Source organism: Cervus elaphus, chromosome 22 (genome assembly GCF_910594005.1).
Source record: "Cervus elaphus chromosome 22, mCerEla1.1, whole genome shotgun sequence".
NCBI lineage: Eukaryota > Metazoa > Chordata > Mammalia > Artiodactyla > Cervidae > Cervus > Cervus elaphus.
In genome coordinates, this window is record NC_057836.1 from 31830725 (window position 1) to 31902813 (window position 72089).

General features: G+C 39.7%; 1 long non-coding RNA gene and 1 pseudogene across 1 annotated transcript; both read right to left on the reverse strand.

Moving 5' to 3' along the window:
• Positions 1-377: 377 nt before the first annotated feature.
• Positions 378-33240, reverse strand: LOC122679960 (annotated as a pseudogene).
• Positions 33241-33762: 522 nt separating this feature from the next.
• On the reverse strand, positions 33763-40174 carry LOC122680476. Its single transcript, XR_006336703.1, has 3 exons — positions 40057-40174; positions 39619-39621; positions 33763-33795 (listed from the first exon to the last, which is right to left on the reverse strand). It is a non-coding gene; the product is annotated as an uncharacterized LOC122680476 (long non-coding RNA).
• Positions 40175-72089: the final 31915 nt, after the last annotated feature.

Below are 72089 nucleotides of genomic sequence, written 5' to 3' on the forward strand. Positions count from 1 at the left end.
ACCCCCCCCCCCCCCCGATAGAGTGGGACTTTGAGGTTTGGGAGTAAAATCTTGCCCTGTGCAGTAGAGAATGAATTGCCTTTTGATAATAACTGTTAGTGAGCTACTGGTCCTCAGTAGAGATGGAATAGTTGAACATGGGACCCCAAGGAACTATGCCTCTCAAAACAGCCATCATGATCTGGATCCTGTTGGTCATACTAGGTTATAAAGTCAGGTGGACCCAGTGGTACTCCATTGTAGGTTGGAAATAATATGTCTGAACCAAACTTGAGTAGTACCAAAAAGATTTAAACAGAATGAATGAGCTGCTAACCTACCTCCTACATTACCCATCATGTTTGCACCATTGCCCCTCCTCCAGGGCACACGCATGGTCATGTGGGAGGACCTGCAGACCAGCTGGAGGAAAGGGGAAAAGCCTCAGCTTGGTTGATAGACTGGTTGGCTTGGTTTGGAGAGGTGAACTGGATGTGGGCAGCAGCTGAGTTACTGCTCCACTCAAGGTGGCCTTGAAAAACTATGGTGAGGGAAACCCAGTGGGGGGTACATTAGGCTATCCACTTTGTGTGGAAGGAAGTTACACTATCAGGACTAATGGCAGTGACGAGCTGGGCAGAGATGGACAGAAAAAAGGTTGGGATGCTGGTGACAAGATCTAAGAGTCGTATGGATGGATAAATGGGAGTGGACATGACATGTAAAGATCGTTCTTACATTAGCCATGCCCCAGATAGAATTCACCATGTGAGAAACACTAACAGCGAAGCAGTCAAAGTGGCTTGGCCATTTAATGTTAGCCATTCTTCATCAGTGGCCTTCTTAAGGGTGGCACAGTTGGCACATAGATGATGTGGCCACATTAGCAGTGATGAAGGCTGTGATCTGTGGGCCTACTAGCATGAATTACTACCTACCAAGTTGCATCTGCTTCCTCTTAATGTGCAACAGTACAGAATACCCTGAGCCACTGGTATGAATCCCTTCCTCTTCAACTGGTGTCTTTCCGATGATCCTTTGTACTCCCAACTCTGTCCCAGTGTCTGCTTTCCAGAGAACACCACCTTTGATGTTATATCTTTTCCTAGAAGACATTATCCAAAAATAAACCATGCTTCTAAAACCGCTGTTCCACCTCTGTACACTCCTTTCCCTCTGGCAGTTGATCCTTGCCTCTAATTTTACAGAGTCAAATTAAAAAGTCCCGCCACATTCTATCTTCAAAACTACAAATATTACCCATTCTCTGAAGTTACTTTTCTGCAACCTCACAAGTAGACATGCTCTGATGCTCTCTGTCTCATTTGATACCAGTGCCTCCCACTGTGTCCTCTCCCTTGTGTTCAATATTTCCTCTCTAATAGCCTTCCTCATAAGACATGTGAATATGAGTCTCTTTTTGCCTTAAAACAAACAATAACAATGCCTATTCCCCTTTACTTCCATCCTTCTCTTTCGACTTCACAGCCAAAGTTCATTAAAATTAGTGTATTCTTGCATGTTTTAATGATAATTATCCAGTGTTAGCAAGGATTCTAACTTCAGCTAGGAAGTAAAGATTTGTTCAAGTATTATAGAAGCTGTTTAGTGGCTAAGTCATGTCCAACTCTGTGTGACCCCCATGGGCTATAGACCACCAGGCTCCTCTGTCCATGGGATTTCCCAGGCAAGAAAACTGGAGTGGGTTGCCATTTCCTTCTCCAGAGGATCTTCCTGACCCAGGGATTGAACCCATCTCTCTTGAGTTTCCTGTATTGGTAGGTGGATTCTTTACCGCTTTAGCCACCTGGGTAGTTCATTATAGAAGTAAGTACAAAAAACTATGTTTAACATAGACATATCATTAAACCCAGAATTCCACATGTAGGAATGGAAATTGACAATATGCACAAAAATCTCAACAGAAGAATGTTTGTGACAGCAGTATTGATATAGTCTTAAGGTATCTGGGAACCCAAAATGGCCAGAATAGGAAGTTAACAAAGCAAATTTTGGAATAACCATATGATGGAACTCTAGGCAGTCATTAAAAAATATTTAACATGAAATTTAAAATTATTCTCTTGAAAAGCAAAATACTTGTTATAAAATGACTGTGGCTCCAGAGAAACAGAACCAATGGCTGAGAAGTCCTATGGTCTGCTGTCCACAAGCTGGAGACCCAGGAAAGTCGATAGTTCAAAGGTCTGAGAGGGAGAGTCAGTGATGAAGTTTCCATCTAAGGTCTGGAGGTCTGAGAACCAGGACAGCTGACAGCAGAAAGAGATCAGTGCTTTAGCTGAATGGTCAAGCTAAGAACACAACTTCCCTTCCTTTGCCTCCCTCAACAAATCGGGTGGGGCCCATCCACACAGGGAAGGGCCATTTGCTTTACTCAGCCCACCCAGTCAAATGCTAATCTCTTCTGGAAACACTCTCATAGACACACCTGGAAATAATGTTTAACCAGCTATCTGGGAATTCCTTGGCATAATCAGGTTCACACACAGAGTTAACTATCACAAACTTCAACTTCCTGTTTCATCTAGTCTGATTTTAATTTTTTTTTTTTTAAAGAAGCTAAAGAGTTTTCAAAATGAATGTGTGTGCATGCTAACTTGCTTCAGTTGTGTCCAACTCTTTGCAACTCCTTATGGACCATAGCCCACCAGATTCCTCTCTCTGTGGGCATTCTCCAGGTAAGAATCCTGGAGTGGGTTGCCGGGCCTTTCTCCAGGGGGCCTTCCCAAGCCAGGGACAGAACCCAGGTCTCTTTTGTCTTCTCCATTGTCACGTGGGTTCTTTACCACTAGCGCCACCTGGGAAGCCATTCAAAATGAATACTTGGTATCCAGTCTAACAAGGCAGGAGATTTTCTCTATTGGTTTTCTTTGTAAATCAAGCAGTGTGAACTTTATGATGAAACCTAAGTTTAAATAAATTTCCAAGCACTGAACTGTGTCCACTGAGCTCTGGGTTAGGGGTGAGAGGCCCAAGTCTAGTGAAGCAACTCTGGATAGACCGGGCAGGCATATGGCCTAGATATTCTTGGTTCGCTGCTTCCACAGATATCCTGCCTGTTCTCCAGGAGTAAAGGAAGTTTCTAGTATTCTCCAAGTCTCTGTGTTAAGGACAGAGGCGGAGTGGAGAGGTGGGCCAGGACAACCAAGGAAAGAAGGGTTATGTGAATAATCTGACCCAGAATATTGACAGATATCACCTCCTCTTTCCAGTTCCCTCCTCTTCCAATTATTTCCATTCATTGACACTGACCTCAAGTACATATTGATCTAAGTACTTGACACTAAGGCACAAATGACCAAATAGCTTAACCTTCTGTAAAATTCCATAGGTCTATTTGTTATTAAGATTCAGATGCTCTTTTACATTCAGGTCAGCTTCCTCAGTTCTCCTCTTGATGGCCTCAGGGACTCAGTTGCCTTTCCTTTCTTCTTCCTCCTCTCTTAAAAAGAAAACCAACTTTATATTTCCCCCATATTATTATAACAGCAATACCTGTTCAGTGGAGAAAAATCAGAAAGTACAGAGAAGCCAACTACATTATTTATAAACTGATTTTCATTTTGGTTATATATATTTTCCAAACTTTCACTCTGTATGGCTATCTTACGCTTGTGTATAAATGTATGTATGCACAATGTCTATTGCATTAGGTGACTCAGCGGTAAAGAATCTGCCTGCCAATGCAGGAGACAAAGGAGTTGTGGGTTCGATCCCTGGGTTGGGAAGATCCCCTGGAGGAAGGCATGGCAACCCATTCCAGTGTTCTTGCCTGGAGAATCCCATGAAAAGAGACTGGTGGGCTACAGTCCATGGTATTGCAAAGAGTCAGACACGACTGAGCGATGACTGATGATGAATAATGATAGAAACAAACATATGTATACACACACAAATGTACACACACACATACACACATGCATGCACTATAAAATTGACCACAGTTGTCTTATAACCAGTATTTGTTTTTTTTTTTGCTTTTCAAGAGTAAATTTCATATTATATAATTTTTAAGTGCTGCCTAGAGTTCCATCATATGGTTATACCACAGTTCGCTCTGTTAAGCTTCTATTTTCGACATTTTGGATTCCCAGATTTTTTTAGACTATATCAATACTGTTGTGACAAACATTCTTGTATGGAGTTTTGTGTGCATATTGTCAATTTCAGTTCCTACATGTGGCATTCTGAGTTTAATGATATTCATATGTTTGATACATTTTGTTGTATTTACTTCTACAAGGCTTGAACAAATTTTTTACTTCCTAGCTGAGCTTTAAGAGAATCTTTACTAACACTGGCTACTTATCATTAAAAAATACCCAATCTGATAAGTCCCCAGTGGTATTTCTTTCCTTCATTAAAGCTCTGGCCACCCACTCTATATTCAGAGATCAGATTCCCACAGAGAGCTGCAGAGAAGGCAGCCAAACTTTATTGCATACCCACGCCTTGCGGGGCACTGTGCCAAGTTCTAGGAAAGCTTATATTAATGCAGCACAGTTCCAGTTACCTTCCACTTGAGTCTAAGGAGACTGGAGGCAGGGCTGTAGAGAGATCAACAAACACAGCCTCATCAGCACACAATGAGTTAAGTATAATAGTGTGAAGATGCTACAGGAGCACTGGGTTGGGAAGTGAGGTCGGCCGCGTTAGGTCTGAGTCTCAGTCCAGTGTCTGTGTGTCTGTGTGCGTGTGTGCGGTCGCATCCGACTCTTTGTGACCCCATGGTTTGCAGCCCACCAGGCTCCTTTATCCATGAGATTCTCCAGGCAAGAATACAGGAGTGGGCTGCCATTTCTTCCTCCAGGGGATCTTCCCGACCCAGGGATCGAACCCACATCTCCTGCACTGGCAGGCGGATTCTTTATCGCTGAGCTGCCTGGGAAGCCCAATTCAGTGTCTTAAGTGAAGACAAATCAAGATTAGGAATTAACCAGGCATTAAAATGGGTTATCAGACAAGGATAACAATCAGTGCCAAGACAGGGAGTGTCACATACACAGTGGCCTTGTTGGGGACAGCCCGCAATCTGGCAGGGATAGGGCAGTGTGTGTACCTTGAGGGCACTGCAGTGGATGAGGTTAGAAAGAATATGGCTGTCTGAGCTTAGGATTCTTTTCTCGTGGACATTAGGAAGTACTGGAAGGTATTAAGCAGAGAGTCCAGGATTAACCTGTATTTTGGAGAAGTCACTGGAGGCAGTGTGGAAGGTCAGGAGGGGCTACTGGAAGTAAGGAGCCTGGCTTGGACGCTAGAGTCCATGCCAGGGAGAGCAGCAGGAGCTCATACAAGAGGAATGTGGATGGAGAGGAGGAAAAAATCTAAAAGATAATACCAGGTGATAGTAATAGCATTGGAGCTATTTGGGTGTTGTGTATGAGATGGACCGTTCTTCCTTGGGTCAAATAGCTGTATAATGGGGCCATTTTAGCTATAGAATCCCTTTGCTTCCACATTTTCCAATCCCTTCCTTTGTCTGTGGGGCTGCTCCCACACAATGACTACATTATGCTGTTCTGTCACGTACTGCCAGAAAACCAACTTCTGTGGAGTTGGAAAAGGGAAGAGAAAGGTGAGTATGATGCTCAAGGAGACGGAGGCATTAGAAAGTATTAAGGGACTTCTCTGGTGGTTCAGTGGTTAAGAATTCGCCTTCCAATGCAAGGGACATGGGTTTGATCCCTGGTTGGGGAAATAGGATCACTCACGCTCTGGAGCAACTAACCTATGCTCCACCGTTAAGGAGCCCGTCTCCCTCTGGAGCCCTCAGAGCAGCCAAATAAATAAATACTAAAAAACAAAAACAAAAAGATGGTGTTACTATATATTAAAAAAACAAGTAAGATTAGGCTGGAGTTAGAGTAGCAAATAGATGATGTAATAAACAGAGGTGATGACTATGTTCATCACCTTGATTGTCATGATGGTTTATGCATCTCTCCAAATTCATCAAATTATATATGTTCATTATATCCAATTTTTTGGATATCAATTATAATCTCGATAAAGCTGTTTTTAACAAAAACAAACCATGGAGGGTTTGGATAAGGTGAATAAAGATTTGTTTACAAAGTCCTGAAATACCAAATCAGGAGCTGACCCTGAATAAAAAAAGTGGGAAACTTAGGACAATAAAACGTAACAAATGTGGGAACCTTGTGATAAAAGCCAGGTATGGTCTGAAAATATTAGGAGAGTCAACAAAATTTTGGTCACAAATAAGAAACCTCCAAACCGAAACTTGGGCATGGCTGTGACCTCCGTTACACCTGGTACAAGTGTGGGTGTGACATCCCCACAAATGCCTACCAGTGTGAAAAAACATCATGGCTGGAGTAGTTAGGAGCAATATCCTAAAAGACCACAAGGTGGTAATGTCATTTCACAAGTCTGTCTTTTGCTTGGTTGCTTCTCTTTTTCTGTTTGTATTTATGCCTTCCTGTCTCTGTGTTCCAGTCCTTTTCATCTTTTGGTCTTTTTCTGACTTGTGTATCCTCCCCTTAAAATTGTTTTCTCCCTTTCATGATCTCCCTAATTGATCATCATCAGAAGCAATGCAATTTTTCCATTATTCATTGAATAGAATCTCGTTTTGTCCTTAAACAAATTTGTTATAAAAAACCTGAAACTCATATGAAAGTGCATATCATAGTATAATGAATCCCTATGTACCTATCATCTAGCTGCAAAGTTATCAGTTCATAGCCAATCTTTCTTTACCCATATCCCCACCCACACTCCCACTTCCCAAGTTACTTTGAAGCAAGCTCTAGTGTCATACCAGATTCTTCCGTAAGTATGTCTGTATCCATCTCTCAAACCTGAGGACTCTTAAACAGAACCACAGCGCCAATACCACTCCCCAAATGTTAGTAATTCCTTAATATTACAAAATCCAGTTAATGCTCAAATTTCCAATGCTCCCATGCCAATTTAAAAATATTATTTTATAATTTGTCTGTTGGAATCAGTATCCAAATAAATCGCCACGTTGTCATGGCTGCTTTTTCTCTTCATACTTTTTCACTGTATAGACTCCTGCTTTCTTTCTCTCTTTCTTTTTCAACTCATGATTTATTTGTTGGGGGGGGGAACTAAAGTTATTTTTTCTATACCTTCCTACAGTCTAGACTTTTGTGATCACTTTCAATTTTTGAAATATTTAGTAGAGCATGATGTAATTTTCTACTAAAATTTAAGATGAAGCTAACCACTTGCTTTCTTTGTTCCTGTTACTGAGCATCTGTACACTGTTGGAAAAATTTACACACAAGAATTACAAATGTGTAATTGGTGGAGCTAGTATACAACTTCGGGTGAATTATCAATACAGATCAGATCTTTTTTTTTTTTTTGCCTCTAACAAGTTTTCTTTGCGTTTTAAGCCTTCACCATCATCCTTAAACTCTAAGGTAGATTCTTTCCATCTTCTGCCTTGTTCTTCACTATTTTTCTGTTATCATAAATTGATTCTCTTGGTCTTTGCGTTCCAATCTCACTATCCTGAAATAGTTTCTTGCCTAATTCCTAGCCAGGACCACCTCATGGTGCTCAGCATGTGTTGTCCTACACAAAGATCCTCCACTCAAGCAGAAAGGTGGTTATGCCTGCCAGTCCATGTGCTCTAGTGCAAGTTTTAAACATTTTTTTGTCTATTTATTTTTGGCTGAGCGGGGTCTTTGTTGCTGGGCTTGTGGTGATCGGGGGCTACTCTTTTCACTGCGGTGGCTTCTCCTGTTGTGGAGCATGGGCTGTAGGAATGTAAGCTTCAGCGGTGGTGGTGCACCTCTTAGTTACTCTGTAGCATATGGAATCTTCCCGGACCAGGGACCTGGACCATGGATATCCTTCATCGTGTTTATGGCTTGAATGCCGCTCCTCTTGGGAAGCTTCCTTCAATCTTCTAGCCTAAGTTGGCTCTTCCATTTTCCATGCTGGATCACCAATCTGTTCTTAGCTCTGTAATAGATTTTGACATGTTTTTCTTGGGCTTTAAGTCCCAGGTGGAGTTGGGGCAGAAATACTGTCTTCGGCATCCATGTGACTCATCCATCCAATATGACTCTAGGACCTACTTCAGAGCTCCACTCTGGATGAAAGGGAAGGCAGACAGTAAGTACAGCCCGGGCTCTGGGACTAAGTCTGACTCCTGATCTAACCACTCTCTATTTGAGTGACTTTGGATACATTACAGACACTCCCTGTGCCTCAGTCTCCGACAAAATCATTGTCCAGATTGGTAGAAATAATGCATATAAATTGCTTCACACAGTGCATGATAACCGTACATGCTCAGTACTGCTAGGTATACCATATGTTTGTAAAATGAATGACTTTAGAATAACCTGTATGATCCCCAGTAAAATGATTACAGCGTAAGTTTGTAGCCCCCCAGGGAAAAAGAAAAGATCACTTGCCACTGGTTTAGGGGATTCAAAGGGAACAACTCCATAAAGTGTAATTAAGGGAATCTGGGACTACTTTGATAGGACACATACTGTTTTATACCTCCATCTGGGTCTAACCTGTACCCTTTAGTGGGAAGCGAAGTCTCTGTGGTACTTATTTAGGGTGTTCTCAGACTTGTTATGAACTGAGCCATAGTTTGTTTTGAGGAATAAAGGAGGTAGAGGATCTGAGGGAACCATTAATAAGCCCAGCTGCCATTTCACATGCAAGTAGGAGCAGGTTCACAGCACACGCCTCTCAGGGAGGGGAGGGAAAATGTCACGGATTGTACTGGGAAGGTGTCGGAACATTTTGTGCAAATGTGGATATTTGGATGAAATGCCTTTAAGGCCCCAAGATAGCACCATGGGCTATAAATACACGGGGAAGAAAGAAGATGGAAGTGGAGTGTGCTTCTCCATGGCGAATATACAGGCTGTATGCAACTTGGATGGTCCAGGGGTCAGTGAGATAAAAATGTTAGCTAATGACCTTGAAGACAAACAACAGCATCACAGAGAAGCTATGACTTCTGGAAGCTAATTCACTCTGGATTTGACTTTCATTCTGCTGCTGCTACTGTTGCTTCTGGAATGATTGAACGAGACTGAGTTAATGAATTCTGTTTTATAGCCTTGAGGAGGTCTGATACACTTGTAAAAACCTCTGGTACTAATGCAAAACAGAACTCCTATGGATATTCTAAATATTAATTGGATGTGTTCCATTAGTATGGAGAGTTTCAGGGTGCGTGTTTTCATAGGTTGATTAGGAGATGACTTATGCTGTCATGTGAGGGAAATGGCTGTCAGCATCTCCCCCGGATCTTAGAAACCTCCTATTAATCACTTGCGTTGATGTTACCCACTGGTGTTCAGTCTGGAAGGATCTGCGAAAGGTTAATCTTTTATAGTTTCTTGGGATTTGGAGGGCAGCATTCCGAAAACCTAGTTTTAATTTTGATAAATGAACTTAGCAAGTAATTAATCCCCGAAAAGGACCGAGATTTACAAGTCAGTCAAGAGATGATGCTGGCAATTTATCATACACGTGGGATGCTCCAATCACAAAATAAGCCCTTTGACACATTGACCGAGAAGTGATCGAATGCTACAGATGGAGATAAATTTATGACCAGGATGTGCCCCTTCTCTCTGAAGAGCCATATTCTCTCCTCTCTTCATCAAGAGATATTTTTCGGCAAGCTCACCTGTGCATTGGTCACGCCTCTGTTTTGACCTCTCCCAATGCTTGGTGTATTACTTAGAATAACAAGGGATGGGGGGAGGGGAAGTTTCACTCAATCTTGCCATCTGTCATATTCCTTCTTCTCCTGAACAATTTATCCTGTGAACACAATGACTTTTGTAACTGGCCAAGTTTTCTGCATCCCTTTGACTTCAAGGACGAAGGATGTAAGGATGTAAGGATGAAATTTTACCCTTCCTGGAAACAGTAGATGGAGATAGAGTATGGATTGCAGTGTGCTTCCCCCAAAGGTTGTTCTTTTTACATTTTGACTTTCCTGTCTCTCAGCTATTTTATAAAAAAACATATTGTGTATATTTGTGGTAGGTTAGAGGAGGAAGGGCATGTGACTTTTTTTCTAGTTGTAATAAATTTTTTTTTTTTCAAATTAAAGCATTTCTGAGAGCATGCATTTCATTTTAGTTCCTAGAGTTATTTTTGTCACAGATTTCCCTTTCATTCCACAAATACTTGCCCAAATGAATTGTTCTCTTTATCATTCTTACTGGGCTTCCCCAGAAGCTCAGCAGGTAAAGAATCCGCCTGCAATGTAGGACACCCCAGTTCAATTCCTGGGTCGGAAAGATCCCCTGGAGAAGGGATAGGCCACCCACTCCAGTATTCTTGCGTTTCCCTGGTGGCTCAGATGGTAAAGAATCCACCTGCAGTGCGGGAGATCTGGGTTCAATCCCTGGGTTGGAAAGATCCCCTGGAGAAGGGCTTGACAACCCTCTCCAGTATTCTTGCCTGGAGAATCCTCATGGACAAAGGAGTCTGGCGGGCTACAGTCCACGGGGTCACAAAGAGTCGGACACGACAGAACAACTAAGCACATCATTATTACTGCCCCCCGAAAGCCATTCTTCTAAACTGCAGATCTGATCAGTCTAACGTTTTTGCTCCTAAAAACCCTCACTATTTCATGGCTTCTAACTGTTGCTAAGATAAGGACCACATTCCATAACTGGTTTAAAATGTCTTAAGTGATTTAACTTTTTTTCTTTCATTTTATCCCACTCAATGCCACCTGTCATTCTATGTTTCAGACGTCTTAAACAACTTGCGGTTTCCAGCTGTAACTGACGTCCCCAGTCAGTTGAATTTGTCTTAAACAAAAGAGAGATTATCCCAGGAGGGCCTGGCTCAATCAGGTGTGCCCTTAAAAGAAGTTAGATTTGAAGCTTGAGAGAGATATCTCCTGCTGACTTTGAAAAGTAAGCTGCAAGTTGTAGGAATGCCATGTAGTTAGGACCAGAGGGCAGCCTCTAGAAGCTGAGAATGACTGCGAGCCAGCACTTAGCAAGAATACTGAGACCTCAGTGCTAAAACCACAGGAACTGAATTCTGCCAACAGTCTGAATGTGCATGGAGGAGGACTCAGTCACAGATGAAAACACAGCTCTTGTCACACTTCACGTTTTGACCTGGCAAGACTCTGAGCAGAGGACCCCGTTGGCCTGTGACCAAGTTCTTGACCTGAAATTGTGAAATAATAAACTTGTTTTAAGCTTCTGTGGGGTTTTTCTTTTTCTTTTTGTAATTTATTATATAGTATTAGGAAACCAAAACTAATACAGAAGTAGAGAGAAAGGATGGAAGGAAGGAGGGAGGGATGGATCATAATTTCCACTCCCTTGCTCTTCTAAGGCAGGAAAGACATACTTAGCTACAATTCGTAAACTTTGAGAAGGCTAATAAAAAAGAACTTCATGAAGTCATGTGTGGTTTTTAAACCTCTATATTATATTTCATGGATGCTTTACCAAATTTACTAAAGTATAAGCCAGCATCACCTTTATTTTGGCTTATTTCCTTTAAAGTTGAGAGACATGAAAATCTCAGGATTTTAAGAGTTTACTGACCTCTTTCTATTTTGATAAGCTTTTTTAGATTTTTACTTTCCTATTAGGCCTTTTGGGCTTTCCTGGTAGCTCAGATGGTAAAAGAATCCACCTGCAATGCGGGAGACCTGGGTTCAATCCCTGGGTTGGGAAGATCCCCTGGAGGAGGGAGGGCATGGCCACCCACTCCAATATTCTTGCCTGGAGAATCCCCATGGACACTGGAGCCTGGCGGGCTGCAGTCCATAGGGTTGCAAAGAGTCGGACAGGACTGAGTGACTAAGCACACATTAGGCTTTTTAGCATTCTGCATTTGACCTAAAATCTTTAATTTGCATATTGTATCATATATAAAACAGCATGTGTCCAGTTTTATAAATATAAAGAAATATTCATATATCAGTTCAGTTGCTCAGTCGTGTCCGACTCTTTATGACCCCATGAACTGCAGCATGCCAGGCTTCCCTGTCCATCACCAACTCCCGGAGCCTGCTCAAACTCATGTCCACTGAGTTGGTGATGCCATCCAACCATCTCATCCTCTGTCGTCCCTTTCTCCTCCTGCCTTCAAGCTTTCCCAGCATCAGGGTCTTTTCCAATGAGTCAGTTCTTTGCATCAGGAGGGCAAAGTATTGGAATACATATATTCATATATATCACCCAATTAAAAAAAATAGATCATTACCATGACAACTGTGGCTCTTGATATGCTCATTCCAAATTTCATCTTCATCTCTCCACTCCATATACTTTTTTAAAGCATAAATTTCCCCACAAGGAGAACTTTGTTAATGACACTATTTTCCTCCCCAAAGATCAAAGCCATCAAATGAAGTGAACATAACCTCAAAAGTTTTTGTCTCTATAATAAAACAAAAGATAGAGCTTAGATCTGGATCACTTGGGCCATTCCTCTTATCTCCACTTCAAAAATCTTGCATCTGTGAATACCCAGCATTCTTTTATTTTTTTTAAGATTTTTTTTTTGATGTGGACCATTTTTAAAGTCTTTATTGAATTTGTTACAATATTGTTTATGTTTTGGTTTTTTGGCTCTGAGGCATGTGGGATCTTAGCTCCCAGATCAGGGATGGACTCTGTCGCCCCTGTACTGGAAGGTGAAGTCTTAACCACTGCACAGTCGGAGAAGTCCCCTAGCATTCTTTTAGATCTGCATTGGGCTCAACAGATTTAAGCCTTAGTACAATCTTCTTTGTAGTTTTAGCCTATTTCCAGAAAAACAGCTTAGTTTGCTTACCATACCCACTCTGATTCCTGTTACAAGGCTGCTTTCCCCAGGCATACAGAGGATCTTTGTCCTTCTTGTACTGTGTCATCTTGTGAGGTTGGTGTTGCCACACTTCTTACAGAAAGTCCAGTGGATTTCAGAAATGTTCACCATGTTCACAAGAGAGCTATTGGCAAAGAAAGAAAACATTTCGTAAATTTTATACATTTAATATTGGAAGGACTGAAGCTGAAGCTGAAACTCCAATACTCTGGCCACCTGATGTAAAGAGCTGACTCATTGGAAAAGATCTTGATCCTGGGAAAGATTGAAGGCAGGAGGAGAAAGGAGCAATGGAAGATGAGATGGCTGGATGGCATCACCAACTCAATGGACATGAGTTTGAGCAAACTCCAGGAGATGGTGAAGGACAGGGAAGCCTGGTGTGCTGCAGTCCATGGGGTTGCAAAGAGTCTTACATGACTTGGCAACTGAACAATAACAGTAATGTTTTGCTTATCCTTTTAGTATCCTTTATATATATATATATAATAGATATTATATAATAGATATATAATATACATTAATATATTATATAATTATAATTATTAATATATAATAATTATTCTAACACATTAATTATTATTATAAATATAACATAAATATTATATTAAATAATATATTAATTAATCATATATATTATATATATAGACCATATATATACACATATATACAGACCAAAATTAAATATATTAATTAATATAATATATAATATAATAATATAATAATATTATATAATAGATATTAACCTTGTCTGTTTTAAATCTTTTGTTTAAATATTAAATATAATAATATATATATATTTTAACCTTGTCTGTTTTAAATCTTTTCTGCAAATGATTTTATTATATATCTTTTTTGCCTTTACTAATTTAAAGATATTTAAAGATATTCTCTTTATTTTTTTCCTAAAAGTTTTAAAGTTTTGTGGTTAACATTTAAATTATTTTCTATATGCTTACCAATTTTCCTTGTACCATTTAATGAATGACCCACCCTTTCCCCAGTGATCTATAAGGTCAGATCTGAAATAAATTAGGTTTTCATAAATGCCTGATTTCTATTCTATTCTATTGACTTCTTTTTCTATTTCCACACCAATGCCATACTCTGTTAATTATTATAATTTCTATTCAAACTTTTCCTATGTGTTAAAGCACCTGGCTCTTCCTTTTCAGGGCTATTCTTAGCTGTAGACATTTACATATGATTCTCTTGCCTGGAAAATTCCATGGACTGAGAAGCCTGGTAGGCTACAGTCCATGGGGTCGCAAAGAGTCGGACACGACTGAGTGACTCACTTCACTTCCCCCCAACATTTTGTTATGAAAAGTTCCAAAAATGAAAAGAAGTTGAAAGAGCTTTATAGCAAGCAAACACCCACAAACACACTGCTTCAGTTCAGTTCAGTTCAATCACTCAGTCGTGTCCAGTGCTTTGCGACCACAGGGACTACAGCACGCCAGGCTTCCCTTTCTGTCACCAACTCCCGGAGCCTACTCAAACTCATGTCCATTGAGTTGGTGATGCCATCCAACCATCTCATCCTCTGTCATCCCCTTCTCCTCCCACCTTCAATCTTTCCCAGAATCAATGTCTTTTCCAATGAGTCAGTTCTTCGCATCAGGTGGCCAAAGTATTGGAGTTTCAGCTTCAGCATCAGTCCTTCCAGTGAATATTCAGGGCTGATTTCCTTTAGGATGGACTGGTTGGATCTCCTTGCAGTTCAAGGGACTGTATACTGCTTACATTCTATAATAACCTTTTGCTAGATTGCTTTGTTAAATAACTGTTCATCTCTTTATCTACCCATCAATCTATATATGATTAAAAATTAGCTTTTAATGTTCCATAAAGTCTATTGAACTATGATTAGAATGAAATTGAATATACAGAATAAGTTAAGGATAACTGATATGGTTACAGTACATTTATGTTCATGTATGCCATGAATATGGTATAGCTCTCATTTATTTAAGTCATCTTTCATGTAAAGTATTATATTTTTCTTCTTGGAGATTGTGCAAAGATTTTGTTAAATTTATGCATACAACTTTTTTTAACTGTTGATTTTTAAGTGATATCTTTTAAAGTTATATATTGTAAATGTCTATTCCTGGTGTGTAAAAGTACAATTGACTTTTTAATATGGATTTAAAAACTAATAATCCTATATCCAGCTACCTTGTTAAAATCTCTTAAGAGTTTTAGCAGTTTAGCTGTATAATTTTTTTGAGTTTTCTACATATACAAGTTGGGCTTCCCAAGTGGCTCAGGGTAAAAGATCTCCTGACTGCACCTGGGTTCAGAAGATCCCCTGGAGAAGGAAATGGCAACCCACTCAGTATACTTGCCTGGAGAAGTCCATGGACAGAGGAGCCTGGCAGGTTATAGTCCATGGGGTTGCAGAAGAGTCAGACGGCTTAACAACAAAAGAACAACAGCAACAACAAATGTATATAAGCAAATACTGGCTGTTGATTTTCCCTGCTCAGTTTTCATGTTTTTTGCATCTTTTCTCTTTATTCTTTTACGGGTTCAGATATCCTGTGTAATGTGAATAGAAATGGTGATATAAGGAATCTTGTCGTTTGTCTAATTTTAAAGTTAATGCTTTACAATTTTCATCATTGTGTTGATGTTTGCTGTGGGTTTTATTTGGGGGTGGGATAACTGCTTTTGTTTGTTAGCAAATTTGAAATTTATTTATTCAAAAAAACTTTATGGAGGATGTGAATCTTTAATTAATTTATTTTTGCATGTTCTGGGTCTTTGTTGTTGCACGTGAGCTTTGCTCTAGTTGGGCGAGCAAGGGCTACTTTTTGCTGTGGTGTGAGAGTTTCTTGTGGTGGCTTCTCTTTTGTTGTGGAGCAGTTGGAACACACGGGCTCAGTAGTTGTGGCACATGGCCTTAGTTGCCCCGTGGCATGAGGCATTTTCCCACATCAGGAATTGAACCCATGTCCCTTGCATTGTCAGGCAGGTTCTTAACCACTAGACCATGAGGGAAGTCTTGAAATTTATTTTTGAAGCAAATTTTGGCTTTACCTGCAGTTCGGAATGTTTTGGGATTTGAAGCAATGATTTGAACCTGTTAGAATTACTTTTTAATGAGGATAAAATTTCTCAAGGGAAACTCTCGCTCATACTTTTATTTTTAACCACTCCATAAGCACCCACTCCCCACTGCCATCTTTGCCCTAAGCTTGATATTGCATAAACTGTCAATAAACGCCCATTGAATGATGCCAAGGGTTTATATGCTTCTAGTCCTGGGATTTGACGGTTCATTTTGCATGAAAAACTTTTGCCAATTTGCGTTATCTTTGTTCATTTTAAACCGATGTGCTTGTTGCTTGAGTCAAAACTGTAGTTGTCCTTTTGTTTGTCTTTATCTCACACAGACCAAAAATAAAAACAAAAAAGGGAGGCGGAAAATTTTTAGTTCCCTTAGTAATTCAGAATTGCTGTTTCTTTTTTTAAAATAATTTTTTATGTTTAATATTTATTTTTATTTATTTATTTTGGCTGTGCCAAGTCTTAGTTGCAGCACATGGGATCTAGCTCCCCAATTCAGGATCAAACCCGGGCCCCCTGCATTGGAAGGCGAAGTCTTAACCAGGGAAGTCCCTATTGTTATTATTTATGTAAAATAAGGCAATCAAACTGTCGATCTTCAGAATAGTTGACACATCTAAATTTTTGCTTTCCATTTACCACTTACGTTTCCTTCTTTCCCCCTCACTTTGTCCCTCTGTTCTTTTCCTATTATAATAGAAATAATCAATTTATATTTTTAGATTTTGTCTTTAGTCAATAAATCGCTGGTATTCTTAGGATGACAGTCTTGTATTGTTTAATGCTCTCAGAATCTCTATGTGCTATGAAGTTCAGTTATGTGTCCGGTTGAGGAAACACTGGCTGTTTGTTTACTTTTCTGTGTCTGCACTGGTTGAATGTTGTCTTGCACAGATAACTGCTTTTGATTCAAAGAGGCAACATGATTTCAGACCTAATTACTACAGAAGTAATTGCTCCTTGGCAAAGGGGACCTGCCAGTCTGCCCAGACTTCAAATGTCTAAGAGCCAACTGAATGCAGGGCATGTTCAGATCCGCTAATGGAAATCCATTGCCCTTCTCAGTATTGCAGTCTAAAAGAGTAAGATTCAGGCTGCCCAAATGTAAAAGGGGACTCTGTAAATGCCCGTTTCATCTGAGGACTCAAGACAATAGAAGTACTGCATGCCAAGGAGGGGGTGCAGGGTCACTTAAACACACTTTGGACTGTTGAGAGTCCCTTGGACAGCAAGGAGATCAAACCAGTCAATCCTAAGGGAAATCAACCCTGAATATTCATTGGAAGGACTGATGCTGAAGCTGAAGCTTCAATATTTTAGCTGCCTGAGGTGAAGGGCTGAGTCATTGGCAAAGCCCCTGATGCTGAGAAAGATTGCTGGCAGGAGGGGAAGGGGGCAACACAGGATGGGATTGTTGGATGGCATCATTGACTCAATAGACATGAGTTTGAGCAAACTCTGGGACATGTTGAAGAACAGGGAAGCCTGGGTTCTGCAATCCACAGGGTCGCAAATAGTCAGACATGACTTAGCAACCAAATAACAACAATAGGCTGATTTTGTAGATCATCTGCCTTGGCTTATGGAAGAAGCTGGAGAGACTGAGAGGAGTTGGTTAGAGAGATAAGAGGATTTTTAGAGGGGGTTTTTAGTATGCTGCCCATCCTCTTTCCTCATGCAGATGAAGTGGAGGGAAGGCGTCTTTGCTTTATGTCAAGCAAAATGCACTTCAAAGGAATACATTGGTTTCCTGTTGCTGGAGGAACATGGTTGACTGAAGTCTGACATGTGCTTGAAGCACCTAAAAGCAAGATTCTTTCGTTCGATATTCCTGCTTTGATGGTGGGAGAGCGAACGATACAGGGGTCTTTTCAGTGGATCAGATGTGGGCCACGTGTGAGAAAGCAAGCTGGCCTTGAACTTCTTTGAATCCTGCCCTAGCTCTGAGGGGCAGGGAGAGCAAGAGAGCTCATCAAGAAAGGCTGCAATCATTTACAGTATCCAAGGCATGGAAAAACTTAAGTGTCCATTGGTGGATGCATGGATGAAGAAGCTGTGGCTTAAATAAACAATGGGATATTATTCAGTCATGGAAAGGAGGCAAATCTGCATTTGTGACAGTTTGGATGGACCTTGAGGGTATTACGCTAAGGGACATAAGCCAGACAGGAAAAACAAATATTGTATGATCTGGCTTGTATGGGGAATCTAAACAAACAAACAAGAAAAAAAAAAAAAAACTTAGAAAAAGAGAACAGGTTTGCAGTTAGCAGAGGCAGGCTGGGTAAAGGAATTGGATGAAGGTCAAAAGACACAAACTTCCAGTTGCAAGGTAAAGCAGTTCTGGGCTATAATGTATTGTACAACACGACAGCTATAGTTAACACTGCTTTATGAATGTGTTAGTCGCTCAGTCGTGTCCGACTCTTTGCGACCCCATGGACTGGAACCCACCAGGCTCCTCTGTCCATGGGATTCTCCAGGCAAGAATACTGAAGTGAGTCGCCATTTCCTTCTCCAGGGGATCTTCCCGACCCAGGGATTGAACCCAGGTCTCACACACTGCAGGCAGATTCTTTACCATCTGAGCCACCAGGCAAGCCCCAACCCTGCTTATGGTATATTTGAAAGTTGTTAAGAGAATAGATCCTAAGACTTCTCATCACGAGGAAAAAACATATTCATTATTTGGCATATATATGAGATGATAAATTTTAAATCAACTTATTATGGTAATCGATCAAAAAAACAAAAACAAAAACAAGATCGTCAGCTAAAAAAAAAGAAAGGCTGTAATTGTGTAGAGGAAGTCAGGAACTGATGGAGGACCTGTGAGCCATGAGCCAGAACGAATCTGTTCTAGTTCTGCAGGTGCGAGTTCTCAGCGATGGCAGGAGCTCCGCAAAGACCCTTCACGCCTTCCACAGCAGCCCGCAGAGGGAGCCAGTGGCAGGTCATATGGTTTTAGTCAGGCAAGACTTTCTAGTCTGTCTTCTCCCTTCTCTTTTCTGACCCCAGCTCCACCTGTAGTCTTGCCTGGGGGAGACGAAGCTGACTGAATGAGGTGGAGGAAGGGGAGAAACAAGGGAGGATATTGAGAAAAGTTTGAATGTGCAGACCTCATTTGGGAGTACCAGTCCAAGTTGGGGGAGGAGTAACATTCTAGCTTTGAATTATGCACTTTTGACTTAACGTTTTTATTTTTTGATATGGGCATCTTTAAAGTCTTTATTGAACTTGTTACAATATTGCTTCTGTTTTCTATTTTGGTTTTTTGGCCCCGGGGCATGTGGAGTCTCAGCTTCCCAACCAGGAATCAAACCGGAAGACTAAGTCTTAACCACTGTGCCACCTAGGAAGTCCCCTTGACTTAACTTATAATTACAAGATGAGACTCTTTCAGGCAAAATGGCTTTCTTATCTGAGGATGCCTGGAAAAATGAATTTCATCTTCGCAGAATTTCCTTCAGGAGCAGATGAAGCATTAACCCCATGGAATGAACCAAACTTGAAAGTGGTGGTGAAGAAAACAGTGGTTTTACTAATTGAGTCCTACTAGTTTTACATGTTCACATTTTAAGAGAGGAAGCTTTTAAAATTTTTGCTCCAGGCAGTTCCATGACTCTTTATTCTAAAAATCATTGGTCCTCAGCTCAGGGAACACACTTACCATGGGTACTTTGCCTTTCATCCACTAGGAGGCTCCAAGAGATCTGGAGGTAGGAGCAGAGAATATCTTAACTGAAAATCCACCCAACTGATTACTTCCCTGGCCAGCAGCCTGAGTTAAAGATTTCTCCCACAGGTAGACCTCAGGCTTCTCAAAATGGTTCCCTATCATCTGGAAAGATTTTTTGAAATTACAGATTCTTATGTTCCATCATAGACCCACCGACTCAGAATCTCTGGGGGCATTTTGGAGAGTGTTACAAATCTTTTAGGTGACTGTGGTCCGTTGGGTTATAAGGTTTGGCATTTGGGAGGATGGGTGAGATGCTGGAATCTGCAATGAATTTATTGCTCTAAAAAAAAACAATGCACAAGTATTCTGGTGAAAGGAGTGAAGCTTCAAGGGTTTCTGTTATGTATTCTTTTAAAAAAACTTTATCTTTAAACATGAAGATTGCTAATTGCAACTAGATAAATGCCAGGGTGTTTATTGGGTTGGTCTTTTCCCACTATATTGGAACATTACTTCTATTATAGTGGCTTCTTAGCCATCTGGTAATCCTGTTGATGGGAGCAAAAATGGAAAACAGAGGGCACCATTAGCCCACAACTGCAAAACATAACAGTTGTCTGATTTTCCACCCATCTTGCCAGAACTAGGCCAATGACAATATTGTTTCTAACCCACATGTCTCCCTCAGGCCAATTTGGAAATGCATCTCTTGTGGCAGAACAAGTCTGTCACTGATGGAAAAGAATCAGTAGGTTAAAAAATAAAGATCAGGTCCAGGAGTTTTGCCAGCATCAAGAATGTGCTTCATCAGTAGGACAGAGTACGGGATAATGATCATTCTAATTTTCTTTGTCTTTTGCTTTGGAACTCTTTGCCATTGTCGAATAAAGACCAAATGCAATGCAATGCCCTGTTTTATTAGTGTTCTCTTAGCCAGGGTATTAATTATTTTTCCTGACAAATGTCTGAGAGGAGGGGTGTTGTAGCCTGATTTATGGCTACTTCGCTTTGCAAGTCATATGTTCAGGATAGCACAAATAGAAGAATGTTTTAAGTGCCAAAAATATGAAATGTTAAACTTTATTTCTGAGGGATTTTATTTTTGTTCTTGATTTAGAAGCATTAGTATATTTTCTTGACAACTGAACAGCAAGGGAGATGTTTTGGCTGGTGTAAATACCTATAGGCTGAAGAAGAATGCATTAATTTGTTCACTGAGTTTTGAGCACATTGTTGAGAAATTTTAGAGAAGGCACCTTCTTTATCTAATCAAGCATTGGAGGATGGTAAGACTGGGGAATGGCATTTTATTGTTCTTGGGTCAAAGAGAAGGAGCACTTTGTCTGAGAGATGAGGGAAAGAATGTGATAATTATTCTCAAATGGATGCAGAGTTATCATAGGGAAGAATTCTGTGACGCTCCAGGGGGCAGAATTAGAGCCCACTCCTTCAATCCTCATATCGGGTTGGTTGAAAAGTACTGACGATGATTTTATTTTATCTCTGAATTCTGTTGGTTCATGTCTCTCCTCACATGTAGCACCATGGTTTAGACATATTTACTATTTCAGGAGAAAGGAACAGAGAGAGGGTAGGAGAGAGAAAGAGAAGGAAACAAATCATTCACAGGTCTCCTCTTTACTTACGTTTCCTCCTTTCTCAGATGGCTCCCCTGCCCACAGAATTCTCCAGGCAAGAATACTGGAGTGGGTAGCTATTCCCTTCTCCAGGGGTTTTTCCTGGACCCAGGGATCGAACCCGGGTCTCCTGCATTGCAAGCAGATTCTTTACCATTTGAATCACCAAGGAAGCCCAATACTTTTTCTTTCTTATGTTTTCTCCTTTCTCAGATTCATCCTGTACTTCAGAGTAATTGTTCAAATCAGAAAACAAACATGGATATCAAAGGGAAAATGTATGGGAGAGGGATAAATTAGGAGTTTGGGATCAACATATACACCCTACTATATTTAAAAAAAGATAACCAGAAAGGAACCTATGGTATAGGACAGGGAACTCTGCTTAATGTTCTGTGATAACCTAAATGGGAGAAGAATTTGAATGAGAAGAGATATATGTATAACTGAATCACTTTGCTGTACACCTAAAAACTAACACAACATTGTAAATCAACTAGACTCCAATATAAAGTAAAAACTAAAAAAAAAAATTCTAGGATATTATATACCATATCTGCTTAAAATAAAGCTTATTAATAAAACTTCAAAAAGATAAATGAAAGCCAATCATGTTACTTCCTTATTTAACATTCTTTTTTATTATTCAATTTATTTATTTTAATTGAAGGATAATTACTTTACAATATTGTGATGGTTTTTGCCATACATCATCATGAACTGGCCATAGGTATACATGTGTCCCCTCCCTCCTGAATGCCCCTCCCACCTCCCTCCCCACCTCACCTCCAGGTTGCCACAGACCTCATTTAACATTCTTTACTGATTCCCCCAAAGCCTGGAATTCAAACTTCTTATCATGAAGAACAAGTGTTTTCCTGACTTGCGTCTTACCATCTTTTGTCAGTCCTATTTTCTGCTCCACAAACTTTTATTCTGGACTTACTGAGCCACTTTAAGTTTCTCAAATAGTCATGCTTTTTTAGCTTCCGTGATTGTATTCATATTCTTCCTCGAACCTAGAATGTTTTTTCTCTTTTGAGTCCTGTTCACCCTTTTCTAATACCATGCTTTCCCTGGAGTCTTCTGACCACTCTCTTAGCAGAAGTAGTGGCTTCGGCATCTGGTTTCTCAGAGCACTTTGTACATCTGTGTTCTTGTTTAGTTGCTCAGTCATGTCTGACTCTTTGGCGACTCCATGGACTGAAGCCCACCAGGCTCCTTTGTCCATGGGATGTCCCAGGCAAGAATACTGGACTGGATTGCCATTTCCTTCTCCAGGGGATCTTCTTGACCCAGGGATCGAACCCAGATCTCCTGCAGTGGCAGGCAGATTCTTTACAGCTGAGACACCTGGGAACCCCCCCCCCCCTATACATCTGTGTTTATTATTCAATTGTCAGACCCCCAACCCCTGCCTGCATGACATTTTGAGCTCCCTGGAGGCAGCTGTGTGTCTCTCCAACCTCCAGCAGAGTGTGTTTCTTCTCTGGAGCTATGTTGAAGCTCTTTACAGGAGGATTTCATCTCAGTATGAGTTAGAACTTTAAAACAATTAGAACAGTTCAAAAATTGAAGAGGCTGCATGGTACAGAGTAGGTGCTTCACAAATAAGTGGAATATTGAATGAGCTGTGAGCACTTGAATCTCCTGTCACCAGGAAGTGTTCAAGTTGTTTGACAGGCTCTTTCAAGCATCATAAGAAGTGCTTCATGATGAATCACTGAAAAATTTCCATCAAGTTATTGACTGTATTTCACTATATTTTGGAAAGTTATCTATCTATCTGCCTATCTTTCTATCTATCTTCCTATCACCTACCTACCTAAATGAATAAAATAATACTAAATTTTTTCCACATCATAATTCTTTTTTTCCTGCTTGAAGATTTGATTAACAGTCAAGTGTGAATATTATTTAAAGAGTTTTTCTTTTACTTTTAGCGACTAGGGCTATTCATACCTTCTCAATCCTTTCCAACAAGTCTTCAGGATAATTCTTGCTGTTACTGATGGCTAAAGTACCTACATGATAGAAATGGATTGAAAAAAAGTTAATACTTTGAAGGGAGAGGAAAAACCTTGTAGTTCCTCATCAAATTTAGAGAAAAAGAGAAGAAATTATGCAAAACGGGAAATGCATGTTTCATATTTAAATTTTTAAGACTGACTTGCATATGATAATTTATATCTTTGAATATAACATTATGTAGCTTTATTATTTATCCAACTTTTCCAAGTGTCAAGATGTATACAGGAAAGGTACTGCCTGTTATTATGATGTACTCTTTGGTGTATAATCCTTGCAAATACAATCCTTGACATGAAGTGATGCTCTTGATAGCTCTTGATAGATAAACAGTGTATCCTAAAAGAGAATCTTCCCAGACACAGGGACAGGACAATATCACAGGGAGGCAAGAAGAGGCCTTACTTAGGGATGGGTTAAATTGATATAACAAAGAGACAAAAATTACAAATGCCTATATCAGTGAGACTCCAATAAAGAAGTATTTCAGAAACACAAAAAGCAAACAAAAAATTACAGATGTCTCAAGTAAAAGAAGTTTATTTTTCCATCACATAAGAGGATGGAGGTAGGCTGGTGGTCCAGGGAGAGTGGGCAAGTCTGCTCCGTGAGGATATCAGCCAGTCAGGCCCTACTTGATGCTTTGCTTTCCTAGGGGGCAGTAGCTGTCAAATGTTAGCCTGCATCAGACCCACCTGGGTTTTTTGTTTTTAAACACGGAGTGCTGAACCCTAACACCAGGGTTTCTGATTCAGGTGTCTGGGGTGAGGACAGAGAACCTGCATTTCTAAAAAGCTCCCGAGCGATGCTGATGCTGCTGGTCAGGAGACTAGATTTGAAGAGACACTGCCCTCAAACGCTATCCCCAGTCTCACTGGAATGAAATGGAAATCGAAAAAGATATGATTCAGAAGTTGCACATATTTTTTTCTGTTCAGATTCTTTTAGGCAGAACACAGTCAAAGAGAAGCAAAAATACAATTGTTTCCATTATTAAAGGGAAGAAGAAATCATTCCAATGTTGAGCCTTCTGACTTAGGAACAAGGTACATTGTTCTGGTTATTCAGGTCTGTGAGTCTCTTAGCAATGTCTTGTGTTTTTCAGTGAACTGGTCTTTCACATCTTTTATCATATTTAAAGTGTTTAATATTTTGATGCTATTATGATATTAATTTTCATTTTAAAATTTTGAATGTTTGTTGCAAGTATATAGAAATATAGTTGTCAGTTCTTTCCAAACTGATCCATAGAGTCAATGCAAACCCAATCAAACACTCACAGGCTCTGTGTGAGTGTGTGTGTGTGTGTGTGTGTGTGTGTGTGATACTGACAAGATAACTCCAAACTCTGCAAACTGATAACTCCAAACAAGAACCTAGAATAATGAAAATGACTTTGAAGAAGAAGAACAAAATCAGAAGGCTAGTATCACCTAATTTCAAGACTTATAAAGTTACATTAATCAATAAACTATGGTAATAGCATAAGGATAGGAAAAAAAGGTCAATGAAACAAAAGGGACTAGAAATAGACCCACACACATATGGACAATTGATTTTTGAAAAAGATGCAGAGATAATTCAATGGATAAGGATAGTCTTTTCAACAATGATGCTAGAATAACTGGAAATATATATGCAAAATAATAATAATAATAATAATTGGATATCTATATGCAAAAAAACCCAAAACAAACTTCAGTCCTAACCTTATGGTGTATATGTAAGTTAACTCAAAATCTCAAAATGGATTATAGACTTAAATGTAAATCCTAAAACTATAAAACATCCAGAAGAAAACATAAGTAGAAACCTTTGTGACACTATGTTAGATGAAGATTTCTTAGATATGATGTAAAAAATATGATTTATAAAGTAAAATATTAATAAATTCAACCTCATCAAAATTAAAAACTTCTTCTCTCTGAAGGATACTGTTAAAAGACTGAAAAGACATGCCACAGACTGGAAGAAAATATTTGCAAAGCATATAGCTGCTAAAGCACTGTACCCACAATACATAAAAAACTCTCAGAACTCAATAATATGAAAATAACCCGATTAGAAATGGGCAACAGATTTAAACAGATTTCACCAAAAAGCTACAGGCATGGCAAATAGACACATGGACAGATCCTTAATATCACTGTGTATCTGCAAAATGCAAATTAAAACCACAATGAGATACCACCACCTACTTTTACCATGGCTAAAATGAAAAAGTTAGACATATAAGTATTGGCCAGGATGTGGAGGAGCTGAAACTTCTAAACTATGCTGTTGGGAATATGAAATTGTAAAGCCCCTTCGGAAAGGTTGGGCAATTAACTTTCTTAAAAAAGTTCAACATACACTTATATACGATCCAGCCATTCTACTCTGAGCTGAGAGAGCTACTCTCTACCTAAGAGAAAAGAAACCATATGTCCATACAAAGACTTTTACATGTTTGTTCACAGTAGCTTTTTTGTAAAAACCCCAAACTGGGAAAAGAGCTAAATGTCCTTCAATAGGTGAACGGATAAACAAATTGTGACATATTCATACAAAAAAATGCTACTTAATAATAAAATGGAAAGAACTGATAATCTATACAACAACATGAATTTTTCTCAGAATTGCTATGCTGAGGGAAAGGGGCCAGATATTGTGTACATATAATATGAATCAAGTTGATAAAACTTTGAGCATAAAAAATTATCTATATTGACAGAGCAGATCAGATCTTGCCTGCAGGGGTAGGTGGGATGGGAAAGGGAGAGGAATTACAAAAGGCATGAGGATATTTGGGGGGTAATAGAAAACTCATCATCTTGAATGTAAAAATGGTTTTAGTGGGTTTATATATACATAAAACTTACCATGTTGTATACTTACTGTGTTTATTGCATGTTTTTATATCCCAATAAATTTGCTTTAAAAAAAGAAAAAGAGAAAAAAGATACAATGATCAAATATTAACAACATGAATTATTGTAGCTTATATTGATTTTTAAAAAATGTCCTAGAATTCAGTTGAACTAAATGGATGTTTGACTCTTCAACTATTTTAAAAGAAGTTCATTTACATAAAAGCCTAAGCATGGGTGAGGTTCAAGGGCAACCTACCTTGAATCTACCTTAGTTACACTACCTTCATGTTACCAAATGGGGAACACGTACTGAGTCAGAGTGATTGAGAGGAAGATCTTAGAAGACCAGGATTTTAGCTCTGATTTCTCCAAATGTCCCGGAACTAGCTTATTTATCTGACCAATCTAATTTTAAGTCTTAAGTGTTAGTCACTCAGTCATGTCTGACTCTTTGTGACCCCATGGACTGTAGCCCTCCAGGCTTCTCTGTCCATGTGATTCTTCAGGCAAGAATACTGGAGTGGGTTGCCATTTCCATCTCCAGGGGTTCTTCCCAACCCAGGGACTGAACTTGTTGGCAGGCAGGTTCTTTACCACTGAGCCACCTGGGAAGTCCAATTTAATTTTGCCACCTGTAAAACAGCCAAAATAATAGCTAGTTCAGAAGATATGGTGCAGAAAGGAGACAGAATAACTAGTAAAAATGCTGTCAGAGTGTTTGAAGTAGGAATAATAATAATACATATTCCTTTTCCTACCTTCCCTTTAGTTTTACCACTCTCTGGAAATCTCTTTTGTCATTCAACTTCAGTTGGCATCTTTCCTAAACATTTAAAGCAAAATGTGTTGAGTCAGCAGATTTGATGGACTTCTGAAGCCTCTAGTGACTTGAGGCTGACAAAACTCTTTATTCTTTTTGACCCAGAAACTGAAGCTCAGGGATTTGTAAGTTTCAAGTCACTTCAGAGGCGACTGTGGCTTTTCCCCAAGCTTGGTCTTGCAGGGACAGATGATAGAGTGAAGAAGGAATGAATCTACTTTTATACTCATGCTGAAACTTTGAGTAAAACTGACGTGCTGTTAAGAGGGTTATGGGAAGCCTGGAATGCACTCCTTGCTGGATAGCAGTGCTAGGATTTCCCCAAAGCGTCTACTTGGGGTGAGTCATTTTAGCCCAGGATAGAGGCAGCTTGTCCATGATACCCTTGCATGGATGCTTCAGAGAAACAGCATTCAGGTGTCCACAAGTAACATGTAAGTGCATTCACACATAAGCATGATCACCAAGCACTGAAGTTATAATGAGCAGCCTGTGGCCATGATGGGATGTAGAGGATGATGGACTTTTGTAAAATGCCTCCTCAGGGGCAATTTCCCTGTCTTGCAGGATGAAGAACTTCAACCAATGGAGTACCAGTAAATGCTTAACCATGGGCTCTGGGCAGTGAGGAGAGGCCTGATTCACAGTGTCTTCCAGTTTCCATCATTTGAATACTAGTTAGGTGCTCAGTCGTGCCTGACTCTTGTGACCCCATGGGCTGTAGCTCACCAGGCTCCTCTGTTTATGGGATTTCCCAGGCAAGAATACTAGAGTGGGTAGCCATTCCCTTCTCCCAGGGATCTTCCCAACCCAGAGATTGAACTGATGTCTCTTGTGTCTCCTGAATTGCAGGCAGATTCTTTACCACTGAGCCATCAGGGAAGCCCTGAATACTGTCGCCATGGCTAATTTTGAGTTTCTAATATATTATTAACCAGCTCACAAATTCAGCAAAATTTAGGTTGGCTTTCAAAAGCCAGCCTGAACTATATCCAGCATGCCACTAGATTCAACAACCCAGTGGACCAGGGCAGCCATAAAGAAAAGCTAGGCTTATTCTCCATATCTTGCCCTGAACTCTACTGCTAGACTGACAGGTCCCGTTATAGTTCATGAAGTGCCTAAGGCCCCACCAACACTCAGAGACAGAGATGAGACTTCTTCTAAAAACTAAAGAATAACCTATAGATACTGATTTTTTTTCTGCTCATGCTTTCTGATTAACCATTAGTGCATCTTGTGCAGTTTGATTCAAACCTAAGAAGATGTCTCAATTAACAAGATGATTAGTTCCCTTTAAGTAAAGTGTGTGTTAGTCACTCAGTCGTGTCCGACTCTTTGTGATCCCATGGACTATAGCCCGCCAGGCTCCTGTGTCCCTGGGATACTCCAGGCAATAATACCCAACTGGATAGACATTCCCTTCTCCAGGGGATCTTCAAGACCCAGGGGTTGAACTTGGGTCTCCCACATTGCAGACAGATTCTTTACCGTCTGAGTCACTAGGGAAGGTCCCCTTTAAAGAAGTAGATTTTTAATTACTGGACTGAAATTGTACCCACAGATGCTGCGAAAGAGGATGCTGTGGTGTTTCCTCTGGAACATTCACCAAACACACCAGTCTTAAATGGGGTCAGAGAGAGAGATTTCCTGGGGAGTGTTTAGGAAGTGTCTTGGGAGTGTTTTTAATTGTCTCAATGATTTGGTTGCTACAATCACTTTAGTGTCACCACAGTATATGAGGAGGCAGAGACGCTCAAGATTTTGTAACACCCAGGACAGTTTCACACAGATAATGGTCTTGTATTCTGTACAACTTCAGATGTTCTCAACAGGCATCCATGTAAGTGAAAACACTGTTTACAATTTTCTAAGCCTGGAGTGTAATACCATTTTACCTATGAACATACAGTAAACTTGTACCATGTAAAGATACACAGAATTTTGGGGCTTCCCTGGTGGCTCAGATGGTAAAGAATCTGCCTGCAATGTGGGAGACCCAGGGTCAATCCCTGGGTTGGGAAGATCCCCTGGAGAAAGGAATGCAACCCACTTCAGTATTCTTGCCTGGAGAATTCCATGGACAGAGGAGCCTGGTGGGCAATAGTCCATGGGGTCGGAAAGAGTCAGGCACGCTGAACTAACACACACAGTACAGTAAATTTGTACCGTGTAAAGATATACAGAATTTTCTAAGACTGCAACTACCACGTAAATGGAAGGGAAATTGTGTCATGTTTTGTTGAGAACATTATCAAGCATGACACAATTCTACTGAATTATGTCCCAATTTGGGAAAGCATATCATTGCCCAGAAGATGGCCTAGTGTTTGGAGCTACTGCACATTCAAAGTGATTTAAGTATATAGGAATAGAATTGTTTAGCCTTTATTTCCAAATGTCAAATATAAACAAAAGTGTCTCAGAAATCTAAACATTTGTTGTAAATAAGTGCAAACATAGGACTGCTTCATTATGTCTTCTGGTGTATTCGTGTTTGAGCATTTTCACATGGAAAAACATTTCATTATGTTTAATCTGCCCACTATCCACTCAGGCACCCTAGTCAGGAAACTAGAAAACCTAGCTCCTCTCTCCTTCCCACTTCTTACACTCAGTCCCTATGTTCTGCTGATTCCATCTCCTACTTGTCCCCTTCTCGAACGTACACCCATGCTGCCTTAGTCCAGGGGCACACGATTTCTTGTCTAGACTCTTCTGAAGTCTACTACTTAATTTCTTAGAATAATTTTTAGAAAAGAATATTTTAAAAATTTTATTTATTTTTGGCTGCACTGGGTCTTCGTTGCTGTGCAAGCCTTTCTCTAGTTGCTGCGAACAAGGGTTACTGTCAACAAGGGTTACTGTCTAGTGAGGTGCATGGGCTTATTGCAGTGGCTTCTCTTGTTGCAGAGCATGGGCTCTGGGTTATGCAGGCTTCAGTAGTTGTGGCACATGGGCCCTAGGGCAAAATCTTAGTAGTTGTGGCACACAGGCTTAGTTGCATGTGGAATCTTCCCAGGTCAAGGATCAGACCTGCGTCTCCTGCATTGGCAGGCGGATTCTTTACCACTGAGCCACCAGGGAAGCCCCCTAATTAATTTCTTATTGTGCAATCTTACCTGCCCACCCCCCCCCCCCCACCTTGCAACCCATTCTATATACAAATGTTTAATGATCTTTCCAAAACACAGAATCTGGAAGTTTCTTTCCCACTGAACACTTCATTGAGTCCTAGCAGAAGAGAGGCTAAAACCCTGACTTCTCAATATGGTGCCGTGAGACAGTCACTGTTGATCCCCATCCGATCTCAACTTTCAAATCAGGCCACACAGTGAACCATCCATGTCCTTTCATTTCTCTGAGATTTGGACACAAGTTGTCTTTGTTAAGGAATATTCCTCCCCAATCTTGCCAGCTAGTAAATTTTATTCATTCTTTAAGACCCAGCCCAGGACCCTGTTCAGAACCTCCCTGACACGACGGCTTCAAGTGATCCTAGCACTCTCCTTTCTTTTTGTTCAGTGTCCTCTATCAGAACAGTCCAGTTGCCACCAGGCATGACAGTAGCCCATCACCCCACTTCCTGTTCATATGAGAGGATGGTGGGGAAGGGACAAAGATGTCACGAGTGTTTTTGTTCGTTTGACTCTACCACGAGGCATGCGGAATCTGAGTTCCCCCACCAGGGAGTCCAACCCATGCCCTCTGCAATGAAAGCATGAAGTCTCAACCACTGAATTGCCAGGGAAGTCCCAGGACATCCCAGGATGACTGTTGACCTGCCACTTGGATGCAGGCAATCAGAGGCTCCACACCCTCTCTCCTGTCTTTGGAATACACAGTTCACCCACCATTCGCACACTAGGAGCTATTTCAAAGACAGTGCCTTGAGGGGATGAGATGTTGTTGAGACCATCTGGATGATATATACATGACTAAACATAGTTATGGCATCTATATACATTTTAAAAATTCTGACCAGCAGGGGCAGAGACCTAACCATCTTGTGGTGCCGTGACAAGCCTCTTAAATAAGTTTCCTTGCTGATTACACCTGCCACCTACCAATACGGAGGGTCTGCCTCTTTCTTTGGTCTCTCTTTGTCCTCTGTGTAGGGGAGGGGCGACTCTGAATTTCACCCAGGTAACAAACCAAACTCCCAAGGTTGCAAACTAACAGTGATCTTTAGCCTTGAGGGGGAGAGCTGTCCTTTCTAGACTGTTTCATTAGGATGCCAAAACCAAATGAAGATGGCTCCAAGAGGACCACTTGAAGGATGGGGAGAACTTCATCTTGATTCCTGGCTGGAATCTTTTTTTTTTTAGTATTTTTATTACTGTTTTGTTTTGCTTCACTGAGTCTTTATTGAGGTGCTTGGGTTTTCTCTAGTGTGGCACGTAGGCTGAGCAGTTGTGGCATGTGGGCAGAGTGGTTGTGGGGCACGGGCTGAGTTGCCCCAAGGCATGTGAGATCTTAGGTCCCTGACCAGGGATTGAATCCACGTCCCCTGATTGGAAGCAGATTCTTAACCACTGGACCACAGGGAAGCCCCTACTACTATTTTTTAAAGCACAAATGCCCATACAACTTCGGCCTATAAGAGTTCTATATAGAATATATTAAGATACTAGTGACCTTGATATAAACTGTGTGTACACACAGTTGCTCAGTTATGTCCAGCTCTTTGCAGACCAGTGGACTCTAGCCTGTTAGGCACCTTTGTTCATGGGATTTCCCAGGCAAGAATACCAGAATGGGTTGCCAGTTTCCTCCTCCAGGGGATCTTCCCCACCCAGGGATCAAACCCAAGTTTCTTGCATCTCCCGCACTGGCAGGCAATTCTTTGCCACTAGTGCCACTTGAGAAGCCCTGGGTCCCATACAGGCAAATTAAGATTGTTTTCTTCGGGCTGTTTCAATAGGACTGGATTTGGTCATTTCCATTTGGAAAATACTCCCCCCCCAAAAAAAAATTATGTATAAGAGTTGATGCTACTGCATTTGGATAAAACTGGCAAGTTCTTCCTACTATCATAGCCCAGGAAGTAGCACCAAGGAAACCTAATATATTGGAATAGATGTTGCAGCATTTGGCCCACAGTTTGATATCTCTTAGGGTTAACCTTAAGTAGTCAAGGTTTAGTGTGTGCACACTCAGTTGTGTCCGACTCTTTTTGACCCCATGGACTGAAGCTGCCAGGTTCCTCTGTCCATGGGATTCTCCCGGCAAGAATACTAGAGTGGGTTGCCATTTTCTAATCCAGGGGATCTTCCTGACCCAGGGATCAAACCCAAGTCTCCCATATAGCAGGCAGATTCTTTACCACTGCACTGCCTCTGAGGCAATGCTTAGTACTAGTTGTAAAATTTCATCAGTTATGCTGCAACCAATAAGACTTCTTATGCATCTTTTATCTAAAATTTTAAGCAGACTGTCATCTTTTAAATCCAAGTCTTCTGGAATACTTTGCTGTGTTCACCTTGCAAACAAAAGATCAATCTCTATTCCACGAAAGTGCAACTCGATAACCAACGCCTCTTCAACAGCTCTTATATCTTCTAGGTGCGTTCTAAGTCGCTTCAGTCATGCCTGACTCTTCGCGACCCCATGGACTGCAGCCCACTAGGCTCCTCTGTCCATGGGATCCTCCAGGCAAAGATACTGAAGCGGGTTGCCATTTCCTCTTGCAGGCGATCTTCCCCCACCCAGGGATCGAACCTGCATCTCTTATGTCTCCTGCATTGGTAGGCGGGTTCTTTATCACTAGGGTCACCTAGGAAGCCCCTTACATCATTTATTTCTTCCTGTAATTTCAATTTATCATAGAACGAGGTGAAGAACACACTTGCATTAACATGTCTTGGGGCAACACACAACACAACAATTATTATTAGCACCTTCCGTAGGTACTCTTCATCTATGAGATACAAAAGTAAAAACTTTTACCGGGTAAGTTAATTTTCCCAAAATGAAATTCTTGCACTGTAATTCCTCTTCCCAAACCCCAGAGGGCTTTAGAGTCTCAACTAGTTTCTCTATAAGTAGGCACTCAGTTTCCTCGGGGTCTGCTGAACTGACGGGAGAGGTGATGCCACAGTGTTTTTGGAGGTGGCCGCGTCTGTCTGGATCCCAGAGCAGTAAGGGCTGAGCCGCTGCTCTGGGCGTGGCCACTGAGAGGAAACAGGAAGGGGCGAGTCTCAGCCCCGGGGCCATGCCCACTCCCGCCCCGCCCCCCCCTCGCCCCGCCCCGTTCCCCCACCGCTTCCACTCTGGTCGCTTTCAGCGCAGTTCTGCTTTCTTCTTTGTCCTCATGTGGTGCCCAAACACCGGCACAGCAACTTTCTAGAACTCTGCTTGGACTCTTGTTGAACTCCAGAATCAGTTAGTCTTCCACCTTACTATTAGAGCAAAGTGTGGTAAGAGAGTTCTTGCCAAAACAACAGTGATAAATACCGTTTCTCCCGAGCTTGTTACATACCAGACCCTTAATATATATACACTGTGCTGCACCCAATATGCCAGCAAATTTGGAAAACTCAGCAGTGGCCACAGGACTGGAAAAGGTCAGTTTTCATTCCAATCCCAAAGAAGGGCAATGCCAAAGAATGTTCAAACTACCACACAATTGCATTCATCTCACATGCTAGCAAAGTAAAACTCAAAATTCTCCAAACTAGGCTTCAACAGTACATGAACTGTGAAATTCCAGATGTTCAAACTGGATTTAGAAAAGGCAGAGGAACCAGAGATCAAATTGGCAACACCCATTGGATCATAGAAAAAGCAAGAGAATTACAGAATAACATCTACTTCTGCTTTATTTATTAGTCAAAAGCCAAAGCCTTTGACTGTGTAGATCACAACAAACTATGGAAAATTCTTCAAGAGAATTTTGAGAAATCTGCATGCAGGTTGAGAAACAACAGTTAGAACCACACATGGAACAACAGACTGGTTCCAAATCGAGAAAGGAGTACGTCAAGGTACTGTCACCCTGCTTATTTAACTTGTATGCAGAGCACATCATGCAAAATGCTGGGCTGGATGGAGCACAAGCTGGAATCAAGATTGCCAGGAGAAATATTGATAACCTCAGATACCACCCTTATGGCAGAAACTGAAGAGGAACTGAAGAGCCTCTTGATGAAAGTGGAAGAAGAGAGGGAAAAAGCTTGCTTAAAACTCAATATTAAAAAAACGAAGATCATGGCATCTGGTCCCGTCACTTCATGGCAAATAGATGGGGAAATAATGGAAACAGTGACAGACTTTATTTTCCTGGGCTCCAAAATCACTGCAGATGGTGACTGCAGCCATGAAATTAAAAGATGCTTGCTCCTTGGAAGAAAAGCTATGACCAACCTAAGAGCATATTAAAAAGCAGAGACATTACTTTGCCAACAAAGGTCCATCTAGTCATAGCTATGGTTTTTCCAGTAGTGATGTATGGATGTGAGAGTTGGACTATAAAGAAAGCTGAGTACTGAAGAATTGATGCTTTTGAACTGTGGTGTTGGAGAAGACTCGTGAGAGTTCCTTGGACTGCAAGGAGATCAAACCAGTCAACCCTAAAGGAAATCAGTCCTGGGTGTTCACTGGAAGGACTGATGCTGAAGCTGAAACTCCAATACTTTGGCCACCTGATACGAAGAACTGACTCATTGGAAAAGACCGTGATGCTGGGAAGGATTGAAGACAGGAAGAGAAGGGGATGACAGAGGATGAGATAGTTGGATGGCATCACTGACTCGATGGACATGAGTTTGAGCAAGCTCCGGGAGTTGATGATGGACAGGGAAGCATGGTGTGCTGCAGTCCATGGGGTTGCAAAGAGCTGGACACGACTGAGTGAATGAACTGACTGACTAAGATACACTATTTATGACCCTCCTAAGAACTTTCTGTGTTCAGTATTATGTTCTCAGTTGCAGAGACCAGGGAACTGATGGTTTGAGAAGCTCAGTTTCTCTTGGTGGCTAACTCATAAGTTGTGGAATAAGAGATTCTGACCTAGGGTGTGCAGCCCATTCACTCCCCCTCCCCCCTTTTAAAAAAAACTTTTCTAGTATGAAAGTCACTGGCTTCCCAGGTGGCTCTGTGGTAAAGAATCCACACCCAGTGTAGGAGATGGAATAGAGGCAGGCTCAATCCCTGACTTGGGAAGTTCCCCTGGACCCACTTCAGTGGGTCCACTGAAATGGTGACCCACTTCAGTATTCTTGCCTGTAAAATTCCATGAATGGAGGAGCCTGGTGGGCTGCAGTCCATGGGGTCACAAACAGTCTGACTTAACTGAAGTGACTTAGAAGGCACACACATAGTTGATTTACAGTGTCTGTTAGTTTCAGATGTACACTAAAGTGATTCAGTTATATATGTAAATATATGTTTATGTATTTTTTCAGGTTCTTTTATGGATTATTACAGAGTATTGAGTATAGTTCCTTGTGCTATACAGTAGGTCCTTGTTATCTATTTTATATATAGTAGTTTATGGTAGTTATATATATATATAGTATTTTATGTATAGTGTATGCTAATCCCAAATTCCTAACTTATCTCTCCTTCTTTCCCCTTTGGTAACCATGCATTTGTTTTCTATGTCTGTGAGACTTATTTGCATCTAAAGGTATGACAGTCATAGTGTAAATGATAAGAATAAAAATGAAACTAAATGGGCACTCCAGAATTACTACTGTTTGCAATCTGTAATACCATTCTATAGCAGGGACAGCAGTATTTCTGTTTCTGTTTTTAGAAAGGACCCTGATTTTAAATAATGTACTGCTAATGTTGATATTTTAGCTTGTTTTAAACCTTTGATTTCTTTCTGGTGAGTTACAAGAATGTTAAATTTCTCCACATCTAGAAAACAGAGAGTATTTGTTTTTGAAGTGAAAGTCATGTTCCTTTTCATTTTTAAAGTAGATTTCAGGGCATATTCACAGGTATTTACTAATTCGATCCCCACGATGATACTGTGATGAAAAGAAGTGGCCATCAGTATTTTATTTTGCAAACAGTGACATAATGGTGCAATCAAAGATACACAGTGACTCCCTCAAGGTCACACAGCTGATCCAAAACAGGGTTGAGATTGAGTTTTTCTTTTTAATATTTACTTATGTATTTGCTTATTTTTGGCTGAGTCAGGTCTCAGTTGTGGTACTCGGGATCTTACGTTGTGCCTCCTGGGCTTAGTTGCCCTGCGGCTTGTGGGATCTGAGTTACCTGACCAGGGATGAAACCCATGACCCCAGCATTGGAATTCTTAACCACTGGACCACCAGGGAAGCCCAGAGATCCAATCATAATATTTTCCTAGAAACGTTCCCTGTAACGTCTTACCATCCACATATCTTTTTCCTTAAATTTCTTAAGTTTTCTTAAATTTAATAGAAAGCAATATGGACACATGAAGACTGTTTTTCTTCACTGCATTTAAATTTAAATTCTTAAATTTCTTAAATACTGAAAGAAAGCGCTTTATGTAGCTATTTATCAGGACTTAAAGATTGGAAGCCGAGGGTATGTACAAGTTATTTCTGAAACTCTCCTTGTAAAAAATGATTCTTAATATAGATAATAGTTGCATCACATGGTTGCCGTAGCTAAAAGTTATGAGGTTTTCTTATGTTTAAATGTTTGAATAATTAAATGAACAGCAGTGTGTACGATGTAAATTTCTTAAATTTAATTAAAGGATACCCCTATAGAAAGCACTATTGTGAAATGTACATGGAGTGATTAAAGCGTTTAGTACATATAATTTTCCCTAGTGTTTAAAAGGTCACTAGAAAGAAAAAAGTGACAAATATGCTGTTTTAAGCTTTTTTTTTTTGCCACTTTAAAAATGTCACAGTGAGTGAAAGGAAAAAGCTGCCCGATAGCAGATGAATGGGTATTGACAGCTGCACCAGTGTTAAATGCTGCATGGCAGAAAAATCTAGGGAAGAAAAACAAACTGTAGTCACGTTTCCATATTGCTTTTTATTAAATTTCAGTAAAGGGACTTTAACTTTGATTGATATCTGAATTTGATAATGAAAGCAATTTGTGAGACAAATCCATGCACACGCAGAAAAGATAGGTGTATAATATAAGACATTTTAATCATGCACTAAATGTAAAATTATCCTGACAACACATGTGATATTTTATGGTGTCCATATGGTATTGCATATGCAGCTTATAATATACAACTGGTATCTGGATAACATATGATATAGATGTAAAGCACACCCTACAAGCTTAGAATTCTGTGGTTACACACACACACACACACACACACACACACACACACAGACACAATATTCATGCTTTTCTGTGCTGAATATACATTATACATTTAACCCCTGTGCCTGTGTATTCATATTGTGAAGGGCTCAGGTTACTTTCTGGGGGCGTGTTAGATTTCTTTTGGCTTGAACAACCCTTTTCCCCAGAAGCCTGGAAAATTCATCATGTTGGATAGCCAGGTGTTCTCCATTTGCAAATATTATTACCTTGTAGGATTAGAAGAAGGTTTAATTATGAGAGAGGATAAATAAACAGTGCTGCAGGCAGAAAGGCCCACTAGGCCCTTTTGTTGGGGGGTGTCCTCTAGGACAGCAGTCCCCAACCTTTTGGCACCAGGGACTGTTTTCATGGAAGACAGTTTTTCCATGGACGGCTGGTGGGGGGCGGGGGATTGGTTTAGGGATGATTCAAGAGCATTACATTTATTGTGTACTTTATTTCTATTGTTATTACATCAGTTCCACCTGAGATCACTGGGCATTAGATCCTGGAGGTTGGGGGTACCTGCTGTAGGACTCAAGGTCTGTGAACAGTGTTGATGCAACGGGGGAGGGATTTCTAAGCTGGAGACGGCAGGGTCTCTGCCAGCAGACTCTGATGCCCAGTTGGAGGAGGACCCCCAGAGCCAGTGTCTTTCGATCTTGATTGGTCTTTACCATGGATCTTCCTTCAGAGCAGACTTGACTGATGTTTACCCGAACGACCATCATTTCCAGGAGAAGCTTGTTGCCACATTCAATCTTAACCACTACAGGCAAATCCCTTGTGCACTTGTCTTCCCCCTTCCCTCCGCAGACTGGAGCAGAGACCCATCCTTGAATCCCTGCTCCCTGGTACCTTAGTAGGCATAGGTGCATCAGTGATCAGTCGTGTCCAGCTCTTTGTAACCCCATGGACTATAGCCTGCCAGGCTTCTCTGTCCATGAGATTTTCCAGGCAAGAATACTGGAACAGGTGGCCATTTCCTTCTTCATGGATCTTCCCAACCCGGGGATCACACCCATGTCTCTTGTGTCTCTTGCACTGGCTGGTGAGTTTTTTACTAGCTGAGCCACCAGGGAAGGTCCACCTGGTGCCAGGCATCTAATAGGCTCTCAGTAAATGTTGAATGAATGAATGACTGCACCTATATCTTATTGCAAAGTGGAAGGCCTTCCTGGAGTTCTTTAGTACTGGGGTCATTTGTTGTACTTCTGCTGTCTGCATTCACAAATAGATCAAGGCTGTCTGAAATTTCCCTGAATTTTCTCACTTTCAGGACCTTCCTTCTGAAGTAATCCTTTCAGACTCTACTGTCAGAGTTTGCTGTGAGCCCACAATTATATCAAAGATGCCCTTTCTGTCTATCCTTGGGGCTTCTTATTATGCAGATTAGGAAAAGGAACTTGAGAAAGAATTAGCAGACATCACCTTGGGTTATATAGTTACAATCCACAAAGAAATTGTGAATAGTATTAATGAAAAAATACATGGACTTTGGAGTTTAATTTTTTTTAACTTTATGAACATCTTTAGGGAGTATAACTGAGTACCAAAAAAATTACATTAACTAAATTACTTTGTTGTATAATTAGAGTATTCTACCAGCATACATAAATTTTAGAAGTGAATGCTGTCAGTTTTCATTTTTAAAAATATATCATGTGACGGATGAATAATAATCACACCTGGAAACAGTTTTATAAATAAGAAAATTGAGTTGCGTGAAATTATATTCAAAGGTGGTAATGAGTGTCAGTATTGCTCAAAAAGAGAAAAGATGATTTTTTAGACCCTCAAAATGTGCTTATGTGTTAACTAGATGTATTTGTGTTGCACAGCCAACTATGCTGTAGTTTATATTCCTAGAAATGGCATTAGTGCTTTCTGAACTATGGTCATTTATATTATTTTCCACAATAACAATGCCTCTAATCCTTATTACCAAGGAAATTCTGCTCTAGTGTTTATAGGTAACTTGAGCTATATAAACATACAAAACAAGCATATGAAAACTAGAACTCTGTTCACTTGTTAATGAGTTCGAGATTAAAACATGAGTGATATCAAACCCTGGTAGTTCATTTTTTTCTCATTGAATCAACTGAGTTTTCAAATAAAGTCAAGCAAATAAATACCATATTATTTAGTTTCCTTTTTCTTTTTTTTCTTTTTCAACCATATCTTTTTTTTTCCATTTATTTTTATTAGTTGGAGGCTAATTATTTTACAATATTGTAGTGGTTTTTCCATACATTGACATGAATCAGCCATGGATTTACATGTGTTCCCCATAAGACTGACAATTAAAAATCCACTAGTCTGTGGATTCTCATCCTAAGTTATCCTGCAGACTGGTGGGACACTACAGTTGCCTCATCTTCTGGACCACTTTATTCCATGTTAGTTTACCTGCTTTAGAGATGATCTTCCCTAGGTGTTCTCAGTTAAAAAGTACTGATCAGATTTCTCATTTTGCTAAAGTAATGTCATTGCTTGCTGTTTTCTGACCTCCGTTTCTGTACCAGTATAGCTAATGTTGATCTCCAAGGGGAGTAGACAGTGAGGCTGATGATTTTCTCTTTTTCCATCAGGAGTTAAAGCTCATGGCTTTGCTCTTCACATTTCATCTTCTCTCTCTTTTGTTGAGAAGGTATGTAGAGAAGTCGGTGGTTGTAAATAAATGTCTGTCCATGCCACATTCAATTGATCCTGCCAATGGAATGATCAAAAACACACTAAAGAAGAATTACGATAGGTTCGTTTTTTGTTGTTGAGTGTGTGGTGGGAGAAGAGGTTTCTGTGGGCTCATCAAGGCTTCTGTGTTATTGAGTTGGGCAAGGCAGAAACTGGAGAATTCTCAAAGAAATAGGACTATCAGACCACCTGACCTGCCTCCTGAGAAATCTGTATGTAGGTCAAGAAGCTACAGTTAGAACCAGATACGGAACAATAGACTGGTTCCAAATTGGGAAAGGAGTATGTCAAGGCTGTATATTGTCACCTTGCTTATTTAACTTATAGGCAGAGTTCATCATGAGAAATGCTGGACTGGATGAAGCACAAGTTGGAATCAAGATTGCCAGGAGAAATATCAATAACCTCAGATATGCAGATGACACCACCCTTTTGGCAGAAAGTGAAGAAGAACTAAAGAGTCTCTTGATGAAAGTGAAAAGAAGAGTGAAAAAGTTGGCTTAAAACTCAACATTCAGAAAACAAAGATCATGGCATCTAGTCCCATCACTTCATGGCAAATAGACGGGGAAACATTGGAAACAGTGACAGACTTTACTTTTGGGGGGCTCCAAAATCACTGCAGATGGTGACTGTAGCCATGAAATTAAAAGACACTTGTTCCTTGGAAGAAAAGCTCTGACAAACCTAAAGGCATATTAAAAAGCAGAGACATTACTTTGCCAACAAAGGTCCGTATAGTCAAAGCTATGACTTTTCCAGTAGTGATGTATGGATGTGAGAGTTGGACTATATTAAAAAAGCTCAGCCATTAAAAAGAATTCATTTGAATCAGTCCTAATGAGATGGATGAAACTGGAGCCCCTTATACAGAGTGAAGTAAGCCAGAAAGATTAAGAACATTACAGCATACTAACGCATATATATGGAATTTAGAAAGATGGTAACGATAACCCTATATGCAAAACAGAAAAAGAGACACAGAAATACAGAACAGACTTTTGAACTCTGTGGGAGAAGGTGAGGGTGGGATATTTCAAAAGAACAGCATGTATACTATCTATGGTGAAACAGATCACCAGCCCAGGTGGGATGCATGAGACAAGTGCTCGGGCCTGGTGCACTGGGAAGACCCAGAGGAATCGGGTGGAGAGGGAGGTGGGAGGGGGGATCGGGATGGGGAATACGTGTAAATCTATGGCTGATTCATATCAATGTATGACAAAAATAAATAAATAAAAAATAAAAAATAAAAAAGCTTAGTGCTGAAAAATTGATGCTTTTGAATGTGGTGGTGGAGAAGACTCTTGAGAGTCCCTTGGACAGCAAGGAGATCCAATCAGTCCATCCTAGAGGAAATCAGTCCTGAATATTCATTGGAAGGACGGATGCTGAAGCTGAAACTCCAATACTTTGGCCACCTGATGCGAAGAACTGACTCATTTGAAAAGACCCTGATGCTGGGAAAGATTGAAGGCGGGAGGAGAAGGGGATGACAGAGGATGAGATAGTTGGATGGCGTCACTGATTCAATGGATATGAGTTTGAGCAAGCTCCAGGAGTCAGTGATGGACAGGGAAGCCTGGTGTGCTGTGGTTCATGGGGTCGCAAAGAATTGGACATGACTGAGTGACTGAACTGAACTGAAACATCCGTGGGTTGGGTGAAGCACAGTAGAAGTCAGGGGTGTTTATTCTCACAGAATGTATCACTTAATCTGAGGGAATTTGGGAAGGGTCAGCTGTAATTCTGTAAGTTAAAATTTGGCTGGGATACTGGGATCGATACCTCTCTCTTTGATAAAATTACCAAGGGACTGTTAATGATCCCAGGAAGTCTTACCATGAGCCAGACTTATAGAGCATTTATAACTTACTGAAGTTCTGATTGCATAAAAGCCATAAGTGAACCATTCCTTATTTAATTGGCTTTGCTTGCCAATCATAATGGCCATTTGGATTGGCAGTACAGTGAGTAGATTCTCTCTTTAATAGGCTTGAATATATCAGATTGACCTTTTTCATACTGTTGTTTTTAAGCATATGGACACAGTAGCATCAGAGTGAATTTCACTTGTTTAGGTGGATTTTCTAGGTGGTCTAAATTACTTCTGTGAATAAGTTGAGCACATTTGAAAGTCACAGGAACACTTAAGTAATCAGAAAACTCTATGGTTTATGGAGACCATAACTTAATCTCAGGGAAGAGCTGCTGTTGTGAGAATAATTTAGGTGCTAAGAAAAATCAGTACATCAGATAATAAATTACTAAGGAGTACCCTAGAGGTTTGAAGAGTTAATGTTGTTTCCAAAGCTGTGTAAATTATTCCCAGAGAGTAGCTTAGCATGCCTGGAAGAGAGTTCAGTGAGCCACCATAATCTCTTATAGTACCTGTATTCACCTTTGAAATCTATTTTGGACTCGTTTCATTTCTGATTTCAAATTTATAAAACATGAGCTTCTTGGTAGAATTTTGAAATCCCTTTTCATTCTCTGTATATTCTCAGAATTTATAAAATAGCTTTCAGAATTCACTATAACAAAGTCCTTGCTCTAAATTTTATTTCTATTCTTATTATTTTCCAAGAATGGCCACTAGATTTTAGCCATGTCAACTAACTCTGAAATTTATGCTCTGAAATGTCTCAGTTTAAAAGCAGTTTTATGAATATATTTGAAAGTACACAAGATATATGATTTATATGTATACCTACATGATATACAAGTTTGGTGTTTTTCCAATTTGTATTTTTTTTTTTTTTTTTGCCAAACTGTGTGACATGTAGGATCTTAGTCCTCTGCATTGTCAGAGCTCGGAGTCTTAACCAGTGGACCACAAGGGAAGTCCCTCCAATCTGTATTTTAATACTACACTTACTTCGTATATATACTTGTATATACGGTACTGTTTTATACTGCATACGTATATAGTAGATGTAGTACACGTCAAAACTCATAGTAATGAGTTTTTGGGAGAAAAGGAGGAGAACTGAACTGGGAAGAGGAATAGAGAGAACATAAACTGTATTTATAAGGATCTGCTTCTCTCAAAAGTGACTTGAAGCAAGTAGACAAAATATGAGTATTTGTTTAAACTATGTATTAGATACACAAGTGTTTATTATATTATTGTTTGCAGTGCCCTATATTTTAAAGACATTTTTAATAGAAGAAAAACCCTCTGAAGCCATTTTCCTTGATGTTGCATTCACGCCAAACTCCTTCTCATCAATTGCTCTTTACTTAGCTTCTTAAATTCTTGTCCTTTTTTCTTCTTCAAAACCAAAAAATTACTTTGGCATTGTTTAAAGAATGATGAAAATCTCATTTAGATCTGGATTGCAAAATCCTTGCTAATTCACGAAAGCATTTATTTTTTTAAACATTAGTTTAAGTCTGTTCCTCAGACTGTCACATCTTTCTTCAGGGGTTTCTCATAGTCTTTAGACGACTCCATCTGCTCTTCTAAAAGGAGAACATCAAACCAGTTTGTTAGATGTGACACAATTAGATCTCAGATGCTCAGTTGCCTGACCATTTGTAAACGCATTTTCTGGAAATTAGGAACAGACCAAAGAACTCTGACTTTCTCTAAGGCTTTTATTTAGCCTTCATTTTGTGTGATTTTGGTTTATATTTCTATTCAACTTCTTCTACTGGGAACATGAATAATTCTGGTTCAAAGTCATTCTCCCCAAATAGTACTACCACTGGCTATTAATCAATGTTTATTTCTCCTCCTCTTCTACTTTTTTTTCACCTTTTTTGCTATTGTATGGTTAACAGATATTTGGTCCATGCTAAAAATTTTTTTTGTTATTTTGTTCTGTCTAAAACCATTTGTCATGGACCAAGTGTGGTCATGGACATTTTGCATAGGACCAAATTTCAAGGAGCTTTAGGTGTGGACCATATGTCTTTAAAATTTTTTAATTTTATTTTGTATTTATTTTAGGCTGTGCTGGGTCTTCGTTGCTGTGTGTGGGCTTTCTCTAGTTGTCACGAGTATGGGCTACTCTGGTTGTGGGGCACAGGCTTCTCAATTGCAGTGGCTTCTCTTGTTTTGGAGCCTGGGCTTAAGGGTGTGAGGGCTTCATTAGTTGCGGAGCATGGGCTTAGCTGTTCTGTGGCACGTGGAATCTTCCCGGACTAGGAATGGGACCTGTGTTCCCTGAATTTGCAGGTAGATTCTTAACTACTGGACCACCAGGGAAGTCCTTGGACCATATGTTTTATGGACCAGGTGTCTTATTGATTATTGGACAGGGCCAAAGGGAATCTTGCAAGGGAATTGTATACCTTAGAAATCATGTCAACTAATCCATAGTCAAAGAGATATGTTTCCCCTAATTTTAAAAATTGTGTGTGATTGAAGAAACAACTCATGAAAAACAGAACAAAACAAAAACAAATGAGTGCACATTTATTTAGCGCAGCACAAAATAAGTATTAATACATCCTCTTGAAAGGCCAGGAGGTCAACTGCTTTACCAACAGGTTCTCAAAATAGCAGAATTTTGGTGTGGTCTTTGATGTAAAAGATCAAAGAATTCAGTTTTGATAATTTAGTCAAGCAGGCAGACTTGATGTGTCGCAACTCACAAACACTGATGTATAAATCAGAATGCCAGTTTATTGATTTATTCTGAGAAAGCTGTGATGTGATACCAGTGGTTCTCCCATTCTCTTTTTGTAGGGGGAAAAAGAAATCCAGGAGATAAATGTATAACTTTAAGGTTTGGTAATTATAGTATCAGAGCAAGAGGGATTTTTGGATGACCTTGATCTGAAATAAAAGTGAAAGTTGCTCAGTCATGTCTGACTCTGTGAGCCCAGAAACTATACAGTCCATGGAATTCTCCAGACCAGAATACTGGAGTGGGTAGCCTTTCCCTTCTCCAGGGGATCTTCCCAACCCAGGAATTGAACCCAGGTCTCCTGCATTGCAGGTGGATTCTTTACCAGCTGAGCCACAGGGAAGCCCATGAATACTGTAGTGGATAGCCTATCCCTTCTCCAGGAGATCTCCCTGACCCAGGAATTGAACCAGGGTCTCCTGCATTGCAGGCATATTCTTTACCAACTGAGCTATCAGGGAAGCCAAGCTAAGACCAACCTAGACAGTATATTAAAAAGCACAGACATTACTTTGCCAACAAAGGTCCGTCTAGTCAAAGCTATGGGTTTTTCCAGTAGTCATGTATGGATGTGAGAGTTGGACTATAAAGAAAGCTGAGCACAGAAGAGTTGATGCTTTTGAACTGTGTTGTTGGAGAAGACTCATGAGAGTTCCTTGGACTGCAAGGAGATCCAACCAGTCCATCTTAAAGGAAATCAGTCCTGAATATTCATTGGAAGGACTGATGCTGAAGCTGAAACTCCAATATTTTTGGCCTCCTGATGCGAAGAACTCTCACTGGAAAAGACCTGATGCTGGGAAAGATTGAAAGCAGGAGGAGAAGTGGACGACAGAGGAGGAGATGGTTGGATGGCATCACCAACTGGATGGACATGAGTTTGAGTAAGCTCCGGGTGTTGGTGATGGACAGAAAAACCTAACGTGCTGCAGTCCATGGAGTTGCAAGGAGTCGGACATGACTGAGCCACTGAACTGAACTGAACTGATCTGAAATATCCCTCCTATGGCTAAGTTATTTGGACTGCTCACACAGTTTGGCCAGAGTGCTGCTTCTCCTGAACTATCCTGGATAAACTTTAAGAAATTCTTCCACTTTTGGACTCACTTGAAGCTTCTTGATGTTCTTTTTTTTTTCAGACTAGCTGAAGTAGAACTGAATATGCCATGGATTTATGTTAATATTTTAGAAAATAGTAAAACACTCAGCCCAATGTCAGGTACAGAGGAACAAATGTGGGTTGCTGGTTCTTGGGATCATGTATATCTTAGTGGCAAAATCATGGCACTTCACTCAGCCTGGACTTGAATTCCAGTCCTGCTCCATACTGATTATATGGCCTTTGATGTGTTACTGATCCCCTTTGTGCTTTAATTTGCTTAGGGGTAAAATGGAGACAATAATTGTACCAATTTTATAGGATTGTTGCTAAGATTAAATGGGATTAGACACACTGGCTTCTAACATTGTGCTTAAAATTGCAAGCCTTCAACACTGCTTATTTTTTGTTAAGATGACATGTGTCAGTTATGATTGGTCTTTCATTTCTCTCAGAGCATAACTACTCATTTAGTTTCTCTCTTTGGGTAGATTATGTTATTGGTGGCCCATTTATCTTGTCACACATTTCTTGTTAATAATCTTATTAATACTAATTTTTCCCTTTTTACATGTTGAATTTAGGATTGGAAACTTACCAACTACAATAAAATCTGTTGTTCAGTCACAATCAGATGTAGATGCACATTGTTGTTGTTGTTGTTCAATGGCTAATTCATGTCTGACTCTTTGCAACCCCATGGACTGCAACGTCAGGCTTCCCTGTCCTTCACTGTCTTCCAGAGTTTGAAATTCATGCCCACTGAGTCAGTGATGCTATCTAACCATCTCTTCTTCTGTTGCCCTCTTATTCTTTTGCCTTTAATCTTTCCCAGCATCCAAGTCTTTTCCAACGAGTCAGCTCTCTGCACTAGGTGGCCAAAATATTGGAGCTTCAGCCTCAGTCCTTCCAATGAATATTTAGAGTTGATTTCCTTTAGGATTGACTGGTTTGAGCCCCTTGGTCCAAATGAATCTAAAGAGTCTTCTACAGCACCACAGTTTGTCTCTCAGGCTTCTATATGATCCAACTCTCACATCTGTACATGACTACTGGAAAAACCACAGCTTTGACTATATGGACCTTTGTTGGCAAAGTTATGTTATTGTTGAAATAAAATAAGACTCCCAATAATATACACTGACACATTTAGTATTATGCATAATTCTTATTGTAAAGCATGAGCATTAGAAATAAATGCTCAGTAGTTTACACATGAGACAGTAATTTGTGTTGCTAAGCTGCGAGATGTTGTGTTACAGAGCGAGGGAGATGACCTGGTGGTTAACGAATGGCGCGGATACTTTCCTGAGGCCACATATACATTTTAATCCTCGTTGTTGTACATATACCCATATAGAGTTAAAGAGAAATGTTCTGGAGAAAACTTCCTTAGAGCTGAAATTCACCTCTCTTCCTTCACCCTCATGTGTTCCCCTTCTCCGATCTCCTTCTTCGGGTCATTTTCTCTTAAGAGTCCCTTCCAGGACTGCAGAATCACACAGCTCCAGGGGGTGCCTTTCACATGGTATCTAAGTTAATTATGGCCTCAAAGCTGTGTCACATGGTTACTCTGAGAGCGGCCGCCCAGCAGCATCCAGCTTCCTGCCTTCGTTGTTCTTCTGTGTCTTAACTGACACTGTGCGGCACCAGCCCAGGACCACCACTGTCATAAGAGGGCAGGCAGGGAACCATTGCATGTTGCATCTCGGCTGAAGAGTGAGCACTGGAAAATAACCATGTTTTTTTCTCCATACCTTGAGTTCTGTTCTTGTTGTTTGTGTTTGTACAAAGCTAGAGGTCAAAGATAATGTCAGAGGGCTAAAGGTTCATGTAACCTGTGGGCCAGGAATGTAGGTGAGTAGATTCAGTCACTTTGACCCTTAACTAAAATTTTCAGGAAAGGTGCATTGTTGAATGCATCATGACCTCCATGAATAAGATGGCCGTGATGGAGGCTGATGGCTGACTAGGTGTAGGGGGGTGGGCAGGCTCAGTGTGATTCATCTTGGTATTTTTGAGTCTTGGAGCAGAGAGGGAAGACTTAGAGCCATGAACAGGGTAGAAAAAGAGAGGGAAAGAGGCAGTTAATTGGTGAAAACTGCTTGAGAGGCCAGGGATGCCAGAATATTCTCTTCCAAGCTTCAAAGATCTTGGGGAATAGGTATCCTGCAGTTGTAACCAAGGTCTCTCCTCTAGGAAATGAGGACTTGAGAAGGTGCCATAAGGGGCGGAGACTGGTCTTTCACAACCTCTCTCACCTGGCCTCATAAAGCCTCATGGATGGTCTGAATATGATTTCGAGCATAAGGAGACAGTCTCTGTTCCCTTCTCCCACTTGCTTGCTGATTCTTGAAACTTTGTTTTTCAAGCAGGAAGTAAAACCTTTCATTTCATAGAGCCAGAAAAGAAGGGGCCATGTGCATACTCCTCAGATGGTCATTCCCCACCTCCCCCTATGGCCATGCCTGCTTAGCCCCTGCCTTCCTTTTTCCTTGCTGGCCATGTGCCCAACACTTCTCTATGATGCCCGACTCTGTAGCCTCCTTATTGACACAGACCGTCAGCTTGTCCAGGATCTTGGTTCTCAAAATGTGGCCCATGTCAAGTGGACACAGTGGGGGAAGGGCGGGACTAATTGAGAGAGAAGCATGTAAATATATACATTACCATATGTAAAATAGATAGCCAGTGGGCATTTGCTGTAGGACAGAAGGAAGTCAAACCCGGTGCTCTGTGACAACCTAGAGGTGTGGAATGGAGCGGGAGGTGGGAGGGAAGTTCAAGAGGGAGGGGACATATATGGACTTATGGCTGATTCATGTTGGTGTATGGCAGAAACTAATACAATATTGTAAAGCAATTATCCTCCAATTAAAAGTAAATTAAAAAAATGTAGCCCATGAACACACAGCATTAGCGTCACCGAAGAACTTGTTAGAAATGCAGACTCTTCAGCCCCACCGGAAACTACTGAGTCAGAATCTGCCATTTTACAAGAATATCCAGGTGATTTGTATGAACATTAAAGTCTGAGAAGCACTGGCCGGAAACACTTCTTTATACCTACCCTTAACTGAAATCTTTTTTTATAAATAAAGGTTATCATTGTAGCAGTTTTTAATAGCTCACTAATTATTTGGTTTTATCATGTCCTTAGCAAATGTTTATGGAATGCCTATCAAATTCTCGGTGCTACCTATGCTAAGAGTTGGGGATCCCAGAATAGAATCTAGCACAGAGCTCAGAGCATAGCTCACATACAGAAACAAAACACAATACTCAAACAAAAATCTGTAATTTTGTCCCTAAGTTTGTTCAAAGATACGCCCTCTAATTAATGCTTTATTTTTCTCCTCATGTCTTTTACTTTTCTCCCACAATCCATGGACTTTGTGAGAAAAAAAACACAAACTTGAAATGTTACCCTCTTTCCATTTCTTTTCCACTTCATAACTGTCATCGCGTTGCCAGTATAAGCTTCTTGAAGTAGTAATCTCAAGCCCAAATAGAAAAAAAAGCAAACACATAAAAATGTTCAAAAATGTCAGGATTTAAGGGTATTTGCTGTTCCATTCTCTCAGATTATTTTTTAGGTCTGCATCTCATCTTCAATTAGCAGTCTTCCCTTATTATTACACAGTGTGTTCTGGAAATTTACTTGTTTCAGATTTTTTTTTTTTGGAGAGACGAGTGGGGAAAGAAATGATTATACTTATTTACTGAGCCCAACTAAAACTGTTTAATTTTTGGAGATAGCAGAAAATACTTTTAAAAAGTATCGTCTAACAGCACAAGTGAGGGGCCCAAAGATATCATTACAGCAAGAACGGAGTGTGTTTACGTGAACTTAGAAGAACTGATTCTGGTGACTTTAAGAAAATATTTAGGAGCATCGTGTATAGGAGCCTCATCTTTTGTGGAAGACAGCTGCTGCGTCTGTTTCCAGGGATGCTGCAGTCCTTTGAAGTCAGAACATCTGATTCACTTGAATTTAGGTCTCTTGATCAAAAATATCAGATGACACAAAAAGCCTGATTATCTTATCTTACGGGAATTTAAGGCTTTTCTCTTATTTTTGAGATGGTTTTCCAGAGCAAATTTCAAAGAAGATTTTGGATATGTTCTTACGTCACACTCTGCCATTATGCTCTTCCTAGAAACTTAAACTAATATAGTTACTAACAGCAGAGTAAATGAAATGTCCATCTTTTTGGCTTCTGTTCAGCAGCTCTTGCTGTCTTTGACTTCACTGTACTCCTAGCTGTCACCGTGCTGATCCAGCAGGTTACTTCAGTTTGGGGAGGGGTGAGGAGCATTTGCATTGCTTACTCAGCATGTTATTTCTCTTTGGAGCAAATTGCAGTGGCTTCTGTTCAATTTTTGAATTGATTTTAGGATGGCTTTTAATGATTCGTAAAGCAGCATTTAATCTTACACACTTGGTTTTGCCTCGTGAAATCACATGCAAGTGTCTAAGGCTGTGTCGGTTGTCTCCTAAAACACACACACACAAAACAACTTTTTGGAGAAGATTCTGTGTCCATCTCTGCTCACAACCAAAGTTTCACATGCCATCACTTGACTCTTCCAAAACTGAATTTCAGTGATTTCATCCTGTCAAAGTAAATGTTTCAAAAAAGTAGAATGATTACTTGTACAAATAGAAAGTGAACACATGTCAGAGAAATCATTTATATCTATGCTGGGTGAAAGTCTATAAATTAGCTTGTGACTTTCGAGTCTGGGTTATAATCAATGGTAAATAGTTGCTGTTTATGCTAAGTTGTGTCTGACTCTTTGTGACCACATGGACTGTAGCCTGCCAGGCTCCTCTGTTCATGGGATTCTCCAGGCAAGCGTGCTGGAATGGCTTGCCATTTCCTTCTCCAAGGGAGTTTCCTGGGTCCCTTGGATTGAACCCGTGTCTCCGGGTCTGTTGCACTGACAGGCGGATTCTTTACCACTTAGCCACCAGGGAAGCCCCAAATAGTAAGTCAAGCAAAAGGACATTCTTGTAGAAAATTAAATAAATTTCGGGCAGACCTATTAGAGAATGCCATAGCATAACACTGGAAGGATAAACTGTCATCTTTTTGCTTTGTTTTCAAGTTTTGGATATTTTTTCTTAACAAATTACAACCCCCTCCCCAAGATAAGAATTAACTCCAAAGATTATTTTAATCACAAAGAAGTCTTGTTACACTGTGCTTAGTTCTGTTCATTTACATTGATGCAGCCAGGAATATGCACATATGAACCTCTCAGGAGTATGGTTGACAAATCTAGAGCCCTGCAGTTGTGAACAACTATTATTCCAGAGAATCAACCTCTGTAGATCACCTTCTGCATCTCCAATTACACATATATTAGACTTTTCAATAGTGTTCCCCAAGTTCTTTATGCTCTGTTCACTTTTGTTTTTCACTCTTTTATTCTCTATCTTCTTCAGATTTTATAACTTCCATTGTGTGTCTTAAGTTTCCTGATTCTGTTGTTTGCTTTAGAAAATAATAAAGGGCATAAAAATGCAGCACAAAATGCAGAACGTTATTCTGCTGAGATATAGAATTTCTGTTACAACCAAAATTCTGTTGTTACAACCAAAATTCAGAATTTCTGGGCTGGTAACAGAATATGAGGACTCTCTTTTTACTACCTCTTGTTAAGAGCAGACTAATTACTCTGAGAACAGTTTTTCATTTCATTTTAAGAGAGAAAACCTAATTCTAGTCTTTCATGAAAGCCTTCTATTTTGAAATTAATGCATCAAACTAAGCATACTCTGCTGATTTTCCTTTTACATATTTCATTTCTTCTTTTCTGACTCATTGTTTGCACATATTTTAAACCAAAGCAAATGGGGTTTATGCTCTAATTTTCTATGACTTTCTAAATTCATTTAAGTTTCCTTTCATAATTCCTTTTCATGTTCTGAAACAAGACACTTTAAGACAAAGACACTCTGTTTCTTTGGTGGGGGTGGGGGACTCACACATACTGCATTTTCTTACCTTCACATTTGTACCTAAATGTTCTAGTACACCTTCAGCAATACAGTGTTTAACCTAAGTAACTCACTTCTATTAATCAGAAAAACTTTGGAGGTAGTTCATTGTGAACTGTTTGTGATATACAACCTTTTAGCAGACCACAAAACTTATGAGCACACAAATGTTTTACAACTATACACATCTTTTCATACCTTCTTAAAGTAGGAAAAATGTATATGTTACCAGCTCAGAAGTATAGCTGTTTACAATGTGCAATAAAAAGAAACGAAAACACATATATTAAAACTATGTTTACTTAGATATTATGTCAGGTATCCAAGAGCATTCCAATTATTAACTCAATTTAATATTAGTTTTCTGTCTTAAAAGTAAAAAAAAAAAGACCTTGGAAAACAAGTTTCAGCTGACACAGTACAGGACATAATTACTGTTGATGTAAAATATTCATCAGAATTATAATTATTTAGTTGAAGTGTGTATTCGTGTGTACTAAGACGCTTCAGTTGTGTCTGACTCTTTGTGACCCTATGGACTGTAACCTGCCAGGCTTCTCTGTCCATGGGATTCTCTAGGCAAGAATACTGGAGTGGGTTGCCATACCATCCTCCAGGGGATTTTCCTGACCCAGGGATTGAAACCACATCTCCTGCATTGACAGGCAGGTTCTTTACCACTAGCACCACCTGGGAAGCCCAGTTGAAGTGTAATCTTCCTCAAGTAAAAATTACATAATAGCAATATTATCTGAACTTATAAAAAATAAAAGATCTAAGAACCTCAGATTCCTAGTTCCTCTGTGATAAGTAAATACAAATCTTTAAAAAGGTATGCTTTCACTATCCTTCACTTTGATAAAACTAGGGAAAAAACAAACAGCTCTTTAAAAATTTTTTTTATTTAGTAATATTGACTTTTGGCTGTGTTGGGTCTTTGTTGCTGCCCGGGCTTTTCCCTAGTTGTGGGGAGTAGGGACCACTCTTGAGTTGCGATGTGCAGGCTTCTCAATCCAGGGGCTTCTCTTGTTGCAGAGCACAGGATAGAGGACACTCGTGCTTCAGTAGTTGCAGCCGGAGGGCGCAGAAGTTGTGGTTCCCGGGGTCTAGAGCACAGGCTCAATAGTTGTGGCCCACAGGCTTAGTTGTTCCACAGCATGTGGGATTTTCCTGAATCAGGGATTGAACCCCTGTCTCCTGCAGTGGCAGGCAGATTCTTTACCACTGAACCACCAGCGAAGCCCCACAAGAAGCTCTTTTTAAGAAAATTAGAAAATTCATTGTGATTTGTGCAAAATTCACTTTCATTGTGTGAACTTGGATTATTATATAAAAATGCTTCTGAGCTAGCAGTTTCTGTGAAAGCTTCTATTTTTTGCTTTTTTAAAGGCTAGCACATTCAGAGCATTATCAAAATTCTGGAAATTCTAAAATTGTGTAATCCCTTGTAGTTCTCTATAGCCAAATAAAACAGAACTTCTTTAATTTGAGGTTTTAAAATTTAATGTATTATTACCCTCCAGAGGCAGGAAAATATTTCACAGTAATGCAGTGAAAGGAATTCTTTTCTCATTTATCAACACAGAGACACACAGAAGGGTTGTAGCTTCAATTCCACAACTACAGACACAGGTCTAAAGTAAACAAAAATGAAAAACTCACCTGTCTAGATCTCAGAGAGATTCTTTTCAATAAGCATAAAGCTTTTTCCTAATTGGATTAGGCTCACACATAGACAAAGCAACAAACCAAAAAGTCAAACAGACTGTAGATTATCTGTCATCTCTCATCTGACCAAGACTGGATCCCCATTATATTGACAGAGCCATACTATAAAATCTGATTTCCAATCAGTCTTTGTACCATTGGTGAATAATGCTCAGCAGGTAAAGAACCTGCCTGCAATACAGGAGACACTGGAGATGTGGATTTGATCCCAGGTTTAGGAAGATCCCCTGGAGGAGGAAATGGCAACCCACTCCAGTATCCTTGCCTGGAGAATCCCATGGACAGAGGAGCCTGGCAGGCTACAGTCCATGGGGTCACAGAGTCAGACATGACTGAGCAACTAAGCATATATGCAGAGCAGACTCATGTATATACAAGGTAATCTCTAGACTGAGATTGGCCTAATGGTCCACTATTTAAAAATCTATGGCTGGATGATGGGAGAAGACACGGCCCCAACTTCAAATTGGACAGAATACAGACTAGCAACCAAAAGTGAAAATAAAAACACAAAATCAGAAGGATAAGAAACAGACAGTCCATGACAGAAAAGTTATTTTGCTCTTGGGATTTTCTCCAGGACTCGAGAGAAATGTCTGAACGAGGAAAGAACTCATAAGTTGTACTTCTTGGACAACACAGTGAAATAGACTCGGGTCATAGGTGATTATATTTTTCAGAAAGCTAAAATCATGACTCTGTACAAGAATAAAGTAAGAATGTGTCAACGTTTATTTAACTCATTAACGAGGGGTCCAGCCGGAAGGTAAAACTGGTTTAAAGAAGAACTGAAGGAACAAAGATTTATATAGTCAGTCATGAAAGGAATGATACAACAAGCTGGCTAAATAAGAGACTAAATGCATCATATCTCACAGAGCAATAAAATCATAAACATTAGGGTTATTTTTCTAATGGAGAGAAATCATCACTTATCAGACTAAAGTTCACAAAGTAATACATATCTTTGTAGAGTCTGGGCTTGAATGAACAGTAAGTAAGGAGTCAAACAAAGATATGTTCCCCTTGAAAAGTAAATAAATCTTGGACAGATCTGTTAGTGCTCCAGTATGACAATGAAAAGTGATTTTGGCATCTTTGGATTTATTTTGAAGTTTTAGATACTTTTTCTGATCGACTCTAACATCTTAGAGTTCTTATAATAGCATTTTTCAGTATTATAAAGGTTTAGAGAAATGAATAATATCTATTTGCCACATCATGACAAAAGGCTTATTGCTTTTACGTCCTTGAAATTCTTTGTTAACTTGATTGACAAAGTTCTAAAATTTGATGTGGCACTTGATTTGTTAAACCCTGTGTTGGTCAAGGGAGACCTATCATTTATTTGTACTATTCTAAGTTTCAGTGGTGATTTAAAAAAAAAAAGGTCCACAAATTCTTTAATATTCCTTCCTTCATTTTAGGAAGAGGAAGTTAATTCCTTTTATTTTGGGGTAGACTTGGTGACTTGCTTATAACAAATGGAGTATGTTGGAAATATGAGACTAGGTGTCAGAAGGCATTTGGTTCCGTCCTTACTCTTTATCACGTTACTTGTTATGTGGGAAGCCAGCAGGCATATTGTGAGGACACTCAAACAGCCGAAGTTCTGAGGAACTGAATGAAGCCTTTTGCCAACAGCCAGCACAGGGCTGAGGCTTCTGGTCGATAACCATGTAAATGAAGCTGACCCTCCAGTTCTAGTCAAGCTTTCAGATGACTGCAGCTTTTCCTACCATCTGTCCTGGAACTTCATAAGCTGTACCTATCAACTAAGCTGCTATTGAATTCATGACCCACTGAAACTAAGAAATAACATTAATAGATGTTTGTTGTTTCAAGCTGTTTGTTTGATAGATGTTTGTTGTTTCAAGTTTTGAAGTAATTTGTTACATAGCAATTGATAATTGATGCTGTCTTTAAAGTCTGCCTGCAGTTGCAGGAGACCTGGATTTGATCCCTGGGTGGGAAAGATCCCCTGGAGAAAGGAATGGCTACCCACTCCAGTATTTTTCCCTGGGGAATTCCATGGACAGAGGAGCCTGGTGGGCTACAATCCATGGAGTGGCAAAGAGTTGGCACAACTGAGTGACTAACACTTTCACTTTTTTCACTATCTTAAACAACAACAAAAAATTCCCTGTCCTTTGAAAGTTGGTAAAGTAGAATTTGTTGTCCCAGTTATCAAGTAAACCAATTTCCTCATGCTCTACAGACAAGGACTTATAATGTCTTCTGTGACTTACCCTCTAATTGGTTTTCATGTGACCTTGAGTATGGCAGCCTCCTGGTGTAACTTGCTCTGGGGATGTGACTCAAGGCTTGTTTAGGATAGACTTCTGAGCCTGCATCTAGAGCAGATAGGCTGAAAACTATGTTCTTCCAGAGAAAATCCCTTGGAATTGCTACTCTTATGTCATTGAACGTATCCTGGAGTCTAAAGCTCATTTTGAGTCTCTTGTCTGAAAACTGAGCCCTGTATTCTTTTGGACAGCTTCTCTACCCCATCCTTCATGGCTAGTAGACTGAGACATGTCCATTTACACTTGTAGAAACATACTTTGGGGAAAATTATGAAAATAGATTCAGCTTTCTCATTTATTTATTAGACTGGGAAAATTCTTCTATTTAATGCAGTAGAAAAATAAAGACAGGTTCTAACAACATGATGAACAACTTTGGACTGCTACTCCCCAAACATTTCTTCCTTTTTATTTCCCCATCCCTCCATACTCTTAACTTAGATCAATATATCAAAGGAAGAAAACCCTCAGAAGAGAGCAGTTTTAATGTGAGAGGAAGCATTCCTTAAGAGTTGGGGTCACAAAGGACTTGCCTGATGGCTCAGATAGTAAGGGGCTTCCCTGATAGCTCAGTTGGTAAAGAATCTGCCTGCAATGCAGGAGGCCCTGGTTCGATTCCTGGGTTGGGAAGATCCACTGGAGAAGGGATAGGCTACCCACTCCAGTATTCTTGGGCTTCCCTTGTGGCTCAGCTGGTGAAGAATCCACCTGCAATGTGGGAGACCTGTGTTCGATTCCTGGGTTGGGAAGATCCCCTGAAGAAGGGCAAGACTACCCACTCCAGTATTCTGGCCTGGAGAATTCCGTGGACTGTAGAGTCCATGGGGTCGCAAAGATGACTGAGCGACTTTGACTTACAGATAGTAAAGAGCTATGGTCACAGGTAAGAGGGCTATAAATAGAAATAGTCAATACATGGAGCTCCATGACTTGGAGTGTGGTCATCCGTTCTTCATAAACTTATGAAGAGAACAAACAGAAGCCTAAACTTTGCCCTTCTCATGTTTTGGCTAATACAGGTAATTCTTCTAGGGTAAAATAATCATCATTTGGAGAAAAGCTGAGAAGCACCCTATGCCTAAAGAAAGAAAACATTGAGATTATCTATCATAAACCAATCAGAATGAATGAAACAGATGGATAAAGAATTTAAAATAAATATAATAAATGTCATCAAAGAGATGAAAGCGTTTTGGTTACATAAAGCATGAAGGAGCAGTTATAATAAAGAGCCAAGTAGAAACACTGGCTATAAAAATTATAACAGCTGAAATAAAGAATTTCAATGAAGGATAAATAGCATGAAGGGTAGAGGCAAAGAAAAAATTAGTTAACTGGAAAGTTAATGTAAGAGTATCTCCCACAAGACACATGAAAGAATTAATAAAAAAGAAAAATAGAAAATAAAAAGTTACGATAAGGAGGATAAATGAGAATATACCTGTGGTGGAGTCTCAGGAAGACTGGCTGCTGCTGCTGCTAAGTCACTTCAGTCGTGTCCGACTCTGTGCAACCCCATAGACGGCAGCCCACCAGGCTCCCCTGTCCCTGGCAAGAACACTGGAGTGGGTTGCCATTTCCTTCTCCAATGCAAGAAAGTGAAAAGTGAAAGGGAAGTCGTTTAGTAGCATCTGACTCTCAGCGAGCCCATGGACTGCAGCCCACCAGGCTCCTCCGTCCATGGGCTTTTCCAGGCAAGAGTACTGGAGTGGGGTGCCATTGCCTTCTCCCAGGAAGACTGGAGGGGTGGGAAATTTAATAGGGTGAGGAAACAATTGAGAAATAGTGACAACACATTTTCCACAATTAACAAAAAATGAACATTAGTTATACAAAAGAGCTTATGGAGTACAAGATAGGATAAATAAGGAAAACCTTACCTGGAGGTGTGAAATTTAAAAACATCAAATTCAAAGAGAAAATTTTAAAATTCTGAAAGTTTTTAGATCCACAAAATTCAAAGTATCAGATTGAAATTAGACTTTTCAATAGTGATACTTGAGGCAAGAAGATAATGCAGTAATTGTGTCAACATGTTAAAGAAAAATAGCCTTAAACTATTAAAAAGAATAATAATAACCTCAAACTATTTAAAAGAGGAGTCTGGTAGGTTCCTCCTTCCATGGAATTCTCTAGGCAAGAATACTGGAGTGAGTTGTCATTCACTTCTCCAGGGGATCTTCCTGACCCAGGGATCAAACCGGGGTCTGCCACATTGCGGGCAGATTCTTTACCACCTGAGCCCCCAGGGAAGCCATTAAAAAAAGCAATTAGCATTTATAAACACCTTGTAATACAATATTTTAGTTATGTTGCATATATCACCAGCTCTGGTGACAGTGTTGTGTATTAGACATTAACACTCTTTCATTACAAATGAGGGAAGAGCGCTCACAGATGTAAAACAATTTGTTCAAGGTAGCACAGGCAGTGGTGGAATGGGGATTTCAGCCCAGCTCTAATTCTAAAGTCTATTCAAACTATAATTTTATAGCATCACCTACTCAATGGACATGACTTTGAGCAAACTCTGGGAGATAGTGAAGGATAGGGAAGCCTAGCATGCTGCAGTCCATGGGATCTCAAAGAACTGGCCACGACTTAGGGACTAAACAACAACAGCAAACTATCCTTTAAATGCAAGATCATGATAAAGTTTCAGACATGACACAGCCTTAGAAGTGATGATGCACAAAGACCATATTTTAAAACTCTGTTGGAAGAAATATTCCAGGAAGGAGAGAAGTAAATCCAGGAGAATGAGTTGAGTGATATGTGAAGTATGGGTTATAAATAATTTAGAAAATTTATTATGATCCAAACAAGAAAAGTCTCTTCATAAAGAAACAAAAGCATATCATTTTAATTCAGAACTAAATTCTAAGATATATCCACATGTCCATGGGTAGAAGGTGTGATATATCAACCAGAGGAAAGGTATGATAAAATACTTTTTAATTTTGTGGGAAAATATCCCCCTAGCTTTATTGAGATATAAGTAACGTATAGCATTGTTTGAATTTATGACATATGGAGTATACATTGCAAAATTGTTACCACAGTAAGTTAACACATCCAGTACTTCACTTAGTTACCATTATTATTATTACTTTTTTTTTTTTGGAGTGGTGAGAACTTTTAAGATTTATTCTCTTAGCAACTTTCAAGTATACAACGCAGTACAGTGAACCATGTTGGACATTTAGTTCAGCTCAATCGCTCAGACGTGTCTGACTCTTTGTGACCCCGTGAACAACAGCATGCCAGGCCTCCCTGTCCTTCACCAACTCCTAGAGACCACCCAAACCCATGTCCATTGAGTTGGTGATGCCATCCAACCATCTCCTCCTCTGTCGTCCCCTTCTCCTCCTGCCCTCAGTCTTTCCCAGCATCAGGGCCTTTTCCAATAAGTCAGCTCTTTGCATGAGGTGGCCAAAGTACTGGAGTTTCAGCTTCAACATCATTCCTTCCAATGAACACCCAGGACTGAGATCCCCAGAATTTATAATTTATAATTATGTTTGTATACTCTTCCACCATCTTCATCAATTTCCCCCGCTCCCTGCTTCTCATAATCGTCATTCTACTCTGTTTCAATGAGTTTAATTCTTTTTTTTAAGCTGGACACCGAAGAAATGATGCTTTTGAACTGTGCTGTGGGAGAAGACTACTGAGAGTCCCTTGAACTGCGAGGAGATCCAACCAGTCCATCCTAAAGGAGATCAGTCCTGAATATTCACTGGAAGGACTGATGCTGAAACTGAAACTCCAATACTTTGGTCACCTGATGTGAAGAACTGACTCATTGGAAAAGACCCTGATGCTGGGAAAGATTGAAGGCAGGAGGAGAAGGGGATGATAGAGGATGAGATGGCTAGATGGCATCACTGACTCAAGGGACATGAGTTTGAGCAAGCTCTGGTAGCTGGTGATGGACAAGGAAGCTTGGGGCGCTGCAGTCCATGGGGTCGCAAAGAGTCGGACATGACTGAGCCACTGAACTGAACTGAACAGAACAGTATCTTTCTCTGTCTTACTAACTTCATGTAGCATAATGCTTTAAGATCCATCCATGTTATCAAAAATGGCAGCATGGCCCTGTTCTTATGGCTGAATGGTATTCTATTGTATATATAAGTGTGAGTTACAGTAGCTCAGTCGTGTCCAACTCTTTGTGACACTATGGACTGTACCCCATCAGGCTCCTCTGTCCATAGAATTCTCCAGGCAAGACTACTGGAGTGTGTTGCCATTTCCTTCTCCAATTGTGTATATACATATATATATATGTATACACCACAACTTCTTTATTCATTAATACATCAATGGACAACTATGTTGCCATGTCTTGGCTATTTAAATAATGCTGCAGTGAGCTTGAGGGTGCAGGTATGTCTTTGATATAGTAATTTCATTACCTTTGAATATATAGCCAGAGGTGGGATTGCTGGATTATAAGGTAATTCTGTTTTTAACTTTTTGAGGAAACTCCAGACTGTTTTCCATAGTGGCTACACCAATTTACATTCTCACCAGTAGTATAGAAGGGTTCCCTTTACTCTACACCTTTGCCAGCATTTTTTATCTCTTGACTTTTTGATAATAGACATCTTAACAGATAAGAAGTGACATCTCATGATTTTGATTTGCATTTCCCTGATGAATAGTGATTTTGAACATTTTATGCCTGTACCTAAGGCATGAGGTTTTTTTTTTGAAAAATGTTTATTAAGGTCATTTGCCCATCTTTTAATTAGATAATTTGTATTTTTGCTATTGAGTTGTATTATTTGCTTATTTATTTTGAATATTAGCCCCTTATCAGATATATGATTTGTCTATATTTCCCCCCATTCCACAGGTTGCCTTTTGTTTTGCTGTTTCTTTTGCTGTGCAAAGTTTTTTAGTTTGATGTAGTCCCACCAACTTATTCTTGCTTTTGTTGCTTGTGCTTTAGTGTTATATCCAGAAAATCATTGCCAAGACTAGTGTCAAGGAGCTTTTTCTATAGGAAGATATTCCTAAGTACTGAAAGTTTAGACTATTGCTGTGAATAAAAGTACAAGAATATGGGTCTTACTCAGGTAAGGATATCCACCAGAAAATGGAAGTAACATGCGTAAAATCATTTTTTAGCAGAAGAAATTTTACTTACTGACCAGAAGAAAGTAAAGTAGGGAGAAAGTATAAAAATGGAGTGAACAGAAAATATAAGATGGTGAGAAATACCTAATTTTATTAAAAGTATAGCAGTATATTGTCTATAAGACACAGAAGTTTTTAAAAAGTGAAAATATTTGCTAGGTAAAAAATATTTGCTAGATAAAAAATATTCGCTAGATAAATATGAACTAAAGTGACTTGCCTGGTGGTCCAGTAGTTAAGAATCTGCTTTGCAATGCAGGGGATGCAGGTTCCATCCCTGGTTGGGGAACTGAGATCCCACACGCCTCGGAGCAACTGAGCCCGAGAGGGAGTCTGTGTTCTGCAGTGAAGATCTTGCATACTGCAACTAAGACCCGATGCAGCCAAATAAGTAAGTAAATAGACAAATATTTTAAAAATTGAGCTAAAATAAATACTTTCAGGAAACAGCTTTAATATCAGAGAAATAGAATTCAAGACTAAGGTCATAAAGCATTAAGGGTGATGTTATAAATGGCAAAAGGAAAAACAAATAAATAAGATATTATGTTCATACATACACACATATATCTAAAAGTATAGATTTAAAATATACAAAGCAATAAATGATAGATTTATAAGATGAGACAGAAGGTTAAGTAATCATAGCTGGAGATTTTAATTTCCTTCTTCTCAGAAGCTAAGTCAAAGAGACAAAGTTAAATGTTGAGGATTAGAATAGGAGAATTAATTTGCTTAAATTCATGTATAAAATGTATTATTGGATATAAAGTTTTATAGATGCCACATATATTATTTATATATTGTAAACACACATATATACATAGATTTATTCATTAAGTAGGAAGTATATATTCTTGTAAAGAATCCAAGGAATGTACACCAAACTGTGACTGATAAAATTCTAATAATTTCCAAAGAACAAGATCATACTGACTATATCAGTCCCCTAACAATAATAAATGAATACTTTTAAATGTCCATATAGCTGGAAGTCAATATTTCTGTAAAACCCTTATAGAAAATACAAAATATTAAGAAAATGGAGAGAGAATTAGAATTGATGACTGATGAGAATTTACATGGTGAAGTATGCATAATACAGTTGAAACAGTCCTTTAAGCGAAGTTTCATTTTAAAAAAGTAAGCCAAACTCTCAACTCAAGAAGTTTGAAAAATACTAACAGAGAAGACCTTTTTGAGAAGGAATAAAATTAAAAACATAAAGACAGAAATCAATGAAATAGATGACAAAAACCAGAGATGAACAAAACTCAAAGCTATTCTGAGAAGATTAATAAGGTAAAAAAGAGGTGCAAATAAAGTAAAAAATAAAAATAAAGACATGAATATCCAGTACTCTTGCCTGGAAAGTCCCATGGATGGAGGGCCTGGTAGGCTGCAGTCCATGGGGTCATTAAGAATCAGACACGACTGAGCAACTTCTCTTTCACTTTTCTCTTTAATGCATTGGAGAAGGAAATGGCAACCCACTCCAGTATTCTTGCCTGGAGAATCCCAGGGATGGGGGAGCCTGGTGGGCTGCCGTCTCTGGGGTCGCACAGAGTCAGACACGACTGAAGCGACTTAGCAGCAGCAGCAGCAGCATAGATATGAGATTAAAAATATGAGCAACTATATGCTAATAAATTTGATAACTTAGGATAAAAACATGACAGCAATGAGCAAGAAGAAAGAAAAATTAAATAACAGTTGTAGAAAATGGAAATAGAAATCATGTATCTTTGCTCTCCAAATGCTCTGGCCCAGACAGTTTTGCAGATAAGTTTATTAAAGTTTTAAGGATTTGTTGATTCCTAGCTTATTGTTCACTAATAGGAAACAATTTAGAGCTGCTGACAGTATTTTACACAACTCCTTAATTTCAAAATTGCATATTGTAGTAATGTATATCTATATCTACTATACAGACACACAAGTACCCATAAAAATCCTAAATAACATATTAGCTAACTGAATCCAGCAGTGTGTTAAAACTATATTGCTATTATTTTATCCCCACATGTATAAAACAAAGAAAACAATTCTTTTTATTATCTCAATAGATGCAGAAAAAGCATTTAACTAAATTCAGTATTGATTTATAATTTTAAAAAACCTTATCAAATCAGGAAGGGAAGGGATTTCTCTATTTTGGTAAATAAAATATTCTGAAAACTTTTAGAAAAATTTTTACACCCTGGGGAAAATTCAGCTATGTGTTCATTAAAGTTAAGAATAAGACAGGATAACCACTATTACTGCAGATGTTTAATGTGATTTTGAACTCATGTTCAACGCTATAAGACAAGAAAAATATATGAGATATAAGGTTTAAGGGGAAACTGTTATTTGAAAATAATAGATCATCATAGAAAATCTGACAGGGCCAATCAAAAAAAGCTACTAGAAATATGCTAGAAAGAGTCAAGCAAATGTGCTAGATAAAAGGTCTAGCAAAAATCAGTAGTATTATTCCAATCAGCAATAATCAACTAAGAATGCAATAAAATATAACATACACATCACAGTAAAGACTATGCTATATCTACTAATCGAGCTATCAAGGATGCATAAGAACCTAACATAGGTAACATTGTAATCCTATTAAAGGACATAAAAGCTTACAGTAAACAGAACCATATTCCATATTTTAGAGTTTGAGTTAACTCCAGGAGATAATGAAGGACAAGGAAGCCTGGCGTGCTGCAGTCCGTGGGGTCGCAAAGAGTAGGACAAGACTTAGTAACTGAACAACAACAATATTCCATATTGATAGTTGGCAGGATTTATCTAAGTAAAGATGTTAATTGTCCCCCTGTTAATCTGCAGACAATAAGTGAATTCCAACTGGAACTTTGAAGAGCTGGCCAAACACATTCTAATATGTTTAAAGTTGATAAAAAGCTACATCAATTTGAAAAAAATGAGAGAAGGATTCTTATCCTACAGGATATTGTAGGATAATAACTACACAGTTATTAGAAATAGTTTGGACTGACTCATGAATAAACAAATTGACTAATGAAGTATAAAGTACTCAAAAATAGATTTATTTAAATACAGAAACACAATAAACAATAAATGCAGCATCACATATTAATGGGATATGTGAACTGAGTTGAGTTCAGTTACTCAGTTATGTCTGACTCTTTGTGACCCCGTAGACTGCATCATGCCAGGCTTCCCTGTCCATCACCAACTCCGGAGCTTGCTCAAACTCATGTCCATCAAGTCGCTGATGCGATCCAACCATCTCATCTTCTGTCACCCCCTTCTCCTCCTGCTTTCAATCTTTCCCAGCATCAGGGTCTTTTCCAATGAGTCATTTCTTTTTATCAGGTGGCCAAAGTATTGGAGTTTCAGCTTCAGCATCAGTCCTTCCAAAGAATATTCAGGACTGATTTCCTTGAGGGTTGACTGGTTTGATCTCCTTGTAGTCCAAGGGACTCTCAAGAGTCTTCTCCAACACCATAGTTCAAAAGCATCAATTCTTCAGTGCTCAGCTTTCTTTATGGTCCAACTTTCACATCCATACATGACTACTGGAAAAACCATAGCTTTGACTAGACAGACCTTTGTTGGCAAAGTAATGTCTCTGTTTTTTAATATGCTGTCTAGGTTTGTCATAGCTTTTCTTCCAAGGAGCAAGCGTCTTTTAATTTCATGGCTACAGTCACCATCTGCAGTGATTTTGGAGCCCTAGAAAATAAAGTATGTCACTGTTTTCATTGTTTCCCCATCTATTTGCCATGAAGTGATGGGGCTGGATGCCATGATCTTAGTTTTTTGAATGTTGAGTTTTAAGCCAGTTTCTCACTCTCCTCTTTTACTTTCATCAAGAGGCTCTTTAGTTCCTCTTCACTTTCTGCCATAACGGTGGTGTCATCTGTGTATCTGAAGTTATTTATATTTCTCCTGGCAATCTTGATTCCAGTTTGTGCTTCATCCAGCCTGGCATTTCTCATGATGTACTCTGCATATAAGTTAAATAAGCAGGGTGACAGTATACAACCTTAATGTACTCTTTTCTCTATTTGGAACCAGTCTGTTGTTCCATGTCCAGTTCTAACTGCTGCTTCCTGACCTGCACACAGATTTCTCAACAGGCAGGTCAGGTGGTCTGGTATTCCCATCTGAAGAATTTTTCATAGTTTGTTGTTATCCACATAGTCAAAGGCTTTGGCATAATAAGTAAAGCAGAAGTAGATGTTTTTCTGGAATTCTCTTGCTTTTTCTATGTTCTAAGTAATAGACGTTGGCAGTTTGATCTCTAGTTCCTCCGCCTTTTCTAAAGCCAGCTTGAACATCTGGAATTTCATAGTTCATGTACTACTGAAGCCTGACTTGGAGAATTTTGAGCATTCCTTTGCTGGCGTGTGAGATGAGTGCAACTGTGCAGTAGTTTGAGTATTCTTGGGCATTGCCTTTCTTTGGGATTGGAATGAAAACTGAGCTTTTCCAGTTCTGTGGCCACTGCCGAGTTTTCCAAATTTGCTAACATATTGAGTGCAGCACTTTCACAGCATCATCTTTTAGGATGTGAAATAACTCAACTAGAATTCCATCACTTCCACTATCTTTGTTTGTAGTCATGCGCCCTAAGGCCCACTTGACTTCGCATTGCATGATGTCTGGCTCTAGGTGAGTGATCACACCATCGTGTTGATCTGGGTCATGAAGATCTGTTTTGTATAGTTCTGTGTATTCTTGCCACCTCTTCTTAATATCTTCTGCTTCTGTTAGGTCCATACCATTTCAGTCCTTTATTGTAACCATCTTTGCCTGAAATGTTCCCTTGGTATCTCTAAGTTTCTTAAAGAGATCTCTAGTCTTTCCCATTCTATTGTTTTCCTCTATTTCTTTGCATTGATCACTGATATGTTAACTATTTGGTACAAAATGCTGTAAAAAACTCACTAAAATGGGGAAAGATATCACTATATCCTATCTTATACTGCTTATAAAAGTGTATTCCAGATGAATTCAAGTAAAATTTAATGAAGTTGACTATATCAAAATTATGAATTTTTGTTTCGTAAAGGAAATTGCTAAAAATCCTAATAGACAAAAATGGAAAAAAAATATTTTGACATCTTAAACTGACAAAAGTATAATATACAAATATAGAAAGAACTGAGAATCAGTAAAAATAAACAAAACAGAAAATGTATGAACTCATATGAATAGGCAATTTTTAGACTGTGAGCTTCCCTGGTTTAGTGGGAAAGAATGCACCTGCCAATGTTGGAGAATGGGTTCTATCACTGGGTTGGGAAGATACCCTGTAGAAGGAAATCCAACTCACTCCGGTATGCTTGCCTGAGAAATCCCACGGACAGAGGAGCCTGGTGGGCTACAGTTCATGGCGTGGCAAAAGAGTCGGATATGACTTAGCGACTAAACAGCAACAATAAACTGAGTCTAAGTAGCAGCAAATTTATGAACTCATATCTTATCTAAGATACACAGATTAAAACAGTGATGAAATATCACTTTTCATACGTCAGAAAATAAAAAGTTTAAAAGGCGAGTACATTCTGATTCTTGGCAAGGATCTGAAGATATAGGAACTCTTTTGTATTGCTTATCGGAGTGTTAATAGTTATGGTCACTATGGACAGTAGCCCAATAGTGTTTGGAGAAATATACCGGTTCCCTATGATCTGTTGTCCCCACTTTTAAATGTTTATCACTTGAGAATACACTCAAGACTTACAAGGGAGAACAATCAAGAAAGGTTTCTGCTCTGTTATTTTTGATAGCTGATAGCTGGAGGTAAAGCAGCTGTGGTAGATTGAATGATTGGTCCCTAAACTTCATTCTTCTGTAGCAATGTAATACATTCACCCCCTTTTTGGGGCTCAAGGTGGTCTTGGTGGACTTCTCACTTGTCTTTGAGTTAGACCATGTGACTTATGTTTATACAAAAACCTTTACTTAAATGTCCACAGCAGCTTTGTTCATAATCGCTGGAAACTGAAATAAGCAAATGTCCTCCAAAAGTGAATGGTTACACAAACTGGCATGTTTACACCATGGACTATTCATCAATAAAAAGGAACAAGACTTGATACATGCAACAACCTGGGTGAATCTCAAGAGTTATGTTGAGTGAAAATGCCAAAGGGTCACATACTGTACAATTCCACCTGTGTAACATTCTTGAGATAACAAAATTGTGGAAATAGAGAACAGATTCGTGGTCACCAGGGCTGAATGAGGCAGTGGGGGAGGAGGAAAGTGACATATGAAACAAGAGAGATTCTTCTGATGATAGAAATATTCTGTGGATTGCTGTATCAATGCCAGTATTCTGGTTGTGATCTTGCTCTGTAGCTTTGCAAGATGTTCAAAGTGAGTGAAACGATCCCTGTACTATTTTTTACAATTGCATATGAACCTACAATTACCTCAAAATTAAGAGTTTAATTAAAAATACATTAAGCTTCTTCCTGTTTTGAGGAGGGGAAGGCACAGACATGAAGGGGAAAATAGAGTGAAAAATTAGCAGACCTTTAAATGGATTGATTAGGTGTATAAGCTATAAGCTCACAGGCATGATATATTCATTTCTGCACCTAGTTTTCTTTCTCTTTTTTTTTCAAAGGGGGAAAAAAGAAGAAAAGTACATAATATTCAAAATTGGGATACCACTTTTTTTTCTTGCTTTTGGAAATTCAGAAGATGTCATCATCATTTAAATACTTATTCAAGTAACATGGTATTAAGAACCAGGAGCATGCCCTTTGCTCCATCCTTTAGAGATACCAGTGAGCAAAGTGAGACATAGTCTCTGCCCTCATGGAGATTATAGCCGACTTCTAATTCTAGCCTGAAAGCTTTAACCAAAATAATTTCTCTGAATGCAGTTATTTCCTAGGTTATGCTGTAGTGATTAATTATAAATGAGCATGTGTAAACTCATTTGTTGTTCAGTGGCTATGTTGTATCTGACTCTTTGCAACCCCATGGACTGCAGCATGCTAGGCTTCCCTGTCCTTCACTATTTCCTGGAGCTTTCCTAGACTCATATCCATTGCCATCCAACCATCTTGTCCACTGTCACCCCCTTCTCCTCCTGCCCTCAATCTTTCCCAGCATCAGGGTCTTTTCCAATGAGTCGGCTCTTTGCATCAGGTGGCCAAAGTATTGGAGCTTCAGCTTCAAAGTCAGTCCTTCCAATGAATATCCAGGGTTGATTTCCTTTAGGATTGACTGATTTGATCTCTTTGCTGTCCAAGGGACTCTTTAAGAGTCTTCTCCACCACCACAGTTCAAAAGCATCAATTCTTTGGTGTTTATAATTATGTAAACTCATAGTAAGTTTTATTATGTCCTTGATATTTTGGGACTAATAGAGTGGCATGATTATGGAGCTTCCTTACGGAGTGGTCATGAATAATTTCGGTTCTAAATACACTTCCTTATTCCCACTCCGCCCACATTAAACATATAAAGAATTATGTTTGGTTTTGGCCTCAGGAGCACCAGACCACTTGGGAGGTTGAGTGAACAGGACTAGGAGGTTGGGACTGGGGGAGGGGGAATGTGTCCAGGAGCCAGCCCAGTGGGGCCCATTAGCAGAGTGCAACAGGTGGAAGAGCAAAGAGCTGTGCAAAGAGCTCAGGAAGAGGGGATGGGAGATCTCTGAAGGGGGACAATGAAGGGGAGTGAAGATCGTAAGCAGTTAGTGAAAAGTGGACACAGATCCCAACAAAGTATGCCCATGTTGAAGGGAAAAGTAGGATTTCATTGTTGAAGCTTCATTTTTTATGCATGCCTGATTTGCTTTGTCACGTTGGGAATGGAAGGCACTAAAGAGTATCTTGGATCAGTGGAATTTCTGAGCTGAAGGTGACTTATCCTCCATTTTCCCCTCCATATCTATATTCCACCTTCTCTGTGCCCCAAGAGGCTGACTTTATGGCCTGCATTTACAGATGTCCTTGCCAAATGGGAGTCACCAGCAGGAGATGGCATAGAGGAAGAAAAGTGACATTGGGGTGTTCGTTTCCCTGGATTCCCCACTGCTGAGCCAGTGTGGCTCCTTCCTTTGGCAAAGGCTACATTACTATCAACCCTCTCCATAAAGTCTCTTGTCTGGGGCTAGTGTTTGGCCCTCCCCTTGTCTCTTCAGATCTGGAGATAGTGACAGTTTGCTGCTGTTGCTAACTCCAGGGGCCTACGCCATTCCTATGCCTTTCCTAAATGGTTGTAAGAGTTTCTTTTTTAACCTCTTCTCAGCTATCCAGTTGAGCAGTACCATCTGTTCCCTCTGGTACTCTGATATAGAAGTTGCTTGATGCAGCATTCCTATCCATCCAAAATTCTCTGCAGTCAGAAGCAGTCACTAAGTACATTGGGTATTAGGCTGTTTAGTCTTTTCTCATTGGTTCGTGCTCTCATTTCCCAGCCAACAATAGTTTTGTGTTTCTCTTTTCGTCTTTCACGTAAGCTTTTTAAAACTTGGAGCACTTAAGTGTCCCTTGCACTACTACTTTGAATTTCTTTAAGACAGTTCCTTTTTTCTCCATTGGAAATTACTTGACATTGTGTTGCCTAACTTCTTGTTTTAGAATTTCTCATCCTTTTCCAAATATTTGTCCTTTTAGTACTTATGTCTATTGAGTCACATCTATCTTCCCTCTGCTATGCTTCAAATATGCAGTCATGAGAAAGGGAAAAGCAAAGTCTGACAGCTAGAACCTTACGCAGCTAAGCTGTAGTGTTGCTATGGACTGTCCTCACACTCATATTTAGGCCACAATGGCCTCTTGTTGAATAATGTTATAGAACATTAACATCAGACAAGACTACTTTGTGGTTATGATGGATCAAGACAAACCATACCATTCCATAATCATGTCCAAACACTGCCCCAAACCTGAGCAGTGTCTACCCACAAAAAATTAAATCCAAAGCAGAGCCCCACTTCTTGACTCCTCCCCACAGACATCTGAGACAAACTCCCAGTCTCTAGCATATTCCTTAACAATCCCATAACAGTTCTTACTGGGGGGGCCCGATGGTTTTCCATGTGTGTGTTCTCCCCCATTGCAACATCTCAGTAAACCCCTCTTTGTTTAACTGCAGGTGTTTTTCTGGTGTCATTGACTAGAATCATGGACAGCATATATCTGACTGTTCAATAACCATTCCCTTGTTTTTTTTTCTGTTTTCCTACAAGATTTACATCTCTAAGATAGAATTTTGGACATTGGGAGAGATTTGCAGAAATCTCAAAGGGTATGTAGCTATCACCCCACATTTAGGACATACCCTGATCGTTGGTTGCCTGAAGATGGGAGCAGGAATAATAAGAGGCATGTCTCACCATTGTCAGTCCCTGCCTTTACCTCCCAGTCTTTTGGTTTTTCAATTTCGCTTCAGGTATTTCTGCATGTTCGTGCTGGGGAACTTCAAGTGCTGCCCACTTGCTCTCTCCAGGAAAATGCTGATGAGGGATCTGGCCAAGGATCTGGTTCATGGTCCTAGTGTGCTGGAGCTTGTCTTGTGCTCAGCAAATGCATGAACATATTTTGGTCTTTTTTCCTTTCTTTTGAAATTTATTTATTTAATTTATAATTGGAGAATAATTGCTTTACAATATCATGTTGGTTTCTGCCATACATCAACATGAATCAGCCATAGGTATACATATCCCCTCCCTCTTGAATCTCGCTCCTCTTCCCACCCCAGTCGACCCTTTTAGGTTGTCACTTGTGTGCCTGCTAAGTCACTTCAGTCGTGTCTGACTCTTTGCAACTCTATGGACAGTAGCCCGCCAGGCTCCTCTGTCCATGGGATTCTCCAGGCAAGAATACAGGATGGCTTGCCATGCCCTCCTCCAGGGGCTCTTCCCACCCAGGGATCGAACCTGAGTCTCTTATGTCTCCTCCACTGGCAGGCGGGTTCTTTACCGCTGAGCCGCCTGGGAAGCCCCTAGGTTGTCGGAGCGCCGAGTTTGAGCTCCCTGAGTCCTACAGCTAATTTTCACTGGCTATCTAATTTTACATATGGTAATGTACATGTTTCAGTGTTACTCTCTGAATTCGTCCCACCCTCTCCCCTCCTTCTCCTTCTGTGTCCACAAGACTGTTCTCTATGTCTGTGTCTCCACTGCTGCCTGACAGATAGGTTCATCAGTACCATCTTTGTAGATTCCATATGTCTCTGTTAATATATGATACTTGTTTTTCTCTTTCTGACTTACTTCACTTTATGTAATAGGCTCTAGGTTCATCCCCCTTAAAATATCTTGCTTTCATTCACTGTAATCTCTTAGGCTTTCTCCTTTTCTACTCACTGCGTTCCTCTTTGTGGATTCTTCCCTCTGGGTATTACAGGCCTAAGATTGCCTCTTATACTGCCTCTCATTCTTCCCCCTTAGTCCACTGGTCACTGAATGGCTAAGGGTAATCTCTGGCGTGGGGCCTATGGTAGCAAATCATTGTCTAGAAAAGGACTCAGCAAACGTTACCCAGGAGCCAAGTCTGGCCTATTGCTTGTGTTCATAACTAAAATTTTATTAGAAAACAGCTACATCCATTCATTTATATCTTGTCCATGATTGGTTTGGCACTATAATAAAATTGGTTAGTGTGACGGTTGTGTTCCCCTATACATAAAATATTTACTATTTTGCCCCTTAAAAAAACTCGGCTGATGTATGATGCACAGAACAATAATTCTAAGAAATATTAATAGTTTTTTTTACATAAAAATGAGTTTCATGGTTAAATAAGTTTGTGGATTACCATGGTTAAAAAATTCAAGCACATTTATTCATTGTAAATCTTTTTGGTGCCTTAAATGTATATATATTTAATTAATATGTCCTTTTATTTTTATATTTAAATGAATTAAGACATATTTATAGAAATATTATAAATGACATAACTTTATGAATATATACAAAGTAATTATTTAATAAATTAGATTATATGGTGTGTTAGTTGCTCAGTTGTGTCCGACTCTTTGCAACCCCATGGACTGCAGCCTGCTAGGCTCCTCTGTCCATGGAATTCTCCAGGCAAGAATACTGGAGTGGGTTGCCATTCCCTTCTCCAAGGGATCTTCCCAGCCCAGGGATTGAAGGCAAGTCTCCCTCATTGCAGGCAGATTCTTTACAGTCTGAGTCACCAGGGAAGCCTAATTAAATGTATATAGCATGATTTGTGATTCTTGAAGAGGTGGTGATAATGTTCAGAGCCTTTCAAAGGCACTGGATTGCATACCTTTTTGATGTAGGTTAATCTATG